Source organism: Xyrauchen texanus, chromosome 9 (genome assembly GCF_025860055.1).
Source record: "Xyrauchen texanus isolate HMW12.3.18 chromosome 9, RBS_HiC_50CHRs, whole genome shotgun sequence".
Lineage (NCBI taxonomy): Eukaryota > Metazoa > Chordata > Actinopteri > Cypriniformes > Catostomidae > Xyrauchen > Xyrauchen texanus.
This window is the reverse complement of record NC_068284.1, coordinates 2,615,876-2,678,992: the sequence shown is the minus strand read 5'-3', so window position 1 is coordinate 2,678,992 and position 63,117 is coordinate 2,615,876. Positions and strand designations below refer to the sequence as shown.

The window sequence follows — 63,117 nt, the reverse complement described above, 5'->3', positions numbered from 1 at the left end:
ATTTGTCAGACAAATTGTATAATCAAATCAATCACCAGTTATCGTTTTAATCATTATAATCTCAATTTATTTATTATACAATTAATAGTCTGTCAAATTTCATAATCATAGCAGCCCAATCCAGAAATATTAACATTAGAGTGATAAGAACAAATTAATTGTGCATAGGCACCTGTTGTGAATCTGGCAATAATTTTTAATATTACCTGTAGCGTCTAAGTAAGCAAAAACAACATAATAATTACTGAAATAGACCCACTGATTCGGATAATTAAATTTTACTTTTTCAAGTTTATGTAACCCGGTCACACACACACAAGATGAGACAGTCACAATGTTGGATGAAACTGCTTTTAATGTTTATTAAAAGCAGTGCAGGCAAAAGTACAAAACAAGGAAATCCAGTGAGAGTAGTCGAGGGGGCGTAAGGTCGGAAGCCGGGAAACAACGATATAAACAAGGGGGCAGATCTAATGAGGGAGGTGAGCGATAAGCGGGGAAAACAGTTAACAACTAGGGCTGAAGGACAAGGCGAGACTAGCGGGAACAAAGACAGGGGAACGAGAGAGTTGGCAAGCTAAACAGGTAATCAAACAGTGGGGAGGTCAAAACTAGGCAGAGACTAGCAGGGGCAAAACTAGGCGAGACTAGCGGGGGCATAAACACGGGAATCTAAATACATACAATAACCAACACCCGTGAAGCGGAAGTGCTGGGTATTTATAGGGAAAGGTGCAGGTGTGAACAATGAAGGTGGCGAGGCGAGTGCAGGTGAATCTAATGTGTGGGGATAGGATGCTTGGCGTGAGTGTAGGTGGTCATAATGTTCAGGCTGAAGAGCCGAGTGCGCCAGAGGGGAGATCGTTCTGGCGAGAGCTCGTAAAAGCAAAACCGGGCGTGGAAGCCCGATGGAGGAAAAAAGCGTCACGCGCTCAGGAGGCGGAGCGAGGAGTGGGAAGCGAGCACGCTCGCGGAGTGCCTGTGTGCGAGAAGGGAGATAGTGTGCGTGTGTGAGGAAGCTGAGATGGGGCAGAGGAAAGGGGTTCGTGACAGTACTCCCCCTCTGAATAGGGCCGGCTCCTGGCGGCCGCTTCGGCTCGCGAGGAGCCGAGGAACGGAACAGCGTGTGAGCTCGGGGAACAGAACGAGCGTGTGAGCTCGAGGGGACAGAACGAGCGTGTGAGCTCGCATGGGGACAGAACGAGCATGTGAGCTCGCGGGGGATAGAAACGGCGTGTGAGCTCGAGGGACAGAACGGCGTGTGAGCTCGCGGGGAACAGAACGGCGTGAGCTCGAGGGACAGAACGGCGTGTGAGCTCGCGGGGAACAGAACGAGCGTGTGAGCTCGCAGGGGACAGAAACACACAAAACACACAAACCATATGGGGACAGAAGGCATAAAGGGAAAATGAAACAGTCCATGGGGGTCAAATGGGCAGTTCAATGCAAGGTCAAGGGGAACATAGCGGACAGGCGGGTGGTCGGGAGATCTGGGGGGCAGCCTTAGGGCAGAGACTGGGTCAGGGGGTCTGGAAGGCGACTGGAGGACAGGGACTGGGTCCGGGGGTCTGGAAGGTGACCACCGGACAGGAATAGGGTCCGGAGGCCAGGGAAGAGGCCACAGGACAGGTAGAGGGTCCGGAAGTCCGGGCTGAGCCGTGAAAGGCGGAGCCGTCAGAGGCGGCACCGTCGTTGGCTCTGGTGGTGGGGTCCTGGAAGGCTCCGGAGGTGGAGCCGACGGAGGCTTTAGAGGCTGAAGGCCTGGCAGGCTCTGGAGGTGGAGCCGAAGGAGGCTTTAGGGGCGAAGGCCTGGAAGGCTCTGGAGGTGGAGCCAAAGGAGGCTTTAGGGGCGAAGGCCTGGAAGACTCCGGAGGTGGAGCCGAAGGAGGCTTTAGGGGCGAGGCCTGGAAGACTCAGGAAGTGGAGCCCATGGAGGTGGCGCCGTAGGAGGCTCCAGAGGTGAAGCCCTGGAAGGCTCTGGAGGCAGAGCCGAGGGAGGTGACGCCGTGGGAGGTGGCGCCGTAGAAGGCTCCAGGAGTGAAGCCCTGGTAGGCTCTGGAGGCAGAGCTGGGGGAGGTGGGCTGTAGAAGGCTCCAGGAGTGAAGCCCTGGTAGGCTCTGGAGGCAGAGCCGGGGAGGTGGCGCCGTAGGAGGCTTGGGAGGCGGAGCCGCAGGAGGCAAATCTCTAGAAGGCTCTGGAGTCTTAGGGAGCAGAGCTGTAGGAGGCTCGGGTGGTGGAGCCGTGGAAGGCTCAAGAGGCGGAGCCCTAGGAAGCTCTGGAGTCTTTGGGAGCAGAGCCATGAGAGGCTCGGGAGGTGGAGCCGTAGGAGGCTCTGGAGGGGGAGCCGTAGGAGGCTTGGGAGGCAGAGCCATAGGGGCCTCTAGTGGCTGAGCCCTGGGAGGCTCGGGAGGTGGAGCCGTAGGAGGCTCTGGAGGGGGAGCCGTAGGAGGCTCGGGAGGCAGAGCCATAGGAGCCTCTAGTGGCCGAGCCCTGGGAGGCTCGAGAGGCTTGAGGGGGGAGCCTTGAAAGACTCGAGAGACGAAGCCCTGAGAGGCTTGAGAGGAGGAGGAGCCCTGAAAGACTCGAGAGGGGGAGCCCTGAGAGGCTTGAGAGGGGAGGAGCCCTGAGAGACTCGAGGGGTGGAGCCCTGAGAGGCGGAGGAGCCCTGAGAGACTCGAGAGGCGAAGCCGTGACAGGCTTGAGGGGTGGAGCCATGAAAGGCTCGAGAGGGAAGCCCTGAGAGGCGGAGGAGCCGTGAGAGGCTTGAGGGGTGGAGCCATGAAAGACTCGAGGGATGGAGCCCTGAAAGACTCGAGAGGCGAAGCCGTGAGAGGCTTGAGGGGTGGAGCCATGAAAGACTCGGGGATGGAGCCCTGAGAGACTCGAGAGGCGAAGCCGTGAGAGGCTTGAGGGGTGGAGCCATGAAAGACTCGAGGGATGGAGCCCTGAGAGACTCGAGAGGCGAAGCCGTGAGAGGCTTGAGGGGTGGAGCCATGAAAGACTCGAGGGATGGAGCCTTGAGAGACTCGAGAGGTGAAGCCGTGAGAGGCTTGAGGGGTGGAGCCATGAAAGACTCGAGGGATGGAGCCTTGAGAGACTCGAGAGCGGCCGTGAGAGGCTTGAGGGGTGGAGCCATGAAAGACTCGAGGGATGGAGCCTTGAGAGACTCGAGAGGCCAAGCCGTGAGAGGCTTGAAGGGTGGAGCCCTGAGGGACTTGAGGGGTAGAGCTCTGGGAGGCTCGTGAGGAGGAGCCCTAGGAGGCTCATGAGGGGCCCTTGGAGACTTCGTGAGGCGGAGCCCGGGAGGGCTCAGAGGGGCGAGCAGAACCCGACAGAGCCGTGGGAGGCTCTGAGGGCGGAGCAGAACCCGGCAGAGCCGTGGGAGACTCTGAGGGCGGAGCAGAACCCGGCAGAGCCGTGGGAGACTCTGAGGGCGGAGCAGAACCCGGCAGAGCCGTGGGAGACTCTGAGGGCGGAGCAGAACCTGGCAGAGCCGTGGGAGACTCTGAGGGCGGAGCAGAACCCGGCAGAGCCGTGGGAGACTCTGAGGGCGGAGCAGAGGTCTGCAGAGCCGTGGAAGACTCTGAGGGCGGAGCAGAGGTCTTGAGCACAAGGCGAGACTGGGGAGAAGGGGCCCTCTTCCTTCTCTTACGTCTTCGACCAACAGGGGCGTGGCCATGGGGACGGTCGAGGCTACAGGCGCTGGCTCAGGGGGTCGAGGCTACAGGCGCTGGCTCGCTGACCGTGGCAGACATGGGCGCTGGCTCACCGGCCGTGGCAGGCAGGGCGCTGGCTCGTTGGCCGTGGCGGGCATGGCGCTGGCTCGTTGGCGTGGCGGGCATGGCTGGCTCGTTGGCGTGGCGGGCATGGGCGCCGACTCGCTGGCGTGCCAGGCCGAGGCTGGGGCCGTGACAGGCCTCGGGACTGGGGCCGTGACAGGCTTCAGGGACTGGGGCCGTGACAGGCTTCAAGGCGGGGGCCGTGACAGGCTTCAAGGCGGGGGCCGTAGTAGGCTTCAAGGCGGGGGCCGTGGTAGGCTTCAAAGCGGGGGCCGTGGTAGGCCTCGAGCGGGGGCCGTGGTGTAGAGCGCTGGTTCAGTATCTGCCTCCCCACAGTAAGCGAGGAACCAGCGTACAGTAGGGCGAGGTCAATAAACTGAGCCAGGTTGAGGGAGCAGCGACCACCAGGCATTAATGATGAGGTTGGCTCATTCAGTCCACATTGAAAAATAGTCTTCAGAGCCACCTCATTAAAATTCACCTGGTTGGCCAGAGCACAAAAATCCACAACATAATCCTCCAAGGGTTGACTCCTGGCGCAAACACACGAGTCGAGCCAGCTGGCTCCACAATGTTAAGGGCGGGGCTATGGGTTACATAACCGCTGCCTCGCAAAAAAACCCCTTGGTCAGCGTCCGAAGAGCCGTCAAACCTCTCAGGGGGTTGAAGGCTCACGGCGCTCAGAAATGCGCTGGGAGCATCAACGGGCTCAGGGACAGACACAGGTAGAACAGGGTGACAAAAGTCAAACAAAGTGCTTACCTGCTGTCCCTGGGCCGTGAGTGCGTGGTAATCTCTCCCAGCCGCAAATCCGCGCTCAGAACACGCCACAAAAATCCGCTCTAGAGAGCTGCATGAATCCGTGGCGTACATTGTGACTGTCTACGGTGAGGTTGGTTATTCTGTAACCCGGTCACACACACACACAAGATGAGACAGTCACAATGTTGGATGAAACTGCTTTTAATGTTTATTAAAAGCAGTGCAGGCAAAAGTACAAAACAAGGGAAATCCAGTGAGAGTAGTCGAGGGGAGCGTAAGGTCGGAAGCTGGGAAACAACGATATAAACAAGGGGGCAGATCTAATGAGGGAGGTGAACGATAAGCGGGAAAACAGTTAACAACTAGGGCTGAAGGACAAGACGAGACTAGCGGGAACAAAGACAGAGGAACGAGAGAGTTGGCAAGCTAAACAGGTAATCAAACAGTGGGGAGGTCAAAACTAGACGAGACTAGCAGGGGCAAAACTAGACGAGACTAGCGGGGGCATAAACACGGGAATCTAAATACATACAATAACCAACACCCGTGAAACGGAAGTGCTGGGGAAGGTGCAGGTGTGAACAATGAAGGTGACGAGGCGAGTGCAGGTGAATCTAATGTGTGGGGATAGGATGCTGCGTGAGTGTAGGTGGTCATAATGTTCAGGCTGAAGAGCCGAGTGTGCCAGAGGGGAGATCGTTTCTGGCGAGAGCTCGTAAAAGCAAAACCGGGCGTGGAAGCCCGATGGAGGAAAAAAGCGTACGCAGCTCAGGAGGCGGAGCGAGGGAGCGGGAAGCGAGCACGCTCATGGAGTGCCTGTGTGCGAGAAGGGAGATAGTGTGCGTGTGTGAGGAAGCTGAGATGGGGCAGAGGAAAGGGGTTCGTGACAGTTTAACAGAATTTTAAACAGTTTACTTGAAAGGAAAACTGAAAAAGTGAAAATTAACTTTGCTCACTTTAACAATTTTGGACAACACTTATTTAAATGCCTCTGAAGATGACCTGATTGGCTAAAATTCTACCCACATGAAGTGCACTCTCTCATGGGTTCTCAGGTTGTCTGAAATAATGAAACTCTTTCCACAATTTGAACACTTTTAGGGTTTTTCTAAAGTATGGATTCTTTGGTGGACTTTCAATTTATGATCTCTGATAAAGGCTTTACCACACCCTGAGCATACAAGAGCTTTCACAAAGGGGTATGTGTTATATGGTGATTATTATCATTGTTCAGCTGTGAAAAAATAATTTCACAAAAGAACATAGGTAAGGCTTTTTATTTACATGAGTTTTCAGGTGCATCTTTAGGTGTGATTTCAATGTATTTGTTTGCTGCACATGAATTGCTTTAATCCGGGCGACCGTGCAGATAAATTGTAAGATGACTTGGTTGTGTATAACTCTTTCCACACTGAAAGGCTTCTCTCCTTTGATTTCTCATGTGAAAGTTAAGGTTTCCTTCTTGTTTGAAACTCATTCCACACTGATGGGATTGTGAAAGTCATATCTCCCGTGTGATTTCTCATGTGACGGTTAAGGTTTCCTTCTTGTTTGAAACTCTTTCCACACTGAGTGCATGTAAAAGGCTTCTCTCCGGTGTGAATTCTGAGGTGCTTCTGTAACTCTCCTTTCACTGCAAAACTCTTTCCACACTGATGGCATTTGAAAGACTTCTCTCCAGTGTGATTTCTCATGTGACGGTTAAGGATTCCTTTTTGTGTGAAATTCTTTCCACACTGAGTGCATGTAAAAGGCTTCTCTCCAGTGTGAATTCTTAGATGATCTTTGAGGTTTCCTTCTTGTTTGAAACCTTTTCCACACTGGTGGCATGTAAAAGGCTTCTCTCCAGTGTGAATTCTTAAGTGACGGTTAAGGTTTCCTTCTTGTGTGAAACATTTCCCACACTGAATGCATATGAAAGGCTTCTCTCCGATGTGAATTCTCAGGTGCTTGTGTAGATCTCCTTTAACTGCAAAACTCTTTCCACACTGATGGCATGTGAAAGGCTTCTCTCCAGTGTGATTTCTCATGTGAAGCTTAAGGTTTCCTTCTTGTTTAAAATTCTTTCCACAATGATGGCATGTAAAAGGCTTCTCTTCAGTGTGATTTCTCATGTGACGGATAAGGTTTCCTTCTTGTGTGAAACTCTTTCCACACCGAGTGCATGTAAAAGGCTTCTCTCCGGTGTGAATTCTGAGGTGCTTCTGTAGCTCTCCTGTCACTGCAAAACTCTTTCCACACTGAATGCATATGAAAGGTTTCTCTCCAGTGTGATTTTTCATGTGACGGTTAAGGTTTCCTTCTTGTGTGAACCTCTTTCCACACTGAGTGCATGTAAATGGCTTCTCTCCGGTATGAATTCTCAGGTGCCTCAGTAGATCTCGGTTAAGTGCAAAACTCTTTCCACACTGAGGGCAGATTAATAAATGTTTTGCTTTTGTTTTATGAGTTCTTTTTTGTGAGGAATTATTTTCAGTCAGTGAGCAAATAAAAGATTCTTCACCAGTTATGACATTTTCAGATTTATGATACTGGTGGTATTTCTGATCCTTGTCATTCAGTTCTAGACTTTCCTCTTTCACATCCATCAGGTCTAAAATAAACAGAAAAGAGTGACAAATGTGAAACAAAAAATACAATGGAACTTATTGTATTTAATTTAATGCCAGTAAACAGCTGAGTACAAGTATCTATTTTATCCTATCTTTTATATGCTGAAGGTTGTTCAGACTTTCTCAAGTTAAAGATTGTTTGTTTTTTTCATTGTTTTTTTTTTACAGGGAACGTCAGCCCGTCATATTGTTTCTTAATTGATCACATATTTCTACATATAGTATTGATATTACAGGCATTATGAATTTACAGTAATCTCAATGAATGTAGGTGAATTTCCGAATGTGACTTTACAGTACTGTAACATTTTTGCTGTAACATGCTTAAAGTAAATTTGAAACATGTACCTTGCATTGTTTGCAACGGAATTGACTGATTGTAAAAATGACAAAACTGAAAGAACATTCTTTTACTTTATTGTTATTAAACCAAATGTTCTCATTACATAATGTTGTGTTCTCAAATAGTGATTATATTAAATAAAATATGAATCGGAGGATTTGGATTCACGTGTCACATGGCAAATGGTGCCAAGGAATAACCAACAAGATTGATAAGTCTGCCAGGTGGAGTGCTAGTAAATGTTGCTTGGTTCACTCATGTTGCTGTTGCAATGAATGGCAAAGAGATGGAGATCAACCCATGGGAAAGATCGCCCATGGCTAGGAATGCCTGGACCCTGGAAAGGCTGTAGCAAAGAAAAGTTGCCAAGGTTTCAGTCGTATGCATTTGTGTGATCTATTACGTTTGTGATTGAAATAACGTTTGAATGTAAGGTAAGCAAAATAAAGATACAAAGAGGTGAAAGATACAAAGATGGTATCGGTCTCAAAAATCCCATATCAGTGTCACGAACCCCGCTCCTCTGCCCCATCCCCGCTTGTCGCACACACACTCACTCCCTCGACCTCACTCCCTCGCTCCGCCCCCTCGAGCTTTTCACACTCTTTTTGCTCGCTCGAGCCCTCACGCCCACTTTGCTCCTACTCGCTCACATGCTCGTAGGTTATCTCCCTTCCTCGAGTTTCTCACGCGTTTCCAATCCCCAGAACATTATGACCACCTGCACTCGCATCATCTGCACTCCTGCACATTAGTTTCACCTGCACTCGTCTCATCACCTATCATTGTTTACACCTGCACTCGCCCATATATATTTCACAACCCGTTCGTCTCACTCCTGTTGGTTATTGTATTTAGTTTCCGTGTCTTTGCCCCCGCTAGTCTCGTCTAGTTTTGACCTCCTCTCGTTCACCTCTTAGCTTGCCAGCTCCCCTTGTTCCCCTGTCTTTTGCTCCCACTAGTCTCGTCATTTTCCTCTTGATTCCCCGGCTTTCGACCTCACGCTCCCTTTGACTACTCTTCACTGGATTTGCCCCTTGATTGTACTTTTGCCTGCCTGCAATAAAAACGCAGTTTTTGACTTACATTGTGACTGTCTCTTCTTGTGCGGGTTACAAAATAACCAACCATTACCGAAGACAGTCACAACGCTGAGGATTCGCGCAGCTCACTAGAGCGGAGGTGCACGTCACATTAGGCGCGAGGAGCTACAGTTTGGAGGCAGGACCAAGCGCTCGTGGCCCAGGGGCAGCAGGTATGTCCCTTGTCTGATTTATGTCACCCTGTTTCACCTGTGTCTGCCCCGAGCCCGTTTATGCCTCCAGTGCATTTCTGAGCGCCGTAAGCCTTCAACCCCCTGAGAGGTTTGATGGCTCTTCGGGCGCTTGCCAAGGGTTGTTTATGCAGGGCAGCGGTTGTAGAACTTTTAACCGTGCCCTTAACATTATGGACCCAGCAGCCCAACTCTTGGTTTTGCGTCAGGGGAGTCAACCCTTGGAGGCTTATGTGGTTGATTTTTGTGCCCTGGCCAACCAGGTGAATTTTGATGAGGTGGCTCTGAAAGACATTTCAATTTGGACTGAATGAGCCAGCCTCATCATTCATGCCTGGTGGTCGCTGCTCTCTCAACCTGGCTCAGTTTATTGACCTCGCCCTACTGTGCAGCTGGTTCCTCGTTTACTGTGGGGAGGCAGAAACTGAACCAGCGTTCCATACCACGGCCCCGTCTTGAAGCCTACCACGGCCCCCGTCTTGAAGCCTACCACGGCCCTCGTCCCGAAGCCTATCACGGCCCCAGTCCTGAAGCCTGTCACGGCCCTAGTCCCGAAGCCTGTCACGGCCCCAGTCCCGAAGCCTGACCACGGCCCCTAGCCCCGAAGCCTGACCACGGCCCTAGTCCCGAAGCCTGACACGGCCCCAGTCCGAGGCCTGACCACGGCCCCAGTCCCGAGGCCTGATCACGGCCCCAGTCCCGAAGCCTGACACGGCCCCAGTCCGAGGCCTGTCGCGGCCCCAGTCTCGAAGCCTGGCACGGCCCAGCGAGTCAGCGCCCATGCCTGCCACGGCCAGCGAGTCAGCGCCCATGCCGCCGCGGCCAGCGAGTCAGCGCCCATGCCCGCCACGGCCAGCGAGCCAGCGCCCATGCCGCCCGCGACCAGCGAGCCAGCGCCCATGCCGCCACGGCCAGCGAGCCAGCGCCCATGCCCGCCGCGGTCGGCGAGCCAGCGCCTGTAGCCTCGACCGTCCCCATGGCCACGTCCCTGTTGGCCGAGGGCGCAAGAGAAGGAAGAGGGCCCCTTCTCCCCAGTCTCGTCTTGTGCTCAAGACCGCAGAGGTTCCCTCAGAGTCTTCCACAGCTCTACCGACCTCTGCTCCGCCCTCAGAGTCTTCCACGGCTCTGCGGGTTCTGCTCCGCCCCAGAGTCTTCCACGGCTCTGCGGGTTCTGCTCCGCCCCAGAGTCTTCCACGGCTCTGCGGGTTCTGCTCCGCCCCAGAGTCTTCCACGGCTCTGCGGGTTCTGCTCCGCCCCAGGGTCTTCCGCGGCTCTGCGGGTTCTGCTCCGCCCCAGAGTCTTCCACGGCTCTGCTCCGCCCCAGAGTCTTCCACGGCTCTGCGGGTTCTGCTCCGCCCCAGAGTCTTCCGCGGCTCTGCGGGTTCTGCTCCGCCCCAGAGTCTTCCGCGGCTCTGCGGGTTCTGCTCCGCCCTCAGAGTCTTCCACGGCTCTGCCAGCCTCTGCTCCGCTCTCAGAGTCTTCCGCGGCTCTGCCAGCCTCTGCTTCGCCCCTCAGAGCCCTCGCGGCCTCCGCCTCTCCGAGTCTCCCAAGGCTCCTCCTCCCAAGCCTCCCAGGGCTCCTCTCAAGCCTCCCAGGGCTCTTCCTCTCGAGCCTCCTAAGGCTCCTCCTCTCGAGCCTCCCAGGCTCTACCTCCCAAGCCCCCAGGGTTCTGCCTTTCAAGTCTCTCGAGCCTCCCAGAGCTCTACCCCTCGAGCCTCCCAGGCTCCGCCTCTCAAGCCTCTCAGGGCTTCTCCTCCCGAGTCTTTCAAGGCTCCTCCTCCCAAGCCTCCCAGGGCTCCTCCTCTCGAGCCTCCCAGGGCTCCGCCTCACGAGCCTCCCAAGGCTCCTCCTCCCAAGCCTCCCAGGGCTCCTCCTCTCGAGCCTCTCAGGGCTTCTCCTCTCGAGTCTTTCAGGGCTCCCCCTCCCAAGCCTCTCAGGGCTTCTCCTCTCGAGTCTTTCAGGGCTCCACCCCTCAAGCCTCTCACGGCTTTGCCTCTCGAGTCTCTCAGGGCTCCTCCCCCCTCAAGCCTCTCAGGGCTTCCCCTCTCGAGTCTTTCAGGGCTCCTCCTCCCCTCGAGCCTCTCAGGGCTCCGTCCCTCGAGTCTTTCATGGCTCCACCCCTCAAGCCTCTCACGGCTTCGCCTCTCGAGTCTCTCAGGGCTCCTCCTCCCCTCGAGCCTCTCAGGGCTCCGTCCCTCGAGTCTTTCATGGCTCCACCCCTCAAGCCTCTCACGGCTTAGCCTCTCCCGAGTCTCTCAGGGCTCCTCCCCTCTCAAGCCTCTCAGGGCTTCCCCTCTCGAGTCTCTCAGGGCTCCTCCTCCCCTCAAGCCTCTCAGGGCTTCTCCTCTCCGAGTCTTTCAGGGCTCCACCCCTTCCAAGCCTCTCAGGGCTTCGTCTCTCGAGTCTTCCAGGGCTCCTCCTCCTCCCGAGCCTCTCGGGGCTCCGTCTCTTGAGTCTTTCATGGCTCCCCCCTCGAGCCTCTCGAGCCTTCCAGGAGCCCCACCTCTAGAGCCTCTCGAGTCTTCCACGACCTTTTTCCCGAGGCCTCTCACGGCTCTACTCCCAGAGACTCCAGAGCTTCCTAGGGCTCCGCCTCCCCGAGCCTCCCTACGGCTCCGCCTCCCGAGCCTCCCACGGCTCCACCTCCCGAGCCCCTCACGGCTCTGCTCCCAAAGACTCCAGAGCTTTCTATGGCTCCGCCTCTCAGGCCTCCTACGGCTCTACCCCCCGAGACTACAGAGCCTGCCAGGTCGTCGCCTCGAGGACCTCCCACGGCGCCACCTCCATTGGCTCCACCTCCTGAGCCTTCCAGGCCTCCACCTCTAGAGCCTCCCATGGTGCCACCGTCATTGGCTCCACCTCCAGAGCCTTTCAGGCCTTCGCCCCTAAAGCCTCCTTCGGCTCCACCTCCAGAGCCTTCCAGAACCCCACCTCCAGAGCCACCTACAGTGCCGCCTCTGACGGCACCGCCTTTCACGGCTCTTCCTGGCCCCCTGACCCTGTCCGGTGGCCCCCTGACCTCTCCCTGTCCTGTGGCCTCTTCCCTGGCCTCCTGACCCTGTTCCTGTCCGGTGGTCACCTTCCAGACCCCGGACCCAGTCCCTGTCCTCCAGTCGCCTTCCAGACCCCTGACCCAGCCTCTGCCCTATGGCTGCCCCTAGATCTCCCGACCACCCGCCTGTCCGCTATGTTCCCCCTGACCTTGCCTTGAAACTGCCCATTGACCCATGGACTGTCTCATTTCCTCTGTCCCTTGGACTGCCCTCAATTTTGTTTGTGCTTTGTGGGTTGTCTGTTCAGAGTTTTTGTTCGGGATCGTCTGCACCACTTCCTCACCGGCTGGCCGTCAGGAGCCGTCCGTATTCAGAGGGAGTACTGTCCACGAACCCCGCTCCTCTGCCCCATCCCGCTTCGTCAGCACACACACTCACTCCCTCGACCTCACTCCCTCGCTCCGCCCCCTCGAGCTTTTCACACTCTTTTTGCTCGCTCGAGCCCTCACGCCCACTTTGCTCCTACTCGCTCACATGCTCGTAGGTTATCTCCCTTCCTCGAGTTTCTCACGCGTTTCCAATCCCCCAGAACATTATGACCACCTGCACTCGCATCATCTGCACTCCTGCACATTAGTTTCACCTGCACTCGTCTCATCACCTATCATTGTTTACACCTGCACTCGCCCATATATATTTCACAACCCGTTCGTCTCACTCCTGTTGGTTATTGTATTTAGTTTCCCGTGTCTTTGCCCCCCGCTAGTCTCGTCTAGTTTTGACCTCCTCTCGTTCACCTCTTAGCTTGCCAGCTCCCCTTGTTCCCCTGTCTTTTGCTCCCACTAGTCTCGTCATTTTCCTCTTGATTCCCCGGCTTTCGACCTCACGCTCCCTTTGACTACTCTTCACTGGATTTGCCCCTTGATTGTACTTTTGCCTGCCTGCAATAAAAACGCAGTTTTTGACTTACATTGTGACTGTCTCTTCTTGTGCGGGTTACAATCAGTCGGGCTCTAACAGAGATAACTGATTTCATGGGTTCTTATTTCACAGTTGTTTTAATGTTGAATGTTCTGAATGGTTTTTAGCAATCATGTGTTTGTATTCATATATATAAAACCTATTTTTATTTATTTTTAGAAAGGATTTGTTTTTGAATGAGTAGTTTGAACACTTAGAAATATAACAACCATATAGCCACTTGATTATTTTATTGATTTTTATTTCATTGATTAAATTAATTTTTTCTCCAACAGGATTTTTGAGTTTTTGTCTATGATTAATTAATCAAAATGAGTTTCAAGGAAAAAAAAAACATTTATTGATTATGGTTGTGATAACATTGCATTTATGATTTTAATGATTAGAAGTTGAATATTATTCCCATAAAAGTGTTAACGTGACATTTAATAATACATTTAGAAATGATGTGTGTATAGGCCTTGAGAAGAGAACTTAGAGAGTTGTCTCTGAGGTGGCAAGTGTCTAAACATAGCATAAGAACTTGTGGTGTATTCACACTCATTATCGAATCATAAGGGTCAATATGCCCTTTACATCCCAAGCATGTTGTTTGTTTAAAAAATGTAACTAATCAGAGTTAATCCTTAGAACTTTTAGATGTGCAAGAATCCTTGACTAAAAGGTATGAATTGAGTTTGGTTGAATGTGTGAGATTTCTCTTGACAAGCTGCTTGCTTTTGTGTATATTATCTTTGTCACCCGGTAACAAAATAAACTTTCTTCTCTTGGGAAAAGATACAAGACTTCTCTTGAGTCTTTTTATTAGGATAAGTTGCCAACAGTTTTTATCCAGAAATCGCTTTATTTTCTGTGCAGTCACGCAGTACACACAGTATAGATGCGATGAAAACTCAAAGCATGTATCCCTGAAAGTGACGCAGCAGCTCTGCTTACCCCTGGCACACACATAACATGTGAAACAGGTGATACATATTGCATACAGTTGGTTTAATGTTATTTCTATTAAAGCTGAAGTATGTCACTTTTTTAATGTTAAAATACATTCTCCTATCCCAACTTAATATGCAGAGACTAGAAGAAACTAGAAGTCATGCATAGAGACTTCATAAAAAAACTCTATAAAAATTCTGGTGTTTGTTTTGAGTGACCTGTGTAAACCTGCCCGAACAACAGTACACGACCAGTTGGATTAGTTGGGGGTGGGGCTATTTGTTTGTTTGCTCAACAGCAGATGATGGGGAAAATCTTGAAAACAATGTTTATTTTTGCCATTCTATTGGGTGGTGCTATTGTCACAGAAATTACATCAGCTTTAAGGGAATTGGCAAGCAGCTACAAGTATGCTTACTCATGGCGCATGTTGACTCATTGTGTTTTTGTCATTGTTGATTGAGTTTAATTTTTGTTTTCAGGTCAAATAAAGTCCTGCACAGTAGAGCATCAAAGTATTAATGAAAGCCTTGATAAAACTCAATTGCTTAAATATATGGGAATTATTATTGATATATTATTATCATTATTATTACTACTACTATTGAATATTACATTTTACAACAGAACTAATATATTTATTTCACAGTTTTTCAATTTTATGCGTCTTGTTAAATTGAGCTTTTATTTCGGCTGAAACCCAGATGTTTTTGAAGATTTCACTTTGCACCTCCGAAAAAGCAGTTCGCTATATGGGCTTATTAAACAGCAAAAGACTATGATTTCATTATATAAATATATAGTCTGCATGCGCTGCGCTTGACAGTGAATGAAGAGCTCTGCTCTTTGTCATTAGCGCACGTGATGTTAGTGATGCGGTTAGTGTAAAACAGCTGGCTTCTCACATTCACTTACTGTTGAAGCATGCGGCTCATTGCAGCCTGTATATTTGTTTAAGTAAATCTCAGCCTTTTGTAGTTTAATCATCACACTAGTTCATTTCAAATCTTTTATGATTGTAAGATGGATGACAAGACAATAAAATTACTTGTTTTTAGCCCAGTCTTTCACACTAATGAAAATATAAAAATGGGCCATTCAGACTTTTAAATTAAAAAGGTTATCTAAGGGATATCCCTGAACCTCCATACAGCATCATTCCAAAGTCACAAGGTCTTCTATGCCCCCATACCTGGGTATCTGAATTTTACAAAATAGAAAAATAATATAAATGTAAAATTTGCTTCAAAATAAATATATGATCTTTTAACATTCCTATCCAACTGCACTTAATTGATAAACTCCATAAAATATTTTATTATATTGGTAGAAGATCCCTCAGACCCCACTGCTTTGACTGTCTCTGGGCCCCAATGCAGTTTTGTATAATCTATTTTTATTGTTTTTCTCTCTTCTTTTATTCTACCAACTTTGAAATAAAAAAAAATTGCAATGTGCAACCATGAATGTATATTGTGATAAATATCAATATCAAACTATATGTTATTGTGATAACATTTTTGGCCATATCGCCAAAACCCTAAATCAGCTGCTGTATACATTAAAAGCAAGTATACCAAGTTCACCTCACATAAATTATGCATTTTCTTTATGTCATTGTTTCATATCAGATCCTATATATACAGCTCTGGGGGAAATAAATTAAGAGACCACTGCAGAATAATCCGTTTCTCTGGATTTACTATTTATAGGTACAGTTGAGACAGAAGTTTTTATACACTTAGGTTGAAGTCATTAAAACTAATTTAACCACTTCACAGATTTCATATTAGCAAACTATAGTTTTGGAAAGTCGTTTAGGACATCTACTTTGTGCATGACAAGTAATTTTTCCAACAATTATTTACAGACAGAATGTTTTGAACTTTTAATTGACTACATCACAATTCCAGTAGGTCAAAAGTTTACATATAGTTAACTGTGCCTTTAAGCAGCTTGTAAAATTATAAATTAGCTTCTGATAGGCTAACTGGAGTCAATTGGAGGTTTACGTGTGGATGTAGATTCAAACTCAGTGCCTCTTTGCTTGAGATCATGGGAAAATCAAAAGAGATCAGCCAAGACCACAGAAAAAAATATTGTGGACCTCCACAAGTCTAGTTCATCCTTGGGAGCAATTTTCAAAGGCCTGAAGGTACCAAATTCATCTGTACAAACAACATTACCCAAGTATAAACACCATGGGACCATGCAGCCATCATACCACTCAGGAAGGAGACACATCTGGTCTCCTAGAGATGAACGTAGTTTGGTGTGAAAAGTGCAAATGAATCCCAAAACAACAGCAAAGGACCTTGAGAAGATGCTGGAGGAATCAGGTAACCAAGTATTTCTATCCACAATAAAATGAGACCTATATCAACATAACCTGAAAGGCTGCTCAGCAAGGAAGAAACCACTGCTCCAAAACCATCATAAAAAAGCCAGACTACAGTTTGAAAGAGTACATGGGGACAAAGATCTTACTTTTTGGAGAAATGTCCTCTGGTCTGATAAAACTAAAATTTAACTGTTTTGCCATAATGACCATCTTTATGTTTGGAGGAAAAAGGGTCCCACCATCCCAACCGTAAAGCATGGGGGTGGCAGCATCCTGTTGTGGGGGTGCTTTGCTGCAGGAGGAACTGATGCACTTCACAAAATAAATGGCATCATGAGGAAGGAAAATGATGTGGATATATTGAAGGAATATCTTAAGACATCAGCCGGGAAGTTAAAATACCTCCAAAGTTGTGGTAAAATGGCTTAAGGACAAAGTCAAGGTATTGGAGTGACCATAACAAAACCCTGACCTCAATCCGATAGAAAATTTGTGGGCAGAACTGAAAAAGCATGTGGAAGCAAGGAGGCCTACAAACGTCTAGTTTACTGTTGTAACCTACGTTACTTGATGGAGGGAACAAGACATTGTGTTGAAATAGCGGCACTTGGGGTCGCTTGAGAGCCTCGCGCATCTCTGAACTTTGAGAAAAAGCCAATGAGAAATTGGCAGACAGAATTTGCATGTCCCACCCCCAGCATACGGGTATAAAGGGAGGAAATCATGCGTCTGTCCATTCAGGTTTTGCACTGAGGAGCCGAGAATGAGGTTCGGCCATAACAGTGGCTCGGTTCAGCGACGTGGCCGGGAGTACACAATGTCTCGTTCCCTCCATCAGGGAATGGATGTTACAACAGTAACCTAGACATTCCCCGTCTGTCGCTCACTTCGACGTTGTGTCGAAGAAGCGACACTAGGGGTCCATATTCAATCATGCCATCCGCTGAACCGTGTATGTGCACTGCTGACGTAGGTGCGGGCAGGCAGTTGCGTGCCAAAGTGACAGGCTGCATAGTTTTAGTACCCATAGTGGGTCTGGTTGGGGAATTCCGGACCAGAGGGCTAGGGAGTCATCATCCAGGGAGCCGAGTTAGTGGGATCTCCTGGGATAAGAGCGCACGTGATCACCTCAGTGGAGGGGAATGGCGCTGGGTGCAAGTGGTACACCTGGTCAGTTGTTCCGCATTACCGAGTTCGACCGGCTCAGACCTGAGAAAACACAGGACGAGACTGACTCAACCATGAGATTGTAAAATCTCATAAAGGTATTGGGTGTTGCCCAGCCCGCTGCTCTGCAAATGTCTGCTATGGAGATTCCATTGGCCAGTGCCCATGAGGATGCCACAATTCTCGTCGAGTGTGCTCGAACCCGCAAGGGGGCGGGCACAGCCTGGGCATGATAGGCTAATGCTATGGCATCAACAAACCAGTGGGAATGCCTCTGTTTGGAGACAGCATTCCCTTTCCCCTGTCCGCAAAAGCAGACAAAGAGCTGCTCAGAACATCTAAAGCGCTGCGTGCGGTCCACATAGGTACACAGAGCATGCACCAGACACAGCAACAAAAAGGCTGGGTCTGCTTCCTCCTGAGGCCGTCTTCAAGGAGAGGGCCTTGAGTTCGCCTGATTCTAACGGCTCAAAGGGGGGTCTCTGAAGGCCCGAGAGGACCACTGAAAGATCCCAGGAGGGGAACAGGCTTGGCCAGGGAGGGTTCAGCCTTCGGGAGCCTCTAAGGAACCTGATAATCAAGTCATGCTTACCCAAGGACTTGCCGTCTAATGCGTCATGGTGGGCTGCAATAGCGGGTACATACACCTTCAAGGTGGAGGGGGACAGGCAAACAAGTGCCACTTTAGGGTGTAAAGTTGCCTGGTAGAGGTAGCTCTGTCTTGGTTGATCGCGTCTATGACAGCAGGTGGTAGGCCACTTAGATCTTCTGCATCCTGTCCAGGGGCCAGACGTGGTTCCAGAGGTCTGGGCGTGGATGCCAAAGGGTGCCCCGTCCCTGAGAAAGAAGGTCCTTCCTCAGGGGGCAAGGAGTACGAGATCCGAGAACAAGTCAGTGCGGGGCAGTAGGTGGCCACCAGGGTGACTTGTTCCTCATCCTCCCTGACCTTGCACAGCACCTGTGCAAGAAGGCTCAATGGGGGAAATGTGAACTTGTGCAGCCCCCGGGGCCAGCTGTGCGCCAGCACGTCTGTCCCGAGGGGAGCTTCCACTAGGGAGTACCAGAGCGGGCAATGGGAGGTCTCTTGGGAAGCGAACAGGACTACCTGAGCTTTGCTGAACAGTTCCCATCAGCTGCATCCGCTGCCGTGTTGAGGTTGCCGGGGATGTGAGTGGCGGCTGTGCCTGGCTTGAACAAGGTGAGAAATTTCAGCACTAACTGTGTCTGCTCGTTGGTGAGACGAGCTGTCATTGAGACGGAGTCTAACTCCAAGCCGAGAAAAGAGACGCTCTGAAGCCCTAGATGGCTGAGGTGCCTGAGCACCTGGTCCCTGTGGGTGCACAGTAACTCTCGAGAGTGGGCCAGGATGAGCCAGTCTTCAAGGTAGTTGAGTATGAGGATGCCCACTTCCCTCAGCGGGGCAAGGGCTGCCTTCGTGAAGACGCGAGGTGACAGGGACATGCCGAAAGGGAAGGACCTTGTACTGATTAGAGGTCGACCGATTAATCGGCCGATTTTTTGCATTTTTTTACATAATCGGCATCGGCCAATATCCAAGTATATCAAGCCGATTATTAGGCAGGCGCATCTGTGGGCAGCCAAGTGTTGTTGTGGAACACATGTTCGAAGCACGCTGCCCCTAGAGTCATTTTCCAGCTGAGTGAGCAGACCTCATCCAGTGCCTAAGGAAGGAGCTAAGTTCCTTGGAGAAAACGGTATGGATTAAATTTGTATAACTCCTTTATATTTAATTAAAAACTTTTGATATGTTACTGCCAACTTCAAGAAAAAATCTACTTTGGATATTGATAGCGTAGTTGAAGTGGCATTATCACAGCAGTAGGGTTGCTATCATGTCACAATAAGTAAGCAAGAATTTTGCAATTACAGATAGTGAATCTGAGACTTTTATTTGTTCTGTTTGTGTATCTTACATTTGAGAGGGTTGTCACTCAATGCAGAGAAATAAGTAATAAAAAAGATACCAACGCACTATATTGAAGGGCTGGCTTTGGTAAGCTCGGACGTTGTCGATTCTGCTGTCGGTACTGGAGAAATGAAGAAAATACATTTATTATTGCTATAAAGAGAAAGTTATTTTATCTCGCCAGCCATTTCTATGTATAATAATATTAAACCATTTGTCTGTGATGCAATTTAGCTATTCGCAGTCAGAGAGAGAGAGAGAGAGAGAGAGAGAGAGAGAGAGAGATCTCTCACGCGGTGCCACAGCGAGCACAACACAAGCCCTGCTTAATGAGTGACGACAGAGGACAGAACTGGTTACACTTTAGATCTGTGATATTAGTCTGATTTTATTTTAGATTTCGCCTTCCAAAGATTATAAAAAGAATATTTATACATAAGCCGCATTCTGTCTAGCACAACTTCCTTCCCTTCACAGCGGTGCACTGACATTTATCCCTAAAACTCAAACTTAACATCAGAATCAGCACGATTGGTGATTGTAGGTAAAAAGCAGTCTAGCTACTGTTGCTAAATTGCGGGATGCGTTTAATAATAAAAAGGGTGCAAGAGATACCGTTCCCAAGGCGGCGCGCGCTCCGAAACAGACCGCAACGAGACAAGCAAAGTATAGGCTACTTTGGGTTTCATGTGCGTGTCTAAACGATCAAGTACACACAAAAATATGTCAAAACGACCGGCTTGGAGATTCACTTAAACACAGTTTATGTCTTAAATGGACGTAGTTATGGAAATAGTTGGGAGAAAATATGGTGCATCAGGAGCCTATTAGACTCGGTCTTAAAGGGGAAGCGGTCTAATCAACATGCTGACGATTGAGCCATTACTGCGAATCAAACAACAAAAGGCAAAGAGAAAATCACTTACAGCTTTTGAATGAATAACTTCTGCATTAATAAGCATTAATCTATGATAAACTATGCAGTGTTATTTTACAATTGATTAATTTATTAGATTTCTTTTTAGACCACACCTGAACAGTAATGTTAGTAGACCTTCCTGAAATTAAATCACTGTGCCTATATAACGTTTATCTTTGTGTAATTGTTTATCTTTTGTTTATCTTTGTTTAATATACATATATATATATATAACAAAAAGAACCATTAAGAATACCGTTAAAGTACCGGATCGATAAGCAGTATCGGTAAGAGTAGTAATACCATTAAAACCTTAACGATACCCATCCCTAGTTATGCCTGTGCTTCTCTTGGATGCTCTGAGTATTGGATTATGTGTCTGGATTGCCCCTTAATTAAAGCTGCATTTGGATATCAACCTTCGTGTCTCGGAGCAGTTCGTAACACCTGCTTTGTTTATTTAATATATTTGTTATACATTATTTACACAATGTGTTTTTACTTTATACATTTTTAATTTAAGTGTACAAGTGCAGATTGGTCAAGTGTTCAATAAATGTATTTGTTGAGAAATTTTGTCTATCTTAAGTAATTATTTGTATTACATTTTATCTTTCAAATAAAAGGTTCAAATAAGAGGTTAAAAACAAGCACATATCGGCCAAATATCGGCCAAAATAAATCGGCAGCACTAATCGGCCGACCCGGATTTTAAAAGATCGGCATCGGCCTGAAAATACCCATATCGGTCGACCTCTAGTACTGATATGCCTGGCCGTTGAACACGAACCATATAAAGGGTCGGTGTCGAGGCAAGATAGAGACGTGGAAGTACTTCAGGTCTACCGCTGCAAACCAATCTTGATGCCGGACGCATGTTAGAATGTGTCTTTGCATGAGTATTTTGTATGGGAGTTTGTGCAAGGCCGGTTGAAAACTCGCAAGTCCAAGATTGCTCATAAGCCACCTGCCTTTCTTGGGTACGATGAAGTAAGGGCTGTAGAAACCCTTCATCTCGGCTGGAGGGACAGGCTCTATCGTGTTTTTGAGTAAAAGGGTCGCGATCTCTGCACCCCGGGTGTTGGCGTCTTCGCCGTGCACCAAGGTAAAGCGGATGCCGGCGAAAGGGGGCGGGGGCCTGGCGAACTGAATTGTGTAGCCGAGTCAGATGGTCCTGGCCAACCAGCGAGACAGGTTGGGAAGTGAAAGCCACCCGTCCAAGCTCCGCACAAGGGGCACTAAGGGGACGATCAGTTTCGACGTACCTGACGAGGCTTCGCAGCGGGAGGCAAAAGCTCATCACGAGGCTCTGGTGCTGAGAGAAGACTCAAAGCACTTACCTTGCTCTGCACAACCGGATGGGGGTGGGTTAGTGACTGAAGAGAAAGTCCCATGTTGGCGTCCTCCGGACTCGTCATAACCAGCCGGAGGCGGGGGATCTGCATCCGGGGTGCCGGGACTGTTGAAGTGTGGCACTGGGTTGCCGTGAGAACGGCATTTACGGGCCGTGAGGCGAGCTGCTCTCACCCTGAGCCTGGACGGGTGTCAACGAGCGTGACGGGAGGCGGGTGATTCGTGGGGATCTACCGGCGAAACCGAGCCCGCTGCCATCCCCAAATCGACTCCATTGCCAGCCGGGTCGTCCTTAATCCCGTGGGAAGAAGGAGCAACGCGGGGAGCGGCTGGAGTGGCGTTCATGGAAAACGACCACACCCAGGAACTACACAGGTGCGGAAGGGCATCTTTATAAAGAAAAGGATGTTCAACACCGCTGTGTATTGCTCTTTTAGAGAAAATAAACTCTTTTAATTGAATATTCTCTTTTAGAAGCTAAAAAAGAGAATATCGACTCTGAGCATTGGTTTTTCCAGCAGGACAATGCTCCATGCCACACAGCCAGGTCAATCAAGGTGTGGATGGAAGATCACTGGATCCACAAAGCTGAGCTACTTGAATTTTTGCGCCAGGAGTGGCATCTTTGCATTATTCAAGGTCTGAATACACTACATCTTTTTTGCTATTTTGACCAGTTGTCATTTTCTGCAAATAAATGCTCTATAAGAAAATAGTTTTTATTTGGAATTTGGGAGAAATGTTGTCAATACGTTTTAGAACAAAATTATTTTTTAAGTTTACTTAAATACATACATATAAATCCAGTAAAATAGTAAATCCAGAGAAACTGATGATTTTGCAGAGATCTCTTATTTTTTTGCAGAGCTGTATATCTATAAATTATATGTGAAGATGCCCCCTTTCTGGTTTGATTAATATATTTTTCAGTTGCATTATGCTTACAAAAAGTAATGCCAGTAAAAACTAAATAATTACAAGCCAAGAGTCCATAGAGGGTTGAGGATACATCTATCTGTTTTGGGGTAATAATCTGTTTTAATAATAGTAGTTTTTCTTGAGCAAAATTTAGGCATAACTCTACAGTTTCACAATTTTTCAAAATCTAGCCTAAAATCATTAGACTAGCAATCTGTCTGAAACTTTAACTTAATGTTCTTCAACAGTCACTATGAAGAATCAAGAATGTGCACCAACCTCTTTGTTCCTCTGTATCTTCAAGTTTTATTATCCGTGGCTCTGTATAACTCAAGTCTTCTTTCTCCTCTTTAATAGACATCATTTTTGTAATAGTATGCCTGTAGGCTTCAGTTGTCAAACTTGGAGTTGTTCCTCTTTATATGCACATTTTTCTTCACCTGTAGGATATTGGGAACATTTCTAGCATTTATAAGTGAATTGCAGTTGGCTTTACTGAAGGTGTGAATTGTGTTTGCTTAGTGGGTGTGAACTGCTTATTTGTTAAATGTTCTACTTATTTGCATCTTTGTTGCCCATAAGCAACAAAAACCCATTTATCTTCTTAAAACTCTCAATAGCAAATTTTAATTATAACTTGTTATTCAGCTGAATAGTGTTAGTTGATTTAAATTTTAATAGTGCTTTATTCATTCAGATTTTATTATAGTAATCAACAGTAGTGAAAGAGGTTTTTCAGCATCTCTTTTAACAGTGACAGTTCTGTTATTTCTGTCAAACTAATTATCAGTGTTAGGCAAAATACAAAAAATGCAGATAGCTAAGCTACAAACTACTCGACAGAAAGTTTAATGTTTCATGCACATAAACCTGGTATGCACTAGTTTCAGATAAGTATAACAAAATTCGAGAACGAAATTGGTGTAGCAAATTGTAAATTACACACACACACACACACACATATATATATATATATATATATATATATATATATATATATATATTTTTTTTTTTTTTTAATAAACAACATTACATCTATAAAGCAACAACACAAACTAAAGATAATGGATAGACCTAACAAGATTTAGAAACAGGTTGTCCCAAGTAATATAAAATTTGAATATTTAATGCAGTTAAAAAAAATTATTACATTACAGTAACAAAACTAAATAACTTAAATTCCTTGTCTAAAGAGCTTACAAAAGAAAATGTCTTTGGAAAGAAGAATACTTACAAATATGAGCTATCTTTTACTGTTTCTACTCAACTGACTCATGTATCCTTCAGACCTTTCTTCTTCTTCTTCTTCTTCTTCTTCTTCTTCCTCTTGCCTTTTTGCAGCGGTTCGCAAACCAATTGCTGCATTGCCGCCACCTATCTTCCATTCGGACCATCGACACTCTATTTACAAATAAAATACCTACACCACCTTATCTAGCTTCAAACCTAATTTCCTTTAAAAATAATTATAAAAAAAACTTTCACCTTATATGGTGAAAGGTTTATATATTAACTATCTCAGAACTCTTCCAGATATTTCATCTCTATAGATCTTTTATTACATCCATTTTGTAGATTAAAAAAAATATTAAATGTAAACTGTTCTCCCTTTCTGCTTAACTCTTCTAGTACAGTGTTTCCCAACCTTTTTTCTGCCACGGCACACTTTTTACAATTAAAAAATCCCAGGGCACACCACTATCCCACTATCCCACATAACCATTGTCGATACGTTTCCTTTTCAAGAACTTGTCCACGTTTTCTGTTTGTCTTAGTAGCATGTTTACTTGTAATGTTTGAAATTTGGCTATGCAAACAAACACAAGTCACATAGGCACACATAATGAGGTCACAGGTGACAAGAGCGATAATTGGGTAATAAAAAAAACAACAAATTTACATCTTTTCCAATTTGTAGATTTGTTCTTGCAAATTAAATATTGCAACGCCACAGCAAATAATTTTTTTATTTATGTATTTATTTACCATATTTTCCGGAAATAAAGTCACAATATAAAAAACACAATATAAGTCACATCTCTGTATAAATCGCACTGACAGATGTTGGATCCTGCAGGCATTAAGACCCGGGAGTATCATGTGGGCGGATTTTGCAACCCTTCTACGCAAGGGCACGATAGAGCCTGTATCTTCAGCTGAGATGAGGAAAGGGTTCTACAGCCCTTATTCATCATACCAAAGAAAGGCGGTGGGTTGTGGCCAAACTTGGACCTGCTGGTTCGGAACCAGGCTTTACACAGACTCCCGTTCAAGATGCTGATGCAGAAACACATTTTGGCATGCGTCCGGCATCAAGCTTGGTTCGCGGCGGTAGACCTGAAGGATGCGTACGTTCACGTCTCGGTTTTACCTCTATACAGACTCTTCCTATGGTTTGCTTTCGACGTCCGTGAGTATCAGTACAAGGTACTCCCCTTTGGCCTGTCCCTGTCCCCACATGTCTTCACGAAGATCGCAGAGGCAGATATTGCCCAATTAAGGGAAGTGGGAATGGGATTGACTGGCTGATCCTAGCGCACACTCGAGTGTTGCTGTGCACACACAGGAACCTTGTGCTCACGCACCTCAGCCGTCTAGGGCTTCGGGTCAACTGGGAAAACAGCAAGCTCTCCCCGGTTCAGAGCATCTCTTTTCTCAGCATGGAGTTAGACTCTGTGTCGATTATTGCGTGCCTCAGAAGCGAGCGCGTGGAGTCAGTGCCAGAGCATGTGAGCGAAGTGGAGCGGTGTGACGCTCAGCTCAATATTCCGCTCTATGCGCGTGCGCTCCACTCAGTCGCTCACGTCCCAAGCGAACGCTCCACTGATGAATCGCTCACGCTCACCGGTAAAACAAATCCTGCTCAGATCCCGCTCAGACATAAAATGTCTCTGTAGGCTACTTGCTTTCTGTTTGTACTTTGTAATGAATATCTGGAATACATGTATAAATTACAGTAGCTAGGATTGTAAATAGAAGTTATTTCGGGGTGATTCTGAATAAAAGTCTGTTCTTTTTATTCATTTAAATGCATTAAATTAACTTAATTATAAAACATGTCTAGCCCTATGGCAAACTTGCCTATTAAATGCAATAACTGAAAAGGTATATTTGATTTTCGTTATTTTATTTCCGTGAACATAACTGGAGTTGCAAAACAGGCATATTAAAATGCGCACGCACACACAAACAAGATGAAATGCATGTAGAACTTCACAAAACACATCTGGACTATCATGCTCATAAAAGCACACACAGGTGAAATGCACTTAACAACATCTTATCAAAGCACACCTGGATGATTTACTGGCATTAGTAAAAGAAACGCGCATTCTAAAGTTTAAATATAACTGCGGGTAATTGCGGTCTATTTAAAAACGTCTCAATCTATATATACACATCACTTTAGAATTTACTTTTAGAAACATTAGCTTGGACAAAGTATTAGGTTTCAGGCTCATGCGGTGTGCCCGGGACAGTAATCCAGCGGTGGAAAACACGCGCTCAGAACTGGGGAGTCTGGGAACGCAGGAGAGGAACAAAATTATTTATCTCCCTTTGATTGGTAGCAGTTTTTTCTGTAAAAACTAATTTGCGTACATTATAATAGCGTACAGTAAATTTTCTGTTGCCTAGGCCTACATCTAAATTATAGGCCTACCTAATTATTCGGGTCAGTTTTTTTTTTAAATTTAAATTTAACAAGTGGTTCAATAACTTCTGTCTAATTTCAACTTAAAAATAGGCTACATCAACTACAATTATGTAGGCTAATTCATATTGTGTGTTGGCTATAAGTTATTTTTAGTTGCACTGATATGATGATTGCATAACGAATTAACAATTCGTTCCAACCTGACGTCAGCATGTTTTAATAATTAATTTCCTAATTTTATTTAAATCGTACAAAATTAACAATATAATATTTCGATCCATGGTTTAGTAAATCGTGACCACATTGTAATAATTTGTTTCCTTGTTTTAATAAAACGAAAGTAGCCTACGAATTAGTTCAACATGGCCACAATTTACTAAACCAGGGAACGATTTAAGAATTTGTAGAAACGAATTTAATTCGTGGCCACCCTAAATGAGAGAACAAATTCATGGGAAGTTGGGAACGAAATGTTAATTTGTATATTACAATATATTTTTGTCTGCATGTCATGAGAGGGGCTCAGTACAACAGCTTACCTTACCCATTTATCTATTAATTTATTTTCGAATGGTATAGGCTATAGCTCACCTTTTGCTGCACTACCATGTTTGCGTAGCACATCCTCCTGCTTTCTGGCAATGTGACGCTTTATATTCCAATATGAATCTTTGCTAACTATCAGTCTCTCCACACTCCCTTTCAATTTCTCCTCCCTGCTCGTTCTTAACTGTGATTTTTACTGTGCATTTATGCATAAGGCTCGCAACTTCCTTAAAACAATATTTGAACTCCATAACCAACCCACTATTGCTTTAGCTAATTCACCGATTCTCGAACTAGCAAATCACAATAGGGCATTCCGAGTAGAGCGAGCGGCGCTGAGCGGACGGAGCGAGCGGAGTCTTCAGAAAGGCGCTCTCTGCTCAGGAGGAAGTATTACCGCTCCGCTCCCCGCTACGCTCACGCTCCGCTACGCTCACATGCTCTGGTCAGTGCTGAACGGCCTGAACTCTTTCAGACGGAGGACAATGGTTCAACTGAAACACTTTCAGAGTCTCCTGGGGCATATGGCATCCTCGGTGGCGGTCACGCCGCTCCGGTTGATGCATATGAGACCGCTTCAGCACTGGCTTCAGACTCCAGTTCCGACATGGGCATGGCGCTGCGACACACATCGCGTGGCTGTTACGCCCCTCTGCCGCCACTTATTCAGCCCTTGGAGAGACCTTGCGTGTCTACGGGCAGCAGTTCCCCTACAGGTCCAGATGTGTTGTGGTCACCAGAGACACCTCCAAGTTGGTCTGGGGCGCCATGCGTAACAGGCATGCAGCCGTTGATTCCTGGACAGGACGACGGTTGTGTTAGCACATCAACTGCCTAGGGTTGTTGGCTGTACTGCTCGCTCTGCAGAGGATATTGATCTGGGGAAAGCACGTGTTGGTCCGGTCCGATAACACAGCGACAGTAGCGTATATAAATCACCAAGGTGACACTCAGCTGAGAGTGGACCCTCCACCCCCAGGTGGTCCAGCTAATTTGGAGTCGATTCGGCAAAGTACAGGTAGCCCTGTTCGCTTCCCATGAAAGCCCTCCTCGGCACAGACACGCAGGCACTTAGCTGGCCCTGGGGGCTGCTCAAGTATGTGTTCCTCCCAGTGAGCCTACTTGCACAGACCATGTGCAAGGTCAGGGAGGACGAGGAACAAGTCACCCTTGTGGTGCCTTATTGGCCCACCCAGACTTGGTCCTCGAACCTCACACTCCTCGTGACAGCACCTCCCTGGAACCTCCCACACTCTACTAGGAGTATGGCATCCTCGTGGGCACTGGCCCATGTCATCTCTCTAGCAGACATCAGCAGAGCAGCGGACTGGGCTACACCCACTACCTTTGCGAGATTTTACAAGATGATCTTTATCGGACAAAATTAGGCAAGACTTGATTGGGGCCTGTCTCCCTCCACGGATCGCCAAACAGAAACCCTGTGCACTCACTCGATTTCCAGCTTATGGCCTGCTATGTAGAGCAGATTCAGAAGGGGCCCATCCAGAAATTTGACCATATCCTGTCACTCTTCAGCCTCAGAAATTCCAATGATAAGGACATTATTCCGCCGAATATGTCCTCCAACTTCTCCCAGACATGCTCCTAATCCACCTTGGTCACTAGCGGATAAACAGATTATTCCATCTCCAATTACTCCAGAGAATCTATCCATTTCTCAACATACCCCACTCTAGTAACCACCTCAGTGAACATCAACTCCATGGTAGTGATCGAACGACGTATCACAGCAAGATCCTTCAAGTCTGCAATGACCTTCATCAGTATTGCCGACATGTCCAGCATCTCGCCGCATTTCCCGCACCTCTCCAACTAAATCGGCTCCCAGGCTCATGGTCTGCTCAGTGGCTTCAGCTTGAGCATGTAAGTGTATTTAAATGTCTCCGGAGCCCAAGGATTTAAATTTTTTTGACAAATTGGCCTCCTATGACAGTTATGGAACAGAGTGTATCGAATCTCACTGGTTTATCATTAAAAGTGTTAACACTAGCAAAGTGCACAGAGTTTGCCATTAACACAACGATCCTCGCATGTCATCACGTGACTCCCCCACCTTGTCTTGATCGAGCAGCAGAATGATCTTCTCCTTGCTTCGGGGAGAGTTCAGTTTATTTGCAGCATTGGAGCAATTGTACATCATTTTAATAAATGCAGCCAGGAGACCCCACAGAATAAGTGTAGTATCTGATAGAATGAGGGCTGAAATGGATGCAATGCCCATACGCCACCACCCTACGTATACATGGGAGCACACGCACTCCAAACTGTTCTGGTGGAATGTGAGGACCCACTTTAAATACCAGCTGTGAATTAAACACAAAGTTGCTTCGTTCGCACTCATTAAACTGGCACGAATGGTCAAAACACGCCGTTGTATTGCGAATAAAGTGCTTCCATCACCTTAATGTGCATTTTAACTAATGAGAAACTCTTGAAAATCCACTAATTAGTGCATACAATTTTGCATGAATTTTGAGAGTTTATTTGCAGATCAAGCTTATCATTCAGGATTTCTTATTCACAATTTAAAAATGTGCATAAAAATTGTTGGACGGAAACCTAGCTTTTGTCATTGTTTCAAAGCCCTTGGCCTGGCGATTGCTCTGCTCACCTCCTGCCAGCTAACAAGGAAGATGTTTTGAGACATTATTCCACTACCTAGTAAGGCTACTGTCTCTGTCTTGACATCGGGCTATTGATTTATTGTTCCCACTTTCCTTCCTATTTTTCAATATGAAGGAGTGGCTACAGAAATGTTTTTAACTACACTGTAATGGCTAGTAGTCATTGCACTTCAGAGCTACAGTGTTAAAGTCTACGGCTCCTATAGCATCAGCTTCTGATGAAGCATCAATGTTACCTTATTGTAAGGGATCGTCTTGGTAACCTTTGTTCCATGAAAGGAGGGTGTAGCGTGGCCACATAAGGGGATGTTTTATATATGGTTCAATGACTTTAAACTAATTATGTTTATCATTAATGCCTATTTGTTATATTGCTTTCCCCTGTATTCCTGTTTATCCCTCAGCTGTTGTGTGTTGTTCCCCATCTCTGTTCACGCGAGATCTTCGCGTGGTTTCATCTTACGTGTTTTCCTGCCACGTATTCAGGAAGTAACTTTCGGTTTCTATTTAAAGAACCGCTATGCCGGTTTCCAGCGCTCATTTGCGAGTACGCACATTTACTAACTCACTCATTCAATTGGATTACGCTTGTGACTGACCTGGGAGCGCTGAAACGCCGTTCCTCCTGGAGGTTATTCGTTTGGCCCGCAGCCAGGATTACCTTTTATCAGAGGACATTTGGTCATTCATCACTTCATCACTTCATCACTTGGTCGTGCTCACGGACAATACAAACACCCGTTGAGGCTGATCTGGACACTGTAAATAACTCTGTGCACTCTGGACTTCACTTTTACTTGTATATACACCTTGTTTGTTATTATTGTAAATATTATTGGTTTTGTAAATACACTTGAGTTTATTGGTATTTGCATCAGTGTTGATACATTATTTTCTCCACATCATTTCCTATCTCTAGAAACGGTACGGAAGATCCCATAGTGTAAACTCAGCTTTAATATTGGAGAGTGTTACAAGGGAATGAGACACTGTGTAAGAAGCTGAAGCTTAGGGAGCACCCTTCAGAAGGCATGGCTTTAAAACCCTCTATCGATGCAATTTGTTAGGCTGGTGAAGCTTGGTGCTCTGTCTATGCTAACATCAACATAAGCATATAGCCCATCGTAGCAAGCTGAGTGGGATGACAGCAGATGCAGTGGCCATCAAACCAAGCACTCACTGAAAATGAGTTCCTCAACTTGAAATTCTTCATTTAATGGACTAAATGCATTAGTCAGTCAAATGAGCCAACATGGCAGAGGAGTCAAGTTTCATTTCTAGGAAGGAAACATGTTGACCGTGCGCCAACACACTCTTTGTCCAGACGACCCAAAATGTCAACTGCTCCAGATGCGTGAGCAACCGATCTCTGTGCATGCACGCCTGTGCCTCTGATTATGCTAGTAATGATTTGCCAATCGTCAAGGTAATTGGCAGAACCAGTGCTGCATCTACACATTTCATGAATGTGCGAGGAGCTAGGCACAAACAGACAGGTAGGACATTGAACTGGTATAAATTCCCCTCGAAGGGGAATCTCAATAATAGCCTGAGAGGAGGGCAATCTGCACATGAAAGTATGCATCTTTCAAGTCGATGTAATACATACAATACAGTCCAGAGGGCGGTCATGAGACAAAATCTGTCTCTGAGTCACCATCTTAAAAGAAGACTTCTTGAGTGTTCAATTTAAGGGTCTCAGGTCTAGTATGGGCCGCAACTTGCCGCTCTTTTTGGTGATCCAAAAGTAACAGCTCTAGAAGCCCTTCTATTCTTTGTCTGTCGGTCCCTTGGAGGTGCCCGTCTGTGTCTTAACCGCAGTAGTCTCTGCGGAGGCACCCACCCTTGCTGCCACAGTATCTTCCCTGGAGGCACCGCCCTCACGGCTTCAGCAGTTCCCCTTCGGCATTGCAGCAGCTTCCCTTGGAGCTGCCATCACTCCCCGTCATGGCCATGGAGTACTCTCCCTGGCCGCCAGCACTCCTGTCCATGAAAGCTGTTCACAGATTTCAAGCCCATTTCCCAGCCACAGATTCAGGCTCCGTTTCGGACCGCAAAGCCCTGCAGAGGATAGTGAGGACAGCTGAGAAATCATTGGGGTCTCTCTTCCCTCCATCAAAGACATTTACAAAAAACACTGTATCCGCAAAGCAACCAGCATTGTGGACGACCCCACACACCCCTCACACAAACTCTTTACCCTCCTCCCGTCTGGCAAGAGGTACCGAAGCATTCGGGCCCTCACGGCCAGACTGTGTAACAGCTTCTTCCCCCAAGCCATCAGACTCCTCAATACTCAGAGACTGGTTTGACACACACGTGTCCTGAGTTGCACTTTAATTACTGTCACTTTATAACTGTCTGCTACCTCAATAACTGCTATGTGCATAGAACATTATCTCATAGTATGTTATGTTTACATTTTTAGAAACTGTCATCTTTTTGCACTACTGAGTACTGGTCGGCGCTGCACTGTCTATTGTCCTGTTCATTGTCAGTAATTTGTTGTACTGTCCTGTACTTTTTGCACATGTTTGCACGTGCACTTTATATAGGTATATATAGGTAGTTTATATAGGTATTTTATTTCATTGTGTAGTCTCATGTGGTCCTATGTTGGTCCTTTGTTGTTTTTATGTAGCACCATGGTCCTGGAGGAACGTTGTCTCGTTTTGCTGTGTACTGTACTAACTGTACATGGTTGAAACGGCAATAAAAACCACTTGACTTGACTTGACTTGAGGCTAACCCCAACATCCATTTTTTTTTTGTCATGTTGGTACTAGAAAATTAGAAATGTTATATCTGCAAAAATCTGTCTATGTGTTTGAAAATTTCCAAACTAAATCAATTAAATTAGTAAGACCGTAACAATACGAAAATATTAAATACATTTTTAATTAATTAATAAATAAATAATCTTTCTTTTATCTCTAAGATCAGTGTTATGTAAATGTATTTACCATGTTAGCATATTATGGTATGTTAGACAAATGTTTTAACCTCTTCATCTTAAACAGAGTTATAACAAGTGGGGTTTCTATGGTTTGCCTTAGGACACCAAGTAAAAGCTTTTTACAATCAAGCAATTTACAAAAGAGCTTAAATGTCACCATAATGAATTGGGTGAAAATGGGCAACTGTTGGCATCATGCACAAGGGAGCTTCTAACAGCTCCACCAGCTCCGGGAACCAATGGCAGTTAGGCTACTCTGGCGTAGCCAAAAGCACAGTTTCCCAGTCTTTTCGGACTTCACTTTACACTTGAAGCAAATCAATGGGATGGAATGCATATCTGCATTTCTTTTGGCCACTTGTGAGCTAGAGCAGTGTTTCCCAACCTTTTTTCTGCCACGGCACACAACTAAAATTTACGACTAAAAAAGTCTATGGCACACCACTATCCCACAAAGGCTAACCATTGTCAGTATTTTTTCCTTTTCAAAAACGTTCTGTCCATCTTAGTAGTGTGTTTACTTGTAATGTTTGAAATTTGGATATGCAAAAAAAACAACAAAAAAAACATAGGTAGGCTATGCTGTGTGAGGTCACAGGTGGCAAGGGCACTAAATGGGTAATGAAAAAACAACAAATTTGCTTCTTTTCTATTTGTAGATTTGTTCTTGCAATGCCACGACAAATCACAGTGATGCAAACTCATGAGGGGTGAAAAACTAAGACAATCACTGATCCCCGAACATTTTTTCTGGGGATATTTTTTTAAAAGAATAAGCTAAAAGCATCAATTGCATCTATTTTAGTGATTCAAGTTTATTCAACTTTAAAATTGTGCAGAATTAGCTGCAAAACAAAGTATTTTGGTGAGGCTTGCATCTGTATCACAAATGTGTTCAATTTTATTAACTGATTAGTTCAGTGACCCCTTCTGGAAATGTCACTAGGTGGCGACAAATGAGCGTCTTATGTGCTATGAGTGAGTCAGTGATTAATTTTGAGTCGTTCACGACCGAAATATACCAAGAGACTTTATAGTGTTTAAGCATTAAAAGAACAAAGCAGATCTATAGTCTTCCTTCAATCTGAACATTATTTTTCATCCAAAAAGATAACAATAATAGTCTAATAATAGTGAGTTTTGACATCCTTAGCTTCTCCTTTATTAAATTTTGCATGGCTACAAATCTACCGACTTCAATATAAGAATTATAAACACAAAGCAGATCTACGGTATAATTTACATACAGTAGCATCCAGCTATATCTGCCAATGAATTGGTGTGATTTTAAAAGGCCTCAGAGATCGTCACTTCTGGATAGAGCTTCCAAAGTTGTCAGTAACTAAAGCAGCGTCATAGTGTCAAGCTTCACACTTTTCACTTCTTGTCATGTCCAGCAAGAAATGGTTCTCTTCTTGCCAACAGAAATGATATCAGTCATGGCAGAGCATGTGATGAGTGAATAGAAATTCAGATAGACTGGCACATGAATTTTACATATAGTTACCAGAAACACAATTCATTTGAGTAGGTTACATGCTGCTTCATACCGTGTGTTATTTTAATGTCAATAAAGGATTCTGTATTTTTTATAATTTTGAATTGTTTTTATGAATAAACATGATATATAAGGTTAATATTACATGAAAAGAGTATTGTACTGCTGTAAAAATAAGGTGATGGCGACTAAAGTTGGACAATATTTCTGCACTGCTTCAAGTCAAGCACCAATCTTGACGATCACCTCTAATGTTAAAGTTGGTGATATTGAGTAGCTCAAATGCAGAAGAATCAGTGGCCTGTGGGCAAGGGCAGACTGGGGAGAGAAATCAGGCCTGGATTTTACATAGAAACCTGCCTAAGCGCTGTTAAGCGGGAGGTTTCTCTCCAGCCAGTCGCGGCCCGTTCCGCATTACGCAACGGCCCATTTCAGCTTATCGACACCTGGCCAGCCCACTGGGAAAAGTCACGGTTCTCCCTATGGCCAGTCTGCCCCTGCCTGTGGGAATCATTGTCAACACATTTCCAAGCCAAGATGCAAAAGTATGCAATGTGGAAAGTTGCAAAACATGGCTCTGTCGAAACTTTCTTGAGGCCAGTAACAGAAATGGTAGTTCTTCTGTCTGAGGAAAAGACTTCTTAAAGTGATTATCAATTAAATGATTGTGCTACAGTTATTCTGCATTAATAATGACACAAAAGTTAAGCTGCCGACACACTAGCAGACCCAAAATAACTTGATTTTGGCCAAGAACATCACACTTACTGACTATTTTGCTGAGATCTCACTCTCTTCAGTGGAGATATGACTCACTTTCAAAATAAGAATCACTGCAACTCTCTGTTTCTTTGATTGGCTTGTCATGTGGAGCTCACCAAAATAAAAACATATAACTTGTAATAGAGTGATTAAGGATTCAATTCATGTAATAAATGTACCTTGTGAAAGTGTGTGATTGCATATTTATCCCCTCGAGGCTTGCCGTAGAATGCATATTTCTATATGTAGCTTTCAGTGACAGACTGTTATGCCTTTTCTTTTTTCTTTTTTTATGTGTTATATTAATGTAAGAGAAAAGCTCAGGAAAGATTCTTGAGGACAGAATCACTGTGGCTTACAATCAGCATTTGTGATGATATGCAGTTGAGTGATCACAGATGAAAACGTTCAGATCAGCTTGACATCTTGTCAGTTCGGCAGCAAAAGAAGATCACTGGTCACATGAAGAGAACACCCATCCAATATAATTTTTTTCTGTCATGTTGGATACTTTTTTCCTGTTGCTAAAACCATTAACTCAGCAGGGAGTCCCGACAGACAAGTGATAACAACCTTTCACTGGCAGACACTATTGTGTGCTTTGTCTCTGTCCGCCTGGCTGCTGATTATCTATGTAGAAGCTCACACCTGAAAATCACAAAAAAAATTGGTAATGTGGCACCAGCTTAATGCTGCCAGGTTGGAAGTTTGCTGCTCCCTCTAAAGGACTTGTATTTTGAAATCAGTCTTGACCAGTTGTACTGTTGTTCACCATTTTGTTCAGTTGCAGCAGGAAGTAGTATGTAGAGCACAGGGCTGCATTTATATGCATCAAATATTTTCTTTTACACCTTTTCTGAGAGACTGTTTGCCTGTAAGTAATATAAAGTTGATCATTTTAACATTAAACACATTTTTCTTCACCAAGCCACAAAAACGTGTATTTTAAGTGTTATCCTGAAGCAAAAAGTAATCTTCCTGCAAAAGATGTCTTATGTGAGTGCTGCATGCAGTTCCTGCATGTGGACTGATAAGTATTTTTTGTGTAGTTTTACACACAAAAAAAGGATATAAATGATCAAGTCAAGAAATGTGATGTATTGAGTGATTATTGGAATCTCATTCAAAATGTTATCTTGCTGTCTTGCTTTGCAAATCAGTGCATTGTGAGGACAGTAAAATATCTATAATAAAATCTGATTATAAAAAACAAGGTAAATTCAAATCAATGTATAAACTATATTTAAACATAATTCAGCTAAATAGCAAGTTAAATGTTGTGAAAATTGTTTCCATAAGACAAATAGGTATTTGTTGCTTATTTGATGCAAAAATGAAACACATTTTAAAATTAACCTAAAACATCACCATTACACCCACAGATGGATCACAATTTACACCTTCAGTGAAGCCCCTCCCACTTTAATTCACTTGTACTGGAAATTTTCCCATTATCTTACAGGTCAAGAAAGAGGAATAAGGTGGTATTTTAAGAGGAACAACTCCTAGTGTAATTGAAGTCTAATGACATACTATTGTAAAAATGAAGTCCATTAAAGAGGAGAGTGATGGCTTGAGTGATCCAGAGCCATCAATAGTGAAACATGAAGATACAGAAAAACAAAGAGGTCGGTGTCCATTCTTGATTCTTCATAATGACTTTTGAGGAACATAAAGGTAACACATTTCAGACAGTTTACTGAATCTGGCAGCTGTAGATAGAAAATCACTGAATTTACAAGAATTATTTTATATATATTAACAAGAGAATGACCAAACTAACATTTAGCATATCAGAGATAATATATAAAAACAGACACTTGAGCTAAAATATATTTCTTGTTTTACATTTGTCAAAATGTACTTTCCATTAAATTTTAGACTTGCTGGAAGTGAAAATGGAAAGCCAAGGACTGAAAGATGAAGTGGAGAATCATGAGAATGATAAATCTGATTTAATTTTTGATGAAAAATCTTCTAGTTGCCCAGAGATTCAAAATAATTTCTCACAAAAAAGTACTCGAAGAGCAAGAGCAAAAAAACTCTTTACATGTCATCAATGTGGAATGAGTTTCATGCACAAAGGACACTTTGAGAGTCACATGATAATTCACACCGGAGAGAAGCCTTTTACATGCTCTCAATGTAGAAAGAGTTTCACATTCAAAAGAAATCTTAACACTCACTTAAAACTTCACTCTGGAGAGAAGCCTTTTATATGCCTTCAATGTGGAAAGAGTTTCGCACGAAAAGCACACCTTCACAGTCATATGATAATTCACAATGGAGTGAAGCCTTTTACATGTTCTCAATGTGGAAAGAGTTTTGCAATAAAAGAAGTTCTTGAGAGGCACCTGAAAATTCACACTGGAGAGAGGCCTTTCACATGCCCTCAGTGTGGAAAGAGTTTCACACAAAAAGGACACCTTAAGAGTCACATATTCATTCACACTGGAGAAAAGCATTTTACATGCTCTCAATGTGGAAAGACTTTTGCACTAAAAAGAGAACTTGAGGAGCACACGAGAATTCACACTGGAGAGAGGCCTTTCCCATGCCTTCAGTGTGGAAAGAGTTTTGCACGAAAAGCAGTTCTTGAGAGGCACCTGAAAATTCACACTGGAGAGAGGCCTTTTACATGCCCTCAGTGTGGAAAGAGTTTCACACAAAAAGGACACCTTAAGAGTCACAAGATAATTCACACTGGAGAGAAGCCTTTTACATGCCCTCAATGTGGAAAAAGTTTTGCCATAAAATGGGATCTTGAGAGGCACCTGAGAATTCACTCTGGAGAGAAGCCTTTCCCATGCCTTCAGTGTGGAAAGAGTTTCAAACATGCAGGCTATCTCACAATTCATCAGCGCAATCACATTAGATCTTAACTGTGATCGAGCAGCAAAAAAAAAATTGCATCTAAAGGTACACCTAACAACTCATGCAACTGAGAAGACTTAGTGTGTTCTTTTTGTGGAAAGAGTTTGACTGCCTCAGGAACCCTGAAAGCACACGAGAGAGTGCATACTGGATAGTGAGCAAAGTTCATCTTCAGGGCAGAGTTGTGCCAGTTTAATGAATGACACCCGCCAAAAAAGCCTTTTACAATACAGTTTCGCAGGAGTCAAAATTCTAAATGCACCCTAATCCTTTACAGCAGTCAATAATTCCCCACATTATACCCACATATCAGACTAACCAAAAATAATGCTATGCAACTGCTAAGGCCTATGGAACCTTAACACATATTTTTAATAAATATGTTATCCTCCTGTTACTTGAGCATGAATTTCATGCATTTCCTCTTGAGGATCTCCTCGAATTTGTTGTAAAGGTTGTTACGCTTCTCTTTTACATACTGAAATCAGCCACTGATGACAAATGTCAGGATCTTTCCTTTCTGAGTGAAGAGGTCTTTTAAATCTTATTTTTGGTGGCCTTTGGACAACAATTCCTTTTTAGCTCCCTTCTTTCTCCCCAATTTGGAATGCCCAATTCCCAATGTGTTCTAAGTCCTTATGGTGCATGGAGACTTGCCTCAATCAGGGTGGTGGAGGATGATTCTCAGTTGCCTCCTCGTCTGAGATGGTCAACCAATGCATCTTATCTTGTGGCTTGTTGAACACGTTACCGCGGAGACATAGCGTGTGTGGAGGCTTCACGCTGTTTTCCATGGCATCCACACACAACTCACCACACGAACCACCAAGAGCGAACCACATTATAGTGATCACATGGAGGTTACCCCATGTGACTCTACCCTCCATTTCAACCGGGCCAATTTGGTTGCTTAGGAGACCTGGCTGGAGTCACTCAGCATGCCATGGATTTGAACTCGTGACTCCAGGGGTGATAGTCAGCATTTTTACTCGCTGAGCTACCAAGGCCCCCCTTAGCTCCCTTTTAATATTGCCTCTTCTCCCTAGTAATGAAAACTAGCAGTTAACATTAGCCCTTTTATTTGAATATTCCTTTGTCCTTTCCCCTTTCTGTTAAAATAGACACAAAAAAATCAGATATGAAAAACTAAAAATCAGGAAAATCTAAGACAAAGAAGATTGATACTTCATACATTTTATGCTAAATATAATAACAAATATATTTTACTTACTCGACTTCTGCTGCTGCTGTGAACTTCACTACAGAATGATGAAGAGCTCGAGTTCAAACACTCAATGCTTTTTTTTCTTGTTTTTAAGGAAAATGTTATAAGAAACCGTATGTCAGTGTATGAAGACTAGACACATGGGGTAAATCTTATTTTGTGATTTTATTATCTAGACTTATGTATGACCAGTCCTGTACTGTACGGTGCTATTAGCATCCGTATATTTGCCTACGGGGGTAAGGGACAATTTTAAAGTCCACCCACTGCACTAAAGCATATGTGGTTGAAATGTGGTGACCCCTGCCTTGAACGCTCAGCATCGCTGAACCATATGAGGGAGTTGCGCCAAACAATTCTTTCACTAAACTCATGTTATCTTATAGCTGTAGGTGGGATAACGCCGTTTGGGGCAGACCAATGTACAATGAGTTGCAATAGTTTAACGTTGATGTAATATGTGAGTGGGTCACAATTTCCAAGTCTTTATGGGAACGAAATGTTTTTATTTTAGAAATATATCTCAGGGGGGAAAAGCTACCCTTGACAAAATATGAAGCCAGCTCATCTGCCAAGCCATTTTACAAATGTTCTGTAGTTGAAAAGGCAATGTTTAGCAAATACATTATCTCTATTCTTATATAATACACAATATTTAAAAACACTTTGAATACAAACAACCAAATGCAAAAATGGTAGCAAAAAATTTTATTCCCCTGAAACAAAGTCCACTCGTAAACACTGGGATTGTGGGAGAGTTGCCATAGTAAGAAGGTGCCGATAAAGTGCTGTGATAGAGCTGGCATGTACTCTATAGGAAATGAATACTCTATTTGAGGTAGAGAGCTTAAAAGGTAACTCTTGCTGTGTCTCATCAAGTTTGGAGTCTTTTCTGTGTTTACACAGGAAAATGACTCAATTAAATATCAGACAAAATTAAGTATTACAATACATTTTCAGAAAAACATCAATGCTAACTGCAAACACTTTGTACTATAAAGATTAATTTATATAGTGCATACTAAAGTTGGTATACTTTATGGAATTTGGGCCAGCATCTGCATCCTTAACAGTTCTATTTAAATCTTATTTAACCTATATAACTTATTTTAAAACATAATTACAATAAAAAAATGTGGCCTTGCATTGCTCGCACGAGTTTGACCGCTGGATAAATGTGTTTAAACTTGCGTTCACGCGAGTAACGTCAACCCATGAGTATTCGTTGTCCACACGTTAACAACACGTTTACTACATGTTGATAACGCGTTGTCAACATGTTGATTTCATGTGACATTCTTGTTTTTTACACCATTCATCCATCTTTAGTTTTATATCATTACATCAACAATTGTGTGGCTGCAAAGTTACAACAGTGGAACTCACAAAATGTTGGTTTAGGATACAGACCATTGTAATAAATATGTATTTGGAAAACATGAAACTTTACTCTTTGAACATTTTTATTGAATGTATGTTATGACCAGCAGGGGGCATACTAGACTAGCCTATACCCTTAATCCTGATGAAATGGTAAAATAATGACAATGTCCTCCTGATTTTAACCAGGTGCTTGGGTGGGAAACCCTGTTAACATAATTTAAGATCGACTAAGTCTTAATTGATATATCATATCATAAAGCAACAAGAAAGCACAGTGTGAATACCGCTGAAGCTGCCTACTTAGCCATTTCATTAACAGAAAAGGTTACAATGTTTCAATCTGCATCTGACTCTACATCAAAAACACCAACAGAGCTAGCCAATCATGATAAAGGTTTTTTATTTCATAAACATAACATTTTAAAGATACCCCATCAATTGCCCATCACCCCATCATTGGCCCATGGGTTTATAATGCAATCCAATAAAACACCACCAGAATAAATAACCAGAGATCAATCGAGATCTTCCTGACAAAATCTCAACAAAAATATATCATTATATCCTTCATAAACATAACATTTATTGCAGAGCTATATTGTGTTCATAATGTTAGGTCCAGACCCTGTAAATGCCAAGAGTGAAAGTAACCCCTTCAGCCATCCCATATGCTGTAGAGGGCTCAGTTGCAGGATTTAGCAAATTTTGTGATGTGTAAAGAGGACATGGTATGATATAAAGTCTGGCATTTCCCCACAATAGCGTTTTGCAGCAGTGCATTTCAAGAAAGATGGAGTTGCTTGAGAGGTAAAAGTAGAGAAGACATGGGCTTGAACTCAACCGACTGTTAGGACGTCTGTACAGGTAACTGTTTACATGGTGCAGAAAGGCATTAAATAAATTAAACAAAAATACAAAGAAATATCAGACTGAGATGATTATGACTGCAACAGATAGCAAAGAGAATGTGACAAGTGCTTTGTCTTCTCGGCATGTTTGATGTAGGCAAGGAGAACCGAGGGATGAGACAGGTAGGTGTCTCAGAAGGACAATCTCTCCTGTTTGCGGCGTCCATGGAGAGGGTGGATACTCTGATGGGGTCTGGCTGGTATAGTAGGGCAACTTCAGCATGGGTGATCTAATTCTGCATTTAGCATCTAATAATGTATAGTTGATTGTAATTTCACATTCCTTTAAGGCAATTCTAAAGGTAAAGCTGACAAAATTCTATATAAGAGCTTATTGTTCTGTGCCATTAGCCACATTTTTGCATTGTGCATTATCATAAACAATAGGAAATGTTTATTTTGAGTCAACCCCACATAAATGTTTCTACCAGGTAGCCAAAGCATGTTCTAAATTCCTTTAGGTCCTAATACCTGAATGAGCACTGTGAATATCATATAAAGTATTAAATGTCATTAAGGATCAGTTTTGTGAGTTTATTTTACAAAAGCTCAACTCTCTTTGTTATGACTCCATGGTACTATACATTTTGAATGAAAGAAGTGGTTACAGGGTAGCTGTCTGACTGGCTCTCCCACTGCCATACAGTGGGAGAGCCATGTATGGACATTCCATACAGCAGTCTACAGGAGAAAATAAATGTTCATCAATACCCCTGTGGTTAGTAGGGGTGGGGGGAAAATAAGTAAATAAATCTATATTTAGATGCATTGCGATGCGGAAGTGGATGATTCCGAATCGATTCACAAATCGATTTCCTAAATGTTAATTGGTATCTTAATGTCGACAGAACAAAAGAGGCAGAACTCGGAAGTGCGGCAGTGCAGCGCCAGACAGTTGGTGGTGTGCACATAACATAAACCATTGTTCCCCCTATTCGGCACATCGCCACTTCTGAATTATGACCGCCACTACAAAAATTTCACACGGTTATTATTATCAATGTGCAACTAACAGACTGTATACTCACCTAAAGGATTATTAGGAACACCAAACTAATACTGAGTTTGACCCCCTTTCGCCTTCAGAACTGTCTTAATTCTACGTGGCATTGATTCAACAAGGGGCTGAAAGCATTCTTTAAAAATGTTGGCCCATATTGATAGGATAGCATCTTGCAGTTGATGGAGATTTGTGGGATGCACATCCAGGGCACGAAGCTCCCGTTCCACCACATCCCAAAGATGCTCTATTGGGTTGAGATCTGGTGACTGTGGGGGCCATTTTAATACAGTGAACTCATTGTCATGTTCAAGAAACCAATTTGAAATGATTCGAGCTTTGTGACATGGTGCATTATCCTGCTGGAAGTAGCCATCAGAGGATGGGTACATGGTGGCCATAAAGGGATGGACATGGTCAGAAACAATGCTCAGGTAGGCCGTGGCATTTAAACGATGCCCAATTGGCACTAAGGGGCCTAAAGTGTGCCAAGAAAACATCCCCTACACCATTACACCACCACCACCAGCCTGCACAGTGGTAACAAGGCATGATGGATCCATGTTCTCATTCTGTTTACGCCAAATTCTGACTCTACCATTTGAATGTCTCAACAGAAATCGAGACTCATCAGACCAGGCAACATTTTTCCAGTCTTCAACTGTCCAATTTTGGTGAGCTCTTGCAAATTGTAGCCTCATTTTCCTATTTGTAGTGGAGATGAGTGGTACCCGGTGGGGTCTTCTGCTGTTGTAGCCCATCCGCCTCAAGGTTGTGCATGTTGTGGCTTCACAAATGCTTTGCTGCATACCTCGGTTGTAACGAGTGGTTATTTCAGGCAAAGTTGCTCTTCTATCAGCTTGAATCAGTCGGCCCATTCTCCTCTGACCTCTAGCATCAACAAGGCATTTTCAGCCCACAGGACTGCCGCATACTGGATGTTTTTCCCTTTTCACACCATTCTTTGTAAACCCTAGAAATGGTTGTGCGTGAAAATCCCAGTAACTGAGCAGATTGTGAAATACTCAGACCGGCCCGTCTGACACCAACAACCATGCCACGCTCAAAATTGCTTAAATCACCTTTCTTTCCCATTCTGACATTCAGTTTGGAGTTCAGGAGATTGTCTTGACCAGAACCACACCCCTAAATGCATTGAAGCAACTGCCATGTGATTGGTTGATTAGATAATTGCATTAATGAGAAATTGAACAGGTGTTCCTAATAATCCTTTAGGTGAGTGTATATAAAAAAGCATCTAATGATTTTCACTCGCACACTGTGTGAGCACTGTAAAATTGCACAACAATTGGCTAGCTCCCTCTCCTCATTCTTCAAAGGACACCTATGTGACAGGCAGCAGAAAATGACTGTGAAAGCAAGAGGAGCAGAGGAAAATATGAGCAATAAGTTGTCAGTGTGGCAGTAAATGTAGTCATTGTAGTCAGAGTGTTTCCGTTAATAAAAATCTGTTGTTTCCCTACTTGCTGGAAAGTGAAGGCAGTTAGCGCTAACAAACATCTCCCCTGGGCTGCAGACTCGGGTCTGAATACTGAAATGGAAAGCTAAAAGTACATCTTTGGCTACTAGTTCAATTTTGTTTATTGTCATTAATCAATATAATGAGTACATAAATTAACAAAATGTTGTTTCTCAAGGTCCATGGTGCTAAAAACAAGATCACGATAATCAACTTTCAAGACTCCACACAACACAATAACTATACTAGATGAGACAAAGAAAAAAGAGCAGATCTATTTCTGTAAGGCAGAGTGAACATGGTGTGGTTGGAGCATTGTAAAATGCATAGTTCAAGACCTATCTGCATCTATACTAATTATAGCAGCATCCACAGCAAAAGGAGTCACTAATAATGCTATGTAACATTAGCTGCATTTATAGGACGTTAAGTTAATAAGCTCCACTCACTTTTGTCCCTAAACCTAGAGTTTCTCCCACCTGCAGTCAGACACACTTGCTGTCAGTTTAGTCAATTTGTCTTGCAGCCCATTCACATTTCATACTGACAGATGGGAGAGAAGAGATCTTCTCTATCAGCTGGAGGAGGTCCTGTGTTCTACAACTGACCTAGTAACTACATTGACAAAAACACACCTGTGAACTGCAAAGAAATTAAAAGGTGGCAGGGACATAAAGTTTGAGTTGAGTTCTATTAAGTTGGTTTACCTGTGTTATCACGGCATCTAACCCTCCCTTTCCCCAGAGTGCAGGATACCGTCCTGAGAGAAACACAGACACCACAAGTTAATTCGAAATAATGCTTACACTGACACTAGACCTTACACTGTGAAGCTATTATAATGTTATCTTACCTTGAGAGGGGAGGTAAGCCAGGGAATCCAGAGTTGGCAAAGAGACTGGCAAGAAACTGTTGTACAATCCTGAGACACAGAGAGAAATATACAACTGTTGATGTCATCACCAAAAATAAGAACGGTTAGGATTGTAAGAGCATAAATACCACTGTTATTGTTAAAATGTCAATTACACTTTGGAGTGTATCTATGGCTAGACTACCAATCAATCCTGCCAGAGTGTCCACATCCTGGAGTTGTTGCATCTGTGCATGTCTTGGACTGAATTGGTTAGCAGGAACTGTTACTCTTTCTTGCCAATTCAGAGCAGGAACTGCAGCAGCAGCACCTTGTTGAGCGGTGTTGGATCCAAAAATCTCTGCCATGGCTGTTAGTGGTTGTGTTTGCCTCTGAAGACATCCTTGGACAAATATCTGATATGGTGTGTGGTGGCCAACAGTGCGCAAGCCATGGTTGTTCCATTGTTCCGTGAAAACTTCCAGGTCCCAGTTAATCCGTGGCAGGTAAACATAATGCAGTGCCCACAAGTGCAGCTCATTGGTACAGTCAATGATTTTATCATTTTCAAAGAAGGTGAAAAGCTGGTGGTACACATTAATCATACCTCTCCAGAGATCTCCCCAAAGTCTCTCAATCCGCTGGTTATGGACACTTCTGCCCCAGATGGCATTTCCTCTTTCTAATCCACGGTAAATGTTCACGAACAAGCAAACAGCATTGTTTTCTCCCCCATGGTCACACCTTATTCGAGACGGTACCCCATACCTAGCAGTGGCTTGAACAAACTGGTCAAACACTGTGCTACTTCTGTTATTATCTGAAGCCTGCAATAACACAACCAGCCTGCTGCTATATATATATATATATATATATATATATATATATATATATATATATATATATATCAATTTGTGGCAGTCAGCGTTGATATTGTGGCAGACCGCCACAAATAAATCAATGAATGGGAAACACTAATGTAACATCAGTGCATCAAATAATATAATTCAAAACAGATAATTAAGTAATTAAGTAACATAACAAAGGACACCTCAATTTATAAAAACCTGTAGACAGTTCAATAGACTAGGAAAAACACTTTACAAAAAACCTGAATATTAACTTGTGTCCTAACAACATGCATCTATTCAGGATCTGTGCTTGTTTATTCTGATGTCATCAGATTTAATCAGATCCACAAGTCATGCACACCAGTATGGCAAAAACAAATTCATATTTGCAAGCAGAATATTCACTCATAAAAGTGAGTGAAATGCTTGCACTGTAGAGCCCTGTAAATTATTCTGATATTTGAATGTTTAGTCTCACTGTAACTAATTTATCATCTGCATATACCTGATGAGATTGTGGTTCCCATCTATGTGCCACAGCGAGTTGGGTCCTGCAACACTGTAGGTTCTCCGGTGCAGTCGGTGAGCAAATGCTCTGTGTGCGGCTCCAGCTGGATTCACTCGAATCAAAATCTCTCACTCTTCTTCTCTGCACTCAAACACCCATAGCAGCTAGTCTGGCCAAAACAGCATTTGCTCCCATCTCTTCATTTTCTCCAACCAAGTGCCAGACCACTTCATCAAGTTCTGCATTAGAAAGACATGCATACCTCATCAGGTAGGACAAGTTGAACCACCTAGGAGAGAAAAGAACTCAATTTTAATATAAGTGTATTTGCATTTTACTGAACGGGACCATGTTACACAAACTTCTGATAAAGATAACAGCATCAATAATAATAATAATAATGGCAGCTTCAGTAATAACTACACCTTGAAGAAAAAAAAACACATTGAAAATACATGTTTAAAAGTTAAATGCGTTATCCTCAAGAAAGTTTTTCCTCAATAATAAACTAAGCCAAACTATTGGTTTTGAATGTAAATAATATGGCCATTGGATTTCATGCTCAGAATTACCAAGTGTGTCACCAAATGTAATGTCTGACCTATATGCATTACATTACGATATTGAACTTTAGATTTTTCCACTTTACTTTGACCTACAGACACCCACTGCCAGCTTAAAATGTCAACCCATTTCAATGAACATATAGTAATATAGAAAACAATAATCTAGTGAATAAATTGACAAAAGAACACAATATTTTGAATCAAATCATTTAAACATTAGCCTTGCAATTTGAGGAAAATATATTGTGTGTATGCCTTGTAACTGTTGTTCATACCTCAATCTTCATTTAACTGTACTGACTGATACATCCTGGATTTCAGCAATTTGCGTAGTTACAAATCCACATGAAAGCAGGACTCTCAGGTGTTCTTCGGTGATTAGGTAGCTGGATCGTCCAAAATCACCTGTCCGGACCAATGGGGCTTGATACCCGGAGGTCTCTAATGCTGCCAAAAGAGAATACATGACAAGATATGAACTAATATGCATGCCTGTCAGCCACTATTCCAAAGGTCAAATTAAGACTGTCCATGTATTTTGTAAGGCTAATTTAAATCGACACAGAGGTCCATTTAGGTTTTAACAAGCCCCATAATTAGTCACAATGTGTCCTCTGCTGGTCAAAGCCCTAAATTAAATTAAAATGCTGAAAAAGATTTATGTTGTTTTCCAAAGACATATACTTTATTTATTACAATGGTCTGTATCCTACACCAACATTAAACTAGAAAAAGTTAGTCGAGACAAACTTTAAGTTGGCTTGTGAAAGTTTTGACCAGAAAGTTTGAAGAAGTTTAAAGTAGTTTGAAGTTTAAATTAGTTTAAATTAGTTTAAAGTCATTTATAGTTTAAAGTAGTTTGAAGTTTAAAGTAGTTTATAGTTTAAACGAGTTTAAAGTTTAAATTAGTTTGTAGTTTAAATTAGTTTAAAGTTTAAAGTAGTTTGTAGTTTAAAGTAGTTTAAAGTTTAACTTAGTTGCTAGATAGATAGATAGATAGATATTTACCCTCAGATAGATAGATAGATATAGATAGATAGATAAATAGATAGAGAGAGAGAGATAGATATTTACCCTCAGATAGATAGATAGATAGATAGATATTGACCCTCAGATAGATAGATAGATAGATAGATAGACAGACTGATAGATGCTAGCACGTTTTTAGAATTTTTTAGCACTTCGCTAGGCGATGCTAGCACATTTTTAGCATGTTTTAGCACTTCGCTAGGCGATGCTAGCATGTGTTAGCATGATGCTAGCACGTTTTTAGCATTTTTTAGCACTTCGCTAGGCGATGCTAGCATGTGTTAGCATGATGCTAGCACGTTTTTAGCATGTTTTAGCACTTCGCTAGGCTATGCTAGCATGTGTTAGCATGATGATAGCATGTTTTTAGCATGTTTTAGCACTTCGCTAGCGTTTTTAGCATGTTTTAGCACTTTGTTAGGTGATGCTAACATATGTTAACATGATGCTAGCACGTTTTTAGCATGTTTTAGCACTTCGCTAGGCGATGCTGGCATGTGTTAGCATGATGCTAGCACGTTTTTAGCATGTTTTAGCACTTCGCTAGGCGATGCTAGCATGTGTTAGCATGATGCTAAGACGCTTTTAGCATTTTTAAGCACTTCGCTAGGCGATGCTAAGCATGTGTTAAGCATGATGCTAAGACGCTTTTAGCATGTTTTAAGCACTCGCTAGGCGATGCTAACATGTGTTAGCATGATGCTAGCACGTTTTTAGCATGTTTTAGCACTTCGCTAGGCGATGCTAGCATGTGTTAGCATGATGCTAGCACATTTTTAACATGTTTTAGCACTTTGCTAGGCGATGCTAGCATGTGTTAGCATGATGCTAACACTTTTTTAGCATGTTTTAGCACTTCGCTAGGTGATGCTAGCATGTGTTACCAATGTAGACTGATTCCCAAACAAATGACTCTAATGAGCCGGTTCTTTTGAATCTACAGTGTGAAACATACAGTGTGACCAGTGTAATCTGATTACAACATTAATGACTCTAATGAGCCGGTTCTTTTGAATCCACAGTGTGAAACATACAGTGTGACCAGTGTAGTCTGATTACCAAATTAATGACTCTAATGAGCCGGTTCTTTTGAATCTACAGTGTGAAACATACAGTGTGACCAGTGTAGTCTGATTCCCAAATTAATGACTCTAATGAGCCAGTTCTTTTGAATCTAAAATGTGAAACATACAGTGTGACCAGTGTAGTCTGATTCCCAAATTAATGATTCTAATGAGCCGGTTCTTTTGAATCTACAATGTGAAACATACAGTGTGACCAGTGTAGTCTGATTCCCAAATTAATGATTCTAATGAGCCGGTTCTTTTGAATCTAAAATGTGAAACATACAGTGTGACCAGTGTAGTCTGATTCCCAAATTAATGATTCTAATGAGCCGGTTCTTTTGAATCTAAAATGTGAAACATACAGTGTGACCAGTGTAGTCTGATTCCCAAATTAATGATTCTAATGAGCCGGTTCTTTTGAATCTAAAATGTGAAACATACAGTGTGACCAGTGTAGTCTGATTCCCAAATTAATGATTCTAATGAGCCGGTTCTTTTGAATCTACAATGTGAAACATACAGTGTGACCAGTGTAATCTGATTACAATATTAATGACTCTAATGAGCCGGTTCTTTTGAATCTACAGTGTGAAACATACAGTGTGACCAGTGTAATCTGATTACAACATTAATGACTCTAATGAGCCAGTTCTTTTGAATCTAAAGTGTGAAACATACAGTGTGACCAGGGTAGTCTGATTCCCAAATGAATGACTCTAATGAGCCGGTTCTTTTGAATATACAATGTGAAACATACAGTGTGACCAGTGTAGACTGATTCCCAAATTAATGACTCTAATGAGCCGGTTCTTTTGACTCTACAGTGTGAAACATACAGTGTGACCAGTGTAGTCTGATTCCCAAATGAATGACTCTAATGAGCCGGTTCTTTTGAATCTACAATGTGAAACATACAGTGTGACCAGTGTAGTCTGATTCCCAAATTAATCACTCTAATGAGCCGGTTCTTTTGAATCTACAATGTGAAACATACAGTGTGACCAGTGTAGTCTGATTCCCAAATTAATGACTCTAATGAGCCGGTTCTTTTGAATCTACAATGTGAAACTTACAGTGTGACCAGTTTAGTCTGATTCCCAAATGAATGACTCTAATGAGCCAGTTCTACAGTGTAGTGTTAAAAAGTTTAACTTAGTTGCTAGATAGATAGATAGATAGATAGATAGATAGATAGATAGATAGATAGATAGATAGATAGATAGATAGATAGATATTTACCCTTAGATATGATAGATAGATAGATAGATAGATAGATAGATAGATAGATAGATAGATAGATAGTTACCCTAGATAGATAGATAGATAGATAGATAGATATTTACCCTCAGATAGATAGATAGATAGATAGATAGATAGATAGATAGATAGTTACCTAGATAGATAGATAGATAGATAGATAGATAGATAGATATTTACCCTCAGATAGATAGATAGATAGATAGATAGATAGATAGATAGATAGATAGATAGATAGATATTGACCCTCAGATAGATGCTAGCACGCTTTTAGCATGTTTTAGCGTGTGGCTATGAAGATTTTAGGTCATTACTTTTTGGCTGCTTGATAAAAGAAATCCTCTGAGGGAGAGAGAGAGGGAGAGATGCAGGGCTGACAGGCCCTTTTTGTCTGTGTGTGTGAAAATGTCAGTTGGAATTTGAATTTCTGAACATTCCGCAATGTTAAGTCAATGGGAGTTTTTTCCGAGTTTGATCGTCATTTTTAGGAAAACCGTAAGTCCGATCAGTTAGAAAAGATATAGCACACTATTCGGGATTAGTCTGAAGGTCTGTGCCGAGTTTGGTGCCTGTAGCTTAAAAGCTCTAGGAGTTACATACCGAAATTTCACCGCTAAGAAGAATAAGAAGCGGAAGAATAATAATAAGTTTAAGTAGGATTTCAGTAAGTTGGCTCTCACAAGCCAACTTAATGAGTACCACTGCTGTTCGTTTTTCCCCGCACAACAGTTCATGTTTTTAAAGATATAAAACTAAAGTTGATGAATGGTGTAAAAAGCATGAATTCCCTCTGATGTGTTTGTTTACCAAAATAGGTAGTAAAGGAGCAAAAGGAGGCAATTTATCTTGATGAAAATAATAATAATAATTTATTTTAAGTCTTAAAACTGCAATCCAAATATAAAATTGTTAAAGGCTACACACAAAAGGAAGAAAAGGAAGAGAAAATAGAGGATCCTTAGCATGTTTAATAGTGGTAGGCAAACCCCCTCAGGCTTACAGAAAAGGTTTAACCCTACTACTCAGCAGCCAATGGGAAAGTATAACAATCACCAGTTCAAACTGGACAAGTGGCGTTAACAACACGTGAAAAATTAACAGGTAGACAACACGTGGATAACGTGTTGTTGACGTGTTGTCAAAGTGTTGTCTATGTGTAAGAAGTCACATGTTTATGAAATATGTGCATGACGCGTTGTCGCAAAAGTCTATCAGCACTGAGATTGTCCGGATGTCACTGTACTGATGTAGTAGCAGAACAAATCCTGAAAAATGTATGAGAAAATGGTTGTAGCGGTGTGTGGGCACCTGGAATTGTATAAAATAACATCAACGTATCTGGGACTTACAGATACAGAGCAGCAATTGTTGTGATATCGGCTATGGTTCTTTTTTTTTATTGAACTATATCATGTACAAACAGCATGGAAACAATCAAATATCATTGCAATATAACAATGAAATCAGGTGCAAAATTGCATTGCAGGAAAAGATAAACTAAAATACATAAATAAAATAAAACCAAAAAGCTAGGGTTTGTTTTTTAAATCATATTCTTCTATTATTTCAAAAGGTTTTAGTGCATTTTTACTTTTCGTCATTTGCTGGGCCTTTGTGTAAGAAAGATACGTATTGTGAAATACAGAAAACCTGGGTTTCACTTTCAAATATTTAGATTTGTGTATATAAAATTTCCCAAAAATAAGGATGTCATTAACCAGAAAATCATCTTTGTTGCTGTCCATAACAAGTCCAAAGACAATGTCCTTATGAGAGAAAACAGCAAGAAGAGGAACCTTTGGGTAAAGCCACTCATGAATATCAAGCCATAAAGCCTCTACATACATACAATGGAAAAATAAATGATCAGTAGTTTCAATCTCATCACAAAATACACAATTACTAGTTTCAATTCCAAATCTTTGTTGCACAAATTCACTGGAAGGATAAACATCTTTTAAAATTTTTTAAATGGATTTCCTTAACTTTGGGGGTTAATGAGAATTTTAAATAATTTGTTCGTAACCTGTAAATTGTTTCTTTTGAGAAAAACTGTGATTCTTTCTATAAACTACAAAAGGGAATAAAATATTATCAAACATATTTCTGATAGATTTGTTTGAAAATGTAGTTTCTTTGAAATTGTAACCTCATATTAAAAGTGATGGGAGACACAGGGTGGTGGGATTAGAGGTTGAAAGGAATCCTTTGATTAGACATATGATAGAGTTGGGGATAGCTTTGAATATAGAATTAAATGTGTTCCAATTACAGATTATATCATATTCAAGACAAAAATTCTCATATGAAATAAAACATCCTCTGCTATTGACTAAATGAAGCACCGACCAGATACCTTTCTCCATCCAGTCCTTATTATATAGTGATTTATTTCTTATTGTGATATATCTATTATTCCATATTGGGGTCTTATGTGATGTGAAAATATGATTGTATAAAAGTTTCCAGTACAACAAGACTTGCTGGTGAAACTGGGATAGTTTGATAGGGAGACATTGGGGAATGAAACCACATCTAAGTAGTTGAGCGTCCTGGCCTTGCCAAAACAGAAGCCAATGCAGCTATTGACCCGCTGCGAACACGTGTAACTGGTTGAAGATCATCGCTGTGGCTGGCAACTCCAGCAGATGCAGGCCTGACTTTGTTACTAGTAGGTGTATCTGCTGGTGTGATGATCTCTATCCCTCCCAGTTTTTTTAAAATTTCTCTGGGAATATCAAGTCAAGTCAAGTCAAGTTGTTTTTATTGTCGTTTCAACCATATACAGTTAGTACAGTACACAGCAAAACGAGACAACGTTCCTCCAGGACCATGGTGCTACATAAAAACAACAAAGGACCAACATAGGACCAAATGAGACTACACAACGAAATAAAATACCTATATAAACTACCTATATATACCTATATAAAGTGCACGTGCAAACATGTGCAAAAAGTACAGGACAGTACAACAAATTACTGACAATGAACAGGACAATAGACAGTGCAGCGCCGACCAGTACTCAGTAGTGCAAAAAGATGACAGTTTCTAAAAATGTAAACATAACATACTATGAGATAATATTCTATGCACATAGCAGTTATTGAGGTAGCAGACAGTTATAAAGTGACAGTTATTAAAGTGCAACTCAGGACACGTGTGTGTCAAACCAGTCTCTGAGTATTGAGGAGTCTGATGGCTTGGGGGAAGAAGCTGTTACACAGTCTGGCCGTGAGGGCCCGAATGCTTCGGTACCTCTTGCCAGACGGGAGGAGGGTAAAGAGTTTGTGTGAGGTCGTCCACAATGCTGGTTGCTTTGCGGATACAGTGTTTTTTGTAAATGTCTTTGATGGAGGGAAGAGAGACCCCAATGATCTTCTCAGCTGTCCGGGAAGAGAGACCCCAATGATCTTCTCAGCTGTCCTCACTATCCTCTGCAGGGCTTTGCGGTCCGAAACGGTGCAAGTCCCAAACCAGGCAGTGATGCAGCTGCTCAGGATGCTCTCAATAGTCCCTCTATAGAATGTAGTGAGGATGGGGGTTGGGAGATGTGCTTTCCTCAGCCTTCGAAGAAAGTAGAGACGCTGCTGGGCTTTCTTGGTGATAGAGCTGGTGTTGAGGGACCAGGTGAGGTTCTCCGCCAGGTGAACACCAAGGAATTTGGTGCTCTTGACGATCTCCACAGAGGAGCCGTCGATGTTCAGCGGAGTGTGTTCACCTTGTGCTCTCCTAAAGTCAACAACCATCTCTTTTGTTTTGTCGACATTCAGGGACAGGTTGTTGGCTCTACACCAGTTCGTCAGCCGCTGCACCTCCTCTCTGTATGCTGACTCGTTGTTCTTGCTGATGAGACCCACCACGGTCGTGTCATCGGCAAACTTGATGATGTGATTCGAGCTGTGCATTGCTGCACAGTCGTGAGTCAGCAGAGTGAACAGCAGTGGACTGAGCACACAGCCCTGGGGGCCCCAGTGCTCAGTGTGGTGGTGGTGGAGATGCTGTTCCCGATCCGGACTGACTGAGGTCTCCCAGTCAGGAAGTCCAGGATCCAGTTGCAGAGGGAGGTGTCCAGGCCCAGCAGGTTCAGCTTTCCAATCAGGTGCTGGGGAATGATTGTGTTGAATGCTGAGCTGAAATCTATGAACAGCATTCGAACGTATGAGTCCTTATTGTCTAGGTGGGTGAGGGCCAGATGGAGGGTTGTGGTGATGGCATCGTCCGTTGAACGGTTTGAACGATACGCAAACTGCAGTGGGTCTAGTGAGGGGGGCAGCTGGGTCTTAATCTGCCTCATGACGAGCCTCTCGAAGCACTTCATGATGATGGGTGTAAGTGCGACGGGACGGTAGTCGTTGAGGCAGGACACTGAAGACTTCTTTGGCATGGGGATGATGGTGGTGGCCTTGAAGCACGTTGGAACAACGGCTCTGCTCAGAGAGATGTTGAAGATGTCGGTAAGAACATCTGCTAGCTGGTCTGCACATCCTCTGAGCACTCATGCCAGGAATGTTGTCTGGTCCAGCAGCCTTCCGTGGGTTGACTCTACGTAGAGTTTTCCTCACATCTGCCGTGGTAAGACAGAGCACTTGGTCATTGGGAGGAGGGGTGGACTTTCTCGCCATCACGTCGTTCTGCACTTCAAACCGAGCGTAGAAGTCGTTCAGCGCATCTGGAAGGGAGGCATCTTTGTCACAGGCAACAGATGTTGTCCTGTAGTTGGTGATGGCCTGGATGCCCTGCCACATGCGCCGCGTGTCACCGCTGTCCTGGAAGTGACTGTGGATTCTCTGGGCGTGTGCGCGCTTTGCCTCTCTGATTGCCCGTGACAGTTTGGCCCTAGCTGTTCTTAGGGCTGCCTTATCGCCTGCTCTGAAGGCGGAGTCTCGGGACCTCAGCAGCGTGCGCACCTCCGCAGTCATCCACGGCTTCTGGTTGGAGCGTGTGGTGATGGTCTTGGAGAAAGTGACATCATCAATGCACTTGCTGATGTAGCTGGTCACTGATGCTGTGTATTCCTCCAAGTTGGTAGAATCGCCATATGTTGCAACCTCCCTGAACATGTGCCAGTCAGTACACTCAAAACAGTCCTGAAGAGCAGAGATGGCTCCTGCTGGCCAGGTTTTCACCTGCTTCTGAAGCGGTTTTGTGCGTCTGACGAGCGGTCTGTATGCTGGAATTAACATAACAGAGATGTGGTCTGAGTAGCCGAGGTGGGGGCAGGGCTCCGCCCGGCAGCGCCTGGGATGTTTGTGTAAACAAGATCAAGCGCGTTCGCCCCTCTCGTTGCAAAGTCCACATACTGATGGAATTTAGGGAGCACTGTCTTGAGATTTGCATGGTTGAAATCTCCGGCGACAATAAACAGTCCGTCGGGGTGAGCGTTCTGCAGTTCAGCTCATAGCCCCATACAGTTCACAGAGCGCTTCCTTAGCGTTAGCGCTGGGGAATATAAACTCGGTTATGCAAACAGTGGTGAATTCCGTGGTAGATAAAAGGTCTGCATCTAACAGTCACAAGCTCCAACAGCGATGAACAGTAACTAGAGACTAGCATAGAGTTCTTGCACCATTCCGTGTTGATGTAAACACACAAGCCACCACCGCGAGTCTTACCGCAGAGAGCTGTATTTCTGTCGGCACGAAGCGAGGCGAGCCCGTCTAGCTGAATGGCGGCATCCGGAACTCTGTCGCTGAGCCACGTCTCCGTGAAAACAAAGACGCAGCAGTCTCTAAACTCACGCTGCGTAGCCTGCTGGAGTCGGATATAGTCCAGTTTATTGTCCAGGGAGCAAATATTTGAGAGCAGGATAGACGGGAGAGCCGGCCGGCTAGGGTTTGTTTTTAGCCTAGCATGGACCCCGCCCTCTTTCGGCTTCCGCTTTCTCGCACACCGCTTACGACGTCCTCTCCCCCGGCCACCGGCATCAGGCGACGCCGAGGGCTGGAGGCCTTGTCTCCGCAGCAAGCCGAGTACGCGTAGCGCCTCCTGCAGGTCATCATGCAGCTTGGTTTTTGCATGAAGCTTATATTTGAGTAGTGTCTGGCGATGGTAGACACGAACACTGGTTGCTCCGATGTCCATGTGTTGCAAAAGTCGGGCTTTTTTAACAAAAATAGCACCATTGTGGATCCGGGGTGGCCGCTGCGTGCTACCGCGCCGCCATCTTGGGCGGAATATGAAACCAAAGGTTGTTATTGTTTAGAAAAGATTTTAACCAGTACATTTTCAGGGTACCATTTATGAAATCAAAGTCAATGGCTTGTAGAACTCCCTCCTTGAAATCCTTAGTCAACTTTGCTCTTTTAATGTAATGGACTTTCTTTCTCCAGATATAATCAAAATTAATCTGATTAATTTTTTTTAATCACTTTGTTTGGAATTGCCAATGAGTATGCAGGATAGATGCACCTTGATAAACTATCCATTTTAGTTAAAATATTCTTCCCAATAAACTAATATCTTTTAATAACCACGAGTTAAGTTTAGATCACATATCAACAACTTTCCACAGATTCATATTTTCGTGTTCAATTGAGTCTTTGGAAATATATATTCCTAAATATTTCACTGTGGATTTTATAGGGATGTTGTAGGCCTCAGTTAATTGACATTGATGAATTGGCATTAACTAATATCAGCTATGGTTGATAGCGGAAAGATAAGTTGTCGTAGAAGCCCCTCCTCCTGTCCTTTTCCAGAAGTAAAGGGGGAATACTCACGGGAAACATGAGTTTAAACACAAAATTAATTCAGCAGTCAAACTCGCACGAGGCAAATTGTTTTTCCGCGTTGTATGTGAACGCACCATTAGTGATTCCATCGCTATTCAGTCCATCAGTTCTACAGTGCCGTTCCACTGCAAAATTACATTTTCAGAAAAATAAACAATCATTGTATATAATAAATTAAGTTAAGTGTATGAAGGACAGGGATTTGGGGATATTTTTTGACCTGTGGCAGATCAGTATCTTTAATGGTGTGTAGGCCATCTGGCATTCATGGGGTGGAGTCATAGAGTTGAGAAAGACAAAATATTAAGCCTGTACCCAAAAAACCTACTCAATCAAACCCTGCATTTTATTATGAATAAAATGTAACACTTTGTATTGCAGATGATTATGGGAGAACCGTTAATGTTTTTGATCATTTAGACAAATAGCCTATAAAGTACATTATTTTCACTTAGGTGCACTTACTGTCTGCTCTCTCCATTAGGCTGATTTCTTAACTGTCATGTAAATGAGATAGAATTCTCCTGCAGAATGTTGATTTCTCTGCCATGTATACATAACTGGGTTTCTTGTCAGCTTTTTACCACTACTGTGCATAACACTGCAGACAGAAAGCACAGCGGAGGGCCCGAAAGGAGCTCATATTATACGTAACGATTCATCATCATATTTATAACTAGTCTGGCCAAAGCCTGTAGAAGTCTAAATAAGTCAGTTTCCACTGCTGAAGATTGGATTATTAGTAAAATGATGTGCTTCGTCTTCCTGCCTGCCTGTCCTCTCACTGTCGTCAGTCTGCTTCAACCGACACACACACACACACACACACACACACACTCACAATCAAAGCCAGGATGCAGCATCTTTTGTCACTGTACAGATGAAATCATCATGCCACCCTTTTCAAAATAAGGTCAGGGGTAGAGGGGAAATGTGGTTACTGATCTGCTCCATGTGTTTGCAGATTTACAGTACACATGTTACTGTAGTACATATAAATGCATATAAATTTGACACAAAAAAAATATATTGTATATGGATCGCAAAAAAATAGATTGACTATAGCCATTTATTACAAATGATAGCCTACGAGTACGAGGTTACCCCTTTCCCAGCAACAGAAAGATCAATCAATTCAGAATTTCTGAATGTTATTTTACATTTTTGTCTCATTTTGCTGTTGTAGGTCATTGTTAAAAATATGTAATGGGCACATACTGGTGGTTGTTTGTGATTAATTTCCGTTTGTTATTTTTATAGGAACTGTCTGTCTAATATATCATAACATCACAATCCAAACTGTAATCTATCTGCTTGGATTTGAAAATTCAGTCCAGCCGAATTCTCTGCCTCCCCCTAATTGTGACATAATACCCAAGGCTCAGAGAGAGGTATATTTCATATCAGCTGCCAGGCCAAGTATAAATATCACAACACCAGCTAACTTTAGCCTCAGTTTGTGCCTCTCACAAAGAGCTGCTGGTAGCATTATATGGAGCTAAAAGAGTCTCAATAAAGATAAATGCACACACTACATTCACATATGCACACACAGGATTCATACATGCACACACAGGATACACAAATGCGCACAAAATTCACAAATGCACGCACAAAATTTAAAAAGCACAGAAGATTCACAAATGCATAAAAAAATCATAAATGCACACACAATTCAGAAATGCAAACAAAATCTACAAATGCACACAAGATTCAGAAATGTATTTCTGATGCACGCACAAATATATCTTGATTTACAAACTTTTTGCAGTCTGTGAACTTCACTGCATTTGTGTGTGAATTTTGAGACTCCCCTGACTTGGCTCGACAAACAAATGCCTTTTTTTAAACAAGGAATGATCTGGAACCAATCAGATATCTCCCTTGTTTTAGCCAATCACGAGAACGCACCCCACGTGGGGGATTGAGCCAATCACATGAACGCGTTCACACAGCGCGTGCATGTTCACGGTCATTGTCACTCAGTTGAGACCTCAACATGGCTTCTGGCAACGACAGGGGAGCGGTAAGTATAACTTAACGTGTTTAGCTAGTCATAGCTACGGAAGCTCAAAGAGGCCATGCGTTATTATTATTTTTCTGTCTCGTTTTCTCGTGATCTCGACATAACTAAGGTTGTTATCTCGTGATCATGACTTAATTTTCTCGTGATCTCGGCATAACAAAAAGTTGTTTTCTTGTGATCTCGACATAACAAAAAGTTGTTTTCTCGTGATCTCGACATAACAAAAAGTTGTTTTCTCGTGATCTCGACATAACAAAAAGTTGTTTTTGCCTTTATTTTTCTATACAGTTTTTCACAGACCGCAAAAAGTTTGTAAATCAAGATATATTTGTGCGTGCATCAGAAATACATTTCTGAATCTTGTCCTGTGCATTTCTTAATCTTGTGTGCATTTGTAAATTTTGTTTGCATTTCTGAATTGTGTGTGTATTTATGAATTTTGTGTGCATTTATGATTTTTTTATGCATTTGTGAATCTTCTGTGCTTTTTAAATTTTGTGCGTGCATTTGTGAATTTTGTGCGCATTTGTGTATCCTGTGTGTGCATGTATGAATCCTGTGTGTGCATATGTGAATGTAGTGTGTGCATTTATCTTTATTGAGACTCTTTTAGCTCCATAGCGTTAGCATTAGCAAGCCTGATAAACAGCAGAGCTACAGCTACATACTGACATTCACCCACAGACATAATACTGAGTCCTGAGTCGGATTGAGTGGGAAGGAGGTAATATATACTGACCCAAAAATCAGTTTGCTTGGCCAGTAGGATATACATTTTAACCTACAATCCACATTTGTGTAAGTGGTAGGTCAATTTGCCTCAAGCAGTGCAGTATTGCAGCTTTACAGCAATACTGAAGCTAGTCACTGCAGGTGTTAAGTCTTTCCTTGATAACACATTGAATCATGGTGCTATGATCATGCCAGTTATTCTTGATATTCATAAACATAACCACCACTATGTGCCCATGACATATACTGTACCAGTCAAAAGTTTGGACACACTTTCTTATTCAAGTGAATGTGAGGGTTTGTTCCAACTTTTGACTGGTAATGTCCATTTAACAATATCCTACAACAGCAAAACTAGAAAGAAAGAAAACAAAAGTTAAATAACACTCAGAAACACTGAATTTATTGTTTTTACTGTTGCATACTGGGAAATCCTGATGTTAAAATATTAACCTTTTAGTCTTTTACAAATGTTTTTTCTGACACTATATCCCATTGAATCCTGGAGTTAATATTGTTTTGAAAACAAACACAAAACAACAACTATAAATCGGTCTAAATGATCAGATACAGTAACCTTATCCTTTTTCCATTCTCATCTGCAACACAAAATATAATCTTTTATTCATAAATTATCCCACTGCTGTGTAGAGTAAGCTTCTGGTTACTGGCTTCCGGTAACGGCCGTCTGCACGTACACTGGCTTCCTCTATCCTCTGCACTTCCATGTTTGTCACTTCTCACCAGCGCTTACACTACACCTACGTCATACGCCGGAACTCAACTCTCTCATGAACTGAATGGATGGCCGTTACTGGAAGCAAGTGATTATAGTTTATAAAGTTATAAATATGGATATTTTTCTTACAAAAACGCATCGCTTCACTTCAGAAGGCCTTTATTAACCCCCTGGAGCCGTATGGATTACTTTTTGATGGATGGATGCGCTTTTGTTGCCTTCAAAATCTGAGGTACCATATACTCCCATTATAAAGCTTGGAAGAGCCAGGATATTTTTTAATATAACTCTGATTGTGCTTGGCTGAAAGAAGAAAGTCATCTACAACTAGGATGGCTTGAGGGTGAGTAAATTATGGGATCATTTAAATTTTTGGGGTAAACTTACCCTTTAAGTGTTTGTTTGTACTTATGCTGCCTTAATTAAAATATTCTCAACCCTACTGATATGAAGTTTAAAATATACACTAACTTAAAAAAAATCACTCTCTTCTAGTGCCATCCTACTATACAGTATAATGTTATTGTACACAGTAGTGAAAATTTGTCTGCATCCATGACGATAGTTAGTTTTGTCTAGTTTCTGAATATCAATCTCTGAGATTTCTGCCTCTACACCAATGCAATAAAGGTGAATGGAATTTAGTGCTGCCAGTGCCGTTAGAAATTGTATTAAAATTATCCAGTTTATCATTTTAATTTCACAAATAAAAGCAATCAGTAGAGGAGGAATTGCAATAAAAAGGGAGCAGTTGCTCTTCTGATAGGATTGTAATATTGGTGCTGATGTTGGGCATATTGCAGGTTGCCACCGGTTCTGACCCGAAAGCGAATCGTCATGGTCCTGTTCAAGCTGGCAACCTGCACCAAGTTGTGTGGAAAATCACAACTGCATTATGTCCCGTATATTTCCCCAGTAACTTTTAACGACCAACTGAACTTGATTATCATTTAAATTTATTTAAGCTTCATAATGCAAATGTATATTTTCTGAAGAAGCAGTAAATGCGATCTGAGGTAAAGAGTGTTAGATTTAAAATATTTAAACGTTTTAAAATGTTCAAAAGCTGGTTTTCTGAAAGTGAACTCCGCATTGGACAAACAGTTCTGATAGTTTATAGTCTTGAAAAAAGTCTAGAACATTCTGAGAATGTCATTCAGCCGACTTTATTCATCTACAGAACAGGGTAAAGCTAATTTAAGTTTGTGTCAAGAAAAGGCATATATACAGTAGGTCTAAAAATATCTATATATTTTTTCGTTTGGTAATAACTTTTTTAATTTAATGATTTTTTCGTTTGGTTATTATAATTTTTTAATTTAATGCTTTTTTCATTTGGTAATTTATTTAATGTAATACAGGGGATTTTGCCGGCATTTTTTCCAAAAGTAGACCAAACAATAATTTAATAGAATTGGGCTTCCAAAAAAAAAAAAAAAAAAAAAGCATACTGAAGCTTTTCACCTAATACTGTGTTTTTATTTTTAATATAATTTTTTAATTTTAAAGAAATTATATGCTTTATGTTTTGTGGGCTAATTCCGTGACTGCTGCCTATTATTTTGAATGGTGTGGAAAATAATTTTATAAATAAACTGATGGATACTGCGATTAAATTAATTGCAAAGAGTGGATATTCATTTGTTTTCCATGCATTAGTCGATGTGCATGATACAAGATGTTTGTGTTGGCACTCTTGGAGATGTCACGTTTGCAGATCGGCTCTATTTGCTGTAAAGATCAATCCATAATCACATTAAATTAGCTTTCAATACTGTCGTCATGATTAACGCAGGCTATCTCTGTCATGTGACACTACATTTTTGCGTTAATGCCAATTTTATCGACAAAAGGTGTTTCCAAACCAATTTTTTCATGACATTTGATGTATCGGCATATCGTTTATGCGCTTGAGTTACATGGAAAAATATTATGTCGACATTTGTGACATTTTAGCGATAGGCCTAATGTGCGTTTCCATCAGCTTTATTTTGATGCGCTAAAACTTTTTCGCAGAAAATCCTTGGATGGAAACGTAGTTAGTGTTGCCAACTTAGCGATTTTTTCCGAAAAAGCACCTAGCGACAAATCTAGCGACTTTTTGGACAAATCTTAGCTACTTAGTTTCGCCAGTACTGCCGTGCGAGCGCGAGGTCTTGCTTTCCCGCCGCAGGCACACCTCTCTCTGTGTCTACTCTGTTCAGTGTGTGGTAGGGATAGGCGAATCGATACTACGTATAGATACTTCCGATACTGACGTGGTATCAAGATATCGATCCTCACGTTAAAATATCGATTCTGAAGGTTTTTTTTTCACTAGTGATCTTATTATTTATATAACATAAATATTAATGCATCTCATAAGCTTCAAAGTGGAAAATAATAATTACATGAGCGAATTGTTGTATGGCACCAAAACATTTTTTCTTCAACTCATCTTGACGTGCAGAAATTCTAAAATACACCAGCAGACAGACAGCGCTCACCCTTTCAGTCATGGCTCTCGTTCTTCAAAGAGTGTTTTCCTGAGATAATGACAGAAAAACAGCATCTGGAGTTATTCACACCAATTAATGACAAACCTAGACATGACATTTTATAATGGCCTTGTGTGACCATTTTTACAGGCTTATTTGAATTCGGGTGATAAAACATTGGCGATGACTAGTAACCACAACTGTAGAAACCATGTGTTTTTTTGTTTTTTGGGCAGTAACCAAGGTTTTGATACAATTAACCATGGTTTTACAACAGCATTACTGTAGTATCCATATTGTAACTTGGTTTTAGTTATAGAAACCATATAATTATATCTATGGTCATTGGCGGCTCCTGAAAAAATTCTCAGGAGGGGCAATTTTTCTGATAATGATTAAGGTGACCCATTCAATGGGTACCGATTTCCCTTCTAGCTACATAAGTTACAGGTGGAAAGCTATGTAAGAAATTAGCAAGTTGCCTTCATAAGCAAAAATGACATGACTCCGCAATTAATTATTCCACTTATTCATTACTTACATTAATCCAATTTTGTGTGATGTAAAATAGCTAAACAGGACACAATTTCAAAAAGATATGTCCAGCAACAACATAAAGACAGGGGCAGCATAAAAGTCAATACCAGAAGCATTTATTAACTGATCTCAACAGTATTGGCTTAAAAAAGCAAAATAAGTTATCACAGTACAAATAATCAAGGGTGTTCTTTCACATTCCTCAACAATGCATAAACAATTTGCATTTCTATAAATGAAATATCAGCTGAAAATACAAGTAGACAAATTGTTGAGAGAAGTGGATCTTTAGAACTACATTTTCTGGAATGTAGGATATCACCAATGTGCTACTTAATAAAAGCAAAGTAACGTTGTCCCAAATAAGTGAATGAATAAGTGAGGCTTGACCTGGTGTGGTCTGTGCATCTTGGCTTTACACATTGAAGACCAAACCAGAATGATGAGGTGCTGCCAAGTTTAAATAAAGAATTCTGATATACACATTAATTACTTAGGCCTCATGGTT

At 42.9% G+C, this 63,117-nt stretch overlaps 2 protein-coding genes across 5 annotated transcripts; one reads left to right on the top strand and one right to left on the bottom strand.

Annotated features, from left to right (window-relative positions):
• Positions 1-5,943: 5,943 nt before the first annotated feature.
• LOC127648806 (gastrula zinc finger protein XlCGF57.1-like) lies at positions 5,944-29,562 on the bottom strand. 3 transcript variants are annotated; one of them, XM_052133570.1, is made up of 3 exons: positions 29,384-29,562; positions 22,581-22,741; positions 5,944-7,134 (listed from the first exon to the last, which is right to left on the bottom strand). In XM_052133570.1, exons 2-3 carry the CDS (start codon positions 22,663-22,665, stop codon positions 5,990-5,992), a joined length of 1,230 nt encoding a protein of 409 aa, XP_051989530.1. In that variant the 5' UTR covers positions 22,666-22,741; positions 29,384-29,562; the 3' UTR covers positions 5,944-5,989. The 3 variants fall into 3 exon arrangements, with proteins under 3 accessions (XP_051989530.1, XP_051989531.1, XP_051989532.1); XM_052133571.1 differs by lacking the exon at positions 29,384-29,562 and adding an exon at positions 23,536-23,628; XM_052133572.1 differs by lacking the exon at positions 22,581-22,741.
• A 5,482-nt stretch (positions 29,563-35,044) lies between these two features.
• Positions 35,045-39,948, top strand: LOC127648810 (gastrula zinc finger protein XlCGF8.2DB-like). 2 transcript variants are annotated; one of them, XM_052133576.1, is made up of 3 exons: positions 35,045-35,237; positions 35,826-35,991; positions 36,245-39,948. In XM_052133576.1, the coding sequence occupies exons 2-3, from the start codon at positions 35,907-35,909 to the stop codon at positions 37,243-37,245; spliced, it is 1,086 nt and encodes a 361-aa protein (XP_051989536.1). In that variant the 5' UTR covers positions 35,045-35,237; positions 35,826-35,906; the 3' UTR covers positions 37,246-39,948. The 2 variants fall into 2 exon arrangements, with proteins under 2 accessions (XP_051989536.1, XP_051989537.1); XM_052133577.1 differs by lacking the exon at positions 35,045-35,237 and having other exon boundaries at positions 35,933-36,040.
• Positions 39,949-63,117: the final 23,169 nt, after the last annotated feature.

Excerpts from the sequence above, each read along its gene's own strand:
- LOC127648806 (XM_052133570.1), bottom strand. The coding sequence starts at position 22,665 with ATGATGTCTATTAAAGAGGAGAAAGAAGACTTGAGTTATACAGAGCCA. Across the intron at positions 7,135-22,580 it reads AGATACAGAGGAACAAAGAG|ACCTGATGGATGTGAAAGAG; the intron begins GTTGGTGCACAT and ends TGTTTATTTTAG.
- LOC127648810 (XM_052133576.1), top strand. The coding sequence starts at position 35,907 with ATGAAGTCCATTAAAGAGGAGAGTGATGGCTTGAGTGATCCAGAGCCA. Across the intron at positions 35,992-36,244 it reads AGATACAGAAAAACAAAGAG|ACTTGCTGGAAGTGAAAATG; the intron begins GTCGGTGTCCAT and ends ATTAAATTTTAG.